Source organism: Hypanus sabinus, chromosome 32 (genome assembly GCF_030144855.1).
Source record: "Hypanus sabinus isolate sHypSab1 chromosome 32, sHypSab1.hap1, whole genome shotgun sequence".
Classification (NCBI taxonomy): domain Eukaryota; kingdom Metazoa; phylum Chordata; class Chondrichthyes; order Myliobatiformes; family Dasyatidae; genus Hypanus; species Hypanus sabinus.
The window spans coordinates 5,445,729-5,517,817 of NC_082737.1; the positions used below are offsets into that span (position 1 = coordinate 5,445,729).

General features: G+C 44.2%; 1 long non-coding RNA gene across 2 annotated transcripts; it reads right to left on the reverse strand.

The window, feature by feature from the left end:
- Positions 1-1,290: 1,290 nt before the first annotated feature.
- LOC132384428 (uncharacterized) lies at positions 1,291-34,873 on the reverse strand. 2 transcript variants are annotated; one of them, XR_009508890.1, is made up of 5 exons: positions 33,507-34,873; positions 33,011-33,328; positions 13,785-13,853; positions 9,657-9,770; positions 1,291-6,381 (listed from the first exon to the last, which is right to left on the reverse strand). It is a non-coding gene; the product is annotated as an uncharacterized LOC132384428 (long non-coding RNA). The 2 variants fall into 2 exon arrangements; XR_009508891.1 differs by lacking the exon at positions 13,785-13,853 and having other exon boundaries at positions 33,507-33,635.
- Between the last annotated feature and the right edge of the window lie 37,216 nt (positions 34,874-72,089).

The following is a 72,089-nucleotide window of genomic DNA, read 5'->3' on the forward strand; positions in this document are numbered from 1 at the left end:
GCGGCCGTCAGCCACACTGCATCGATTGTGGTACTCATATGGATGCGTGGCCCTCGGCTCATTTGACAATGTCTCAGCGCTGATACACGCTTTCTGCTCTTACACTTCGAATACCACTTGTGAGGCTGACTGCACCAGTCTCACCCTTTTACTCACCTTTTCTTGTGAATTATTTTCATTCCTAACTCGTGAACTGCTTCTCTTTTTTGCGACAGCTGCTCACTCAATTCCTACTCCGATATTTTATTGCCAACGGCACCATTAATCAATACATCGGATTAATTGGTTAATACATCCACGCCAGCACTGGTTTTGTTGACTTCTCCGATATATGTGTTGTTACCAAGGCATCGTTTATTATCTGTCTCCAATTGCTCTTCAGAGAGAACCGAATAATTTCTCTTCTGTACGATTGCAGCCTTTCAAGTAGCGAACGGAAAGATGTTGACCGAAGAACAGTGATGGATGGAGATTTATTTCTCGGCAAAGTATGGTCTGACTCGCAGGGGATCGCTGAGTTGTCGAGGTTTCCCTGCAACTGTGGTCATTGCTCCAGATGCTGGAGATGCTGCCTGGACGATCACTGCACCGAATGAAATATGATAAAGTGGAGTTCCTTTTCGCAGTGGTACTAATCATGCTGCGACTTGTTGAAGATCCATTTCCCCATTCAGCGGGCAATATTCCATCATTACTCTTGCTCCGTACACTGTGAGGAGAGAAAGCTGGATATTTTAAGAGGCGAGTCACAGATCAAATCTCCACCGTGAATCTGTTCCTCCTGTTGCAAGGCAGTCTGAAACCCAACTTACCATCCAGCCTGGGAATCACTGGATTCCATGCTTATACACCAGCCGCATACCCATTTGGATAGAAATACTGAGAGTTGCACACACGTCCATTCGCTAATGCAAAGGCCGTGGATTGCAGAGGGTGACTGCAAACGATGGTGTTCCACAATGCAGCACCCCATCTACATTGGGTCTCACCAATGTGGGGCTGCCATACCAGCAGAACCCGATATAAATGTCGGACCTGGAAGGACAGATTTCCGTGAATGGTGGCTGGTGAGGGAGGAGGTGTAGATGCTGTTGTGGCGCTTGTAACGCTTGCAGGGATAAGTGTCAGGATGGAGATCACTAGGAAGGGATGGTGGGTAAGGGTTTGATGTATAAAGCGATACCTGGAGATAGCGGAGAAGGTGGTGGAGGTGGGATAAGGGATGTGACTCGTGGTAAGATCCTGTTGGAGACAGAGGGAGTTACGGAGGACGAGATGCTCCTGGTGTGGTAGGTGACAATATGAAGAACCTTTTCCCAGTTGTGTCACGGGGGAATAGTACGAGGGCGAATTCTGTAAAAGGTGAGACATGGATATCAATAAATTCTCAACGAGTTCTGAGTGCTAATATCGTTCAGCCAAGCCAAGGTCAGGCAAATTTTGGGGTGACATCCAAAACACTAGAACCTGCAAAATAATAGTGATTACTATCTGAGGTAAATGAGAATACGAGAAGTCTGGTCCTTCAGTGGGATTCCGTGGGATTTGGGCCAGACGGTAAACTGATCTGCAAGAAAGTATTGTTCACCCAACTCTGCAAAAATTCCAGGTGGTGTGTCTGCGTTGAATACAATTACTGTCACTGTCGGCGTGAATGTAATGATCTCTTGCTGGTCCAACAAACATCGTAAGCGTTTATTAAGCTAAATATCATCAAATACAAACTCCATTAAATACGATTGGCTCAGGGAAACGTGGGTTTCCACCTCCAGGAACAGATATAATTCATTGTACCTGTCAAATAAATTTTCTTTAACAAAGAATATTGGGAGCTGTGCAATAAGCTTTTCTTGTTTTTCTGCACAACCGGGTAGAAACAACGAAGCAAACGCATACATCGCAATGTATTCAGGAAAAAAGTTGTTTTAATTTTTTAAATGTCTGTTTAGAAAGAAATGGGGTATAATCAAAAATATTTTAAATAAACACGAAACAGCGAAGTATAAAGTTCTACACTCCATTGAACAGTCAGTGATTCAGTAACAATATTTCTGCATTCATAATCTGGCACCGTTACCTCTCGCCAAAACATACACTTGGCATATGTCTATGCAACTTCTGCTTTTGTTTTCACCGATCTGCGCAAGAGTATAGATTTAAATTTGAAATGATAAGTCAGAGAACTGTCTGTGAGAAGACATCACTTAGACTTACAAATGAAAATATGTGTCCGGAAGCTGGGAAGTGACAGATGGAAAAGGAAAAGGGATGGAAAAGATGGAAAAGGAAAAGATATCTCCTCTACATAGATTCACCTACCACTGCCTTCGCCTTCCCCCACATTTTTATTCTGTCATCTACGCCCTTCCTTTACAGTCCTAATACAGTGCATCGGCCTGAAATGTCGACTCTTTATTCACTTCCATAGATTTTGCCTGGCCTGCTGCGTTCCTCCAGGATTGTGTGTGTGTGTGTTGCTCCTGGTATATAGCATCTTAAGTATTCGAAACATTGCCTGCGATGAAACTGTAATTGAATTGAACAATTTGTCTCAGTCGAGATGACATTATTGAGTTGCTTAATCACCTTGCTCCATCGTCCGAACTTTCATGAAACTTTATATCCATTGATGCTCATTTAACATAATTTCCCTAATTTTTGTAATTTATTTTTTATTGAAGTTCATCATCAAACATTTTCATATTCCAATCTGTAATATAATGACTTAAATTCAAAACTCGAGATCAGCCTCATTCTGACAGATTGGAATCTACTGACATTAGGATCACAATACGTCAGTTTCACATTTAAGGTCAAGCCGATGCGTGGGATATGCAGTGATCCTGCATTTCAGATAGCGCTGCGGCTGCACTATAGTAGCATCTGGACTAGTTATCTCCCTGGTTCATTTGCTCTATCGTTTAGGGCAGTAATGTCAACTGTCCACGTCGATAACAACTAAAAAGAGTAATCTTCAGAATACAGGCCTGCAATTAGTTGATCCCTTTCAACAGACTTTGGCCTATCAGTTGACTGAGCTGAAAACATAAGGACTTGGATAAATAAATCTCCAGCTGAATTTTGTAGATAGAGGAGACATTAAAGTTATGTCTGTCTGAGGAATGCTGTCAGTGAATGACCAGGCTAGGCTGTGGCATCATTACTTTGATCAGCTGAGGCTGCAGAAGCAACAACATTATCAGTAGGGTTAACGACAGACAGTGGTATTAGGAATTATGCCATCAGCTTGTCCAGCAGCGATATTATCATTTCAGCTCAGTGATGGTTCAAGAGATGCAGTGGTCAGTGGCATGTTTGTAAAGCGCGGACCATTCTGCCTTGTGGGTCTCTATAAACTGGGCTTGTAATCGTTCTGATGTTTCCGCATTACAGGCAATGTGGCAGCTTCATAACTGCTATCGTCCAATCCAAATCCAGGTATTGCCTCACCAGTAACTCAGACAGATGTCCGTGAGTGAGCTTAGTGGAATGGTTGTGCACATTCACCCGGCTGTGTTTCACATTATTGCCCTTCTGTGAAGACCTCTTTATTCCGTTCCTTGCAATGTTTTATCTATTTCTAGCAATATTTACAAATTACTTCAATATCTGTTTGGAAAAATAAACTGTCTTATTCTTTTATTTTACAAATATATAACTGAGCGTATTCCGTAATTCTGCATCTCCTCTTGACAGTAATTAATCTGATTAGTGATGTGCAGTAATTCTCCCTTGCTGTTATTACACAGCCCAATTGGAACAAGAAAAAAAACCAAATCACATTTAATCGCATCGTTCAGCATATTTTTCTTCAATAGTTAAATAAGTCAAACATATGTTTACATGTGCATGGCATATTTGAACAACTATATTTATTATTGTACTCCAGCAGTGAGACATCAGAGAATATCACATCGGTTGTGTAACAGTGTAAGTGATGAAGGCTCGGCATTTTTTCATGTTCCCCGGTGGTTTCCATTATCTGAACCTAGTGAATACAAGCTTTTCGTCATTGAGCTTCTTTATCTGCGAACGCACTGCACCATGTCTAAATTTATTTTCATGCGGACTGACTAAATAAATGACTGTAACAGGACTTGCATTTTTTTTCAATTTAGATATACGCAAATAAAAATGTGCCGGTACTTAAATATATATATAGTGTACCCAATGTGGTGATAAAAATAATGGAGTGAATATTTCTCCTTACTCTTGATTTCAGTACGAAAATAAGAACAAATGCTGAGGTTTAATACCTTTAGATTTAACTGCTATTTTGATCACTCATTGGCCGCACATCTCTCTGCTCTGAGCTGTATAGCCGGAAAGTTTAAGTCCATAACGACAGAATGTATGAAAATTCTGTCCTCGACACGTCAGTCATCCCCCGTTGTGCATAGTGCTGTAAATATAAGTAGTGATTACACATTTGAGGTATTGATTTTGCAGCTTGTAAGTTGTGCATAAGTGTTTTTATTTGTTGCAGGAGAGCGGGCATTGACAAATGAAGACATGACCAATTTTTTCCGATGTTCACTGACAGTGTTGTCAGTGACTACTAGACATTATCACTAACAGTCTGATTCTGCTGAGAGTATTTGATGAAGCGAGATATTGTTATGTTTTTTATTGCTTTATGGTCGTATCTTATTTTCGCGGTGTCCATCGTGAGGCTGCAACACCTTATATACCGGCTGGGTAGCCTCCAACCTGATGGCATGAACATTTACTTCTCTAACTTCCGTTCGTGCCTCTCCTCCCCTTCTTACCCCATCCCTGGTATATTTAGTTTTTTTTCCGCCCTCCTCTTTTTTTTCCCTCTCTCTGCCCATCACTCTGCTTGTTCTCCATCTCCCTCTGTTCCCCCTCCCCCTTTCTTTCTCCCTGGGCCTCTATCCTTTTTGCCAATCACCTTTCTGGCTCTCTGCTTCACCCCACCCCGTCCGAGTCTTTTCCTATCATTTCACAATTCCCCCACCCCTCTTATTTTCAAATCTCTTACTATCTTTCCTTTCAGTTAGTCCTGACGAAGGGGCTCGGCCCAAAACGTCGACAGTGCTTCTCCCTGTAGACGCTGCCTGGCCTGCTGTGATCCACCAGCATTTTGTGTGTGTTGCAGCCCGTAAATGCTCTGTTGACAGTGGGGGTGGCGTGGGAGCAGGAGACACGAGATCGTTGCTGAGTCACGAAAATGACCTAGCTCGAGCTGAGTAGCATTGTGTCATGTAAGGCACCGCGCTGGTGACGGCAGATCCTGGTGAAGGGAGCTCTTGTGTGACGACAGGCATGTGGGGGCGCCAGTGTGATGTCACGTGTAGGAGAGCGCTTGTATGTAAATCACCTTAATGGATGGTTCTTAGGATTTCCCTGCGAAAACAACATTAATCATGGGTTTCGTCACTGAATCTAATGTTTTCTGATGTAAAATCCCCTGCTATGTTCCCGGCTGTGCTGTGTTGTTGGTGGAGTGAGCAGCGTGGTGTTTGTATCGACGAGACTTGCCAGTAGGGTCCAGAAACTGAATTCAATAGCTGCATCTAAATGTCAGGGAAATGTATACAAAAGAAGACCTGAAATAATTTTTCTCCTGAAATTCCTTTTCTTTCTCGACATACACGTAAACAGCGGTGCCCCAACGAATGGATGACAGCTAAAATGTTAGAACAGCAAATCCCCCCAGATACCCCCCCGACGCACAAGCAACAGCAAAGCAGTGACACACCAGCAAAACCAGTGACCAGCAAAAAGTGCATCAGCATCCTCTACGTAGCGTGCAGCAAAGAGTCAATAAAGACACATACTGGCAGTACCCCAAAAGCTGCTCGTTCACCCGACAATTCTACACACCACAGGTTCTCACTTTCCTTAATAAGGGAAAAAAGTTTTGCCCCCATTTCACCGTGAGTGGAGAGACATATTAGTCAACAGAAAGACTGTAGTCCCTGTAGTCTTTGTTTCCTGGTAAACTAGATGCCCCTTCCCTTTAAAGTCAGTGAATCATTTAGACACCTGATTGTAGAGCGTAATCCAATTTATTGGTCATTAAAGTTCACCCAGAGTGGTTTGGATGTAGTTGTTGAGTTCAGTGGTCTCACAGTGAAAGGGCCCAATAGCCGAATCCTCCCCGTTGTCCAAAAAGTCCTTGCAGATCAGGCAACTCTTTTGGGGTGCTCCTCTGTACTGGTGACGCTAGCTCCTCTGCATTTGTGCCAAGCAAACTTTATTTGGGTGAGTGGGTTTGATATTCTTGACCCATTTTGTTTGGGCAGTGGTGAGCTTCGGAGGTTGATGATCAGGTTGCCCTTCTATTTTTCTGGAGGGAGGGGAGACTGATGTTTCTTTTTGAATGACTTTAAATAGAATTTTTTGTTTCGTGGCTATCTGGAGAAGAAAACAAATTCAGAGTTGTAAATGATACATATTTTCATAACAAATGAACCTTTGAATCATCTGCTACAAGCGGGATTTCAGGGTGTCCAAACATTTTAGTTTTGATTCTCATTACTGTCAACCCATTGTCTTCTTTTGTGCCAAGATGAGGCCACCCACAGGGTCCAGGATCAGCGCCTCCAAACTGATGGCATGAATATCGATTTCTCCTTCCGGTGAATAAATTTACTTCTCACCCCAACTTCCTCTCTTCCGCTCTGACCTTTCACTTCCTCTCAGCTGCTTATCACCTCTCCCTGGGTCCAATCCACCGTCCCTTTCTCGTATTGTTCACTTTCCTCTCCTATTCGATTTTTTTTCTCCAGCTCTTGAGCTTTCCCTGGCTTCACTTATCGCCTTCCTGCTAGCCCTATCCTTACCTGTCCTGGTTTTATTCAGGTATTTACCCCCTTCTTAGTCCTGAAAGGGGGTCTCAACGAGAAACGTTGACTGTTTACTTTTTTCAATAGAATCTGCCTGACCTGCTGAGCTCCTTCAGCATTTTGTATGTGTTACTTTGGTTTCCTAGTATCTACAGACTTTGTTGTGTTCGTGATTTCCCTGTTCATTTTCCCTCTGGCCTCCAACCACGGGTGATGCTGCAGGGACCTCCAACCACTGAAGGTTCTGTCCAGTCCTCCAGCCAAGTGGTCAATTATGCAATATGTTACTGAAATTAAAAAAAAGCATTCTCAGGCTTTTTCTTGATTTGCAAAATGAATATTTGGAAGTCTAAATGTTAATATATAAATCTAAGATGCCTAAAAATTTTGCACAGGTTGTGTCATCCACACTTTATTCGTCTATGTGCACCACAATTTCACTGCGATTGTAACATTGTGATCTGTCTCTTAAAATCTAGCATCACAATCTATTTTGGTGAAAAGGAACAGTGTTCATGATTACTATATCCAGGCACTTGTAGCAATAATAAACCAATGGCAAATGCTTGTCTCAGAAAGTCATAAACAAGGTCACCCAAAACATCTACTGAAAGGGATTTCCCACAGGCATCTCCTTGCACTTGTTCCCGTGTACCACATTCTCTGCCACAAGCCAAAGCAATGTCTCCTGTCTGCACGCCAGGGTAGTTCCACTTCAATAAACATAAAGCTGGAGTAAAGCGGAGTAGCCTGGGTAGAGCTGAGAAGCCTAGAAAACACACACACACTTACAAACAGACTGTGCCCCACACACTCCCAGTCATGGTCGTGGCTATCCCTCGAGGTCGAGGATGATGGTCTTCGTTATGTTGATCAGAAGTGGCCCACAGAGCAAAGGCACCTGTGCGTATATTTATTTATTGTATACTTTATGTTGCACTCCAAGAAGCACATGATACTTCACAAATCAACCAAATGATTGCAATGGCATGGAAATCACGATGATTGGAGCTGATGGATTTGTTGCAGCCTTTGTCCATCTTCACAGCCATTGAGTTCGAAGTAACTTCGTCTGCCCATTCCATTGTTGAGGCCTTGGTTAGATTGTTCTTTGTCAGGGACTTCACCCTTGACTTACCGCCATGGGTGACCATACCAGGAGCAGAGCTCCAGACACCATTATCTTGGGATCACAGGATGACACAAGCTTCTCCACCATGACAATATGACAATCCACGGAGAAGATTGGCTATAGTTGTGGATCGCTGGAGAGCAATTAATGAGCTTTTGGCAGCCCTTTGGATTTTAGGAAGAGGGAAGTATGGATACACAGTGAACATGTGGGCAAAGCCACACCGGGACTGACGGGCATGGATTTGTTTAAGGAGAGACTGGAACTGGAGGCAGTCAGAAGGAGATTTATTGCTGTGATACATGATGTGACAGATCATAAGAGGCTTCAATAGAGATCCAGTATTATTTTCCTTGCATTGAAATGTCTAATACCAGAGGGTATGCACATAATTGGGAGGGAATACATTCAAATGGGATGTTGAGGCTTTTTTAAAAAAAAACACAAAAAGTGGTGGATGCCTGGGGTGGTGGTGGAGGGATTTACGATGGTGTTCTTCAGGAGGTTCTTGGACAGGGATATGAACGAGCAGGAAACTGAAAATCTATATTGTGTAGGCAGAATGGATTCACTTATTTGGGTTTGTTTACTAACATAATTAGCTTGGGACAAAGTTTGTTCTAATTTCTAATTTGTGTGCAAGTTTCTCAGGCTGATAGAGGAATGAGAGTGACTTTACTAAAGCATGGCAGTCCACAAGGGCACAGGACAGGTCAGATGTGGTGATGTTTTATTTCTTGGGAGAGTCTTGATCGAGGGGTCAGTATTACTGGTGGGAGTGTGCAGGAACAGCAGTCATTTATCACTTTGAGAGGTGAGTGCTTCACGCAGAGTGTGGGGAATCTCTGGATTTCTTGGTCCTGCTGTGAGGTGGAGGACAGGTCGATGGTGTGATTTGCAAGGAAGATTAAAAGCAAAGAGGAATGGGGGAAGAATGGGAGCATTGAATTGTGGGACACATTAGAGGGGCCAATTAAACAACTCCTGCCTCTAATTCCTGGTATTCTCATTAATCCCCACATCTTAATGACTCCACCTGATAACTGATTAATAGTGATAAAACCAGCCTGCATCCTGTTGGGATGTGGGGGTACTGTCACACAGTAAAACAGAGAGCAAACTCGACACACAGAGAGCACTCAAGGTTCAAACCCACATCACTGGCACTGCAGGCTGGCGGCTCTACCCACTGTGCCACGTGGTGATTTATTGTCCCTCAGGACCTTCTAAGAGGATATTTACCACACAGACTGCAGTGGTCCACCAAGGTGATGCCTTGCCACTGTATTCATGACATCCATATGAACACAAGGTATTTTAGACGAATGATTTCACTTTAAGAGATGCCATGTGTCCAATGGCACGGATTTAACACTGAATCCCTTGCAGGGGCCTGATAGATAATGGCACATGAAGTGGAAAGCGGAAAACTAAACCATTCATAACAGAGCAGTGGAAGTCACTGCCAGCCCAGCCTGACCCCGTCACCGAATTCATCAGATCCTTGTCTAATTCACAGGGTCAGAGCTTGTAGACAACACCAGTGATGACAATGAACACTGACTGACTGACAGAGAAAAGGTGAGTGAGGTTAAAGCTGGAACAACACACAGAACAACGTGTGAAATGGAGCAATCTCTGATTACACTGGATCATCAGGCACTGGACAGTATTGTCAACATACAGAAAAGTTTTGACTGAAATGTATTTACCTGTTTGCCTTTCCCCGATGCATCAGAAAATTAATGCACACGTCAGCACCATTCCAGCGGTGACCGCAATCACACTTCCGGCTATCGATCCACCTGCCAGACTGTTTGAAGAGTCTGCAAAATGAAGATGAGGAGGTGATGAGATATGATCAAAATTATTGACTAATTGAAAGGCTGAGATAGAGTGGATGTGGAGAGGATGCTTCCTATAATGAACGGAGATCAGCGGGGCTTTCAGCCAGAAGTTGGTGAATCCGTGTTGTTTATTGCCACAAACGGATGTGGGGCCAAGTCATTCAATATATTTTAAGCGGATTTTGACAGGTTCTTGATTAGTCAGTGCATTAATGGTTGTGGGGAGAAGGCAGAAGGCAGATGGATTGGGTTGAAGGGATAATCAACCAGCCATGATGGAATTGCTGTGCTGAAATCTGCTTTGGTGTTGTTGTGTCTTCTGTGCTTATGGTAACCCAGTGAAACAAAATACAGTAAATTTCCATTCTACTTTGATTAACTTTTGGTTATTACAATTACAATTTAAAATGCAAATTCAAAATCTTAGTTGGACACAGAGGTATCTTGCTATATAGCCTGGAAACATGGTCCTCACTCCAAATCGCCTACACCGACTAAGATTCAAATTCAAGTAAGTCCCAGTTGCACACGTTTGGCTCATATCTTGTCAAACCTTGACCTTTCTTATCCATGTAAATCTTAGACATTGTTACTGCCCCATCTCAGCCTCTTCCCCTGTCAACTTGTCCTATATACCAATCACCTTCTTGGTGATAATGTTACCCTTGAGGTTCCTATTACATCTCTTCTCTCTCACCTTAAGCCTGTGCCCTGTTATTACTAATGCCCCAACACTGGTCAATAAAAGATGTGACCAATTTTTATCTGTTCTCACCTGGTTTAATATTTACACCTAATTAATATTTAAACTAACCGACAGAATGTGTGAATTAGACAGTAAACTCATTGGCTTGCCTTTTACCTCTATTTTCAGAAGCTCACTATTCATCCCAAAGCACTCGTGTGGTGCAGAGACAACTTTGTACAGTGTGTTAGTGGAAAGCATTGCTCAGTGGGGAGAACTGTTTCAGTGAGGTGGAGATTGTCCACATTGGATAGGGCTTAAAACAATTACAAATGCGAACATTTGTCAATGAGATTGTGAGTCTGCACTGCTCCCTAACTGGGAATGAAACACAGAACATGCAGCAGTATATCATACAAACAAGCCCTTTGGCCCTTGATATGTCTGCCAACCACAGCGCCACTTTAAAATGCGCCTCCGCCTGCAGAGCATCTATATCATACATTCATTGTTTGTTCCTGTGTGTTTGAGTGCCTCATAAACCTCTCCACCCTGTCTCCCTCCACCAGCTCCCTGGGAGCCTTTCCAGATATGCACCACTTCGTTTAAAAATAAAACTTGTCCTGTATATCTTGTTTAAATTTCTTGCTTTGGTTCATAAAATCATGGTCTCCAGACCTAACATTTCCACAGTGGCACAATGACTCTATCCACTTCTGTCATAACTTTATAAAACCTCTACCAGGTCTCCTCCCTGTCACCAATACTCCATAGAAAACAGTCCAGCTTTGTCCAACCTCTCCTCCAGGCAGCATTCAGATGAACATTTTCAGCTTCCTCACAAAAAGCCCCATTTACTTCCAGTGATAAGGTGAGCAGCCTGCGCACAGCACTCCTGATGTGACCTGACACTGCATCAGTACTTCCCAAACTTTAAACACAACACCCTGATCGATGAAGCCAAGGATGACTACTACTACATCGACTCAGACCTAGGGGGCCGGCATTGTGCACAATGTCGGACTCTTCACTTCTCCCTCTCCCTCATCAGTGTGTTCAGTTCATTTACATTAGCCACGCTGCTATCTTCTAATAGTATGTTGACCATAGTCTTAGGAGAGCGCCCAGGGTTCATCCTCCCATGCTTGGGCTCCCATGCGTTGACTAGGCTGGCAGGTAGCTCAGTGTGGCATAGAACAGTGCCCCGCTAGTTGCAGTCTTCTCGCCTCGATTTTAGTAGTGAGCTTTGGTAGGTCGTCATAGAGCTTGACGTTCATCATGTGCTGTTGCCAACTCACGTCAAGAGCCACCCGGAGCATTTGTGTATAGCAACCATCTAGAACCTTCTGCATAGTCTTGGTGAGTGTCCACATCTCGCATCTGTACATGAGAATGGACTCCATGACTGCTATGAAGATCCTTTTTTTTTAAAAAAGCCTGGTCAGGTTCGACTTCCAGATTTCCTTCATGTCATTCATAGCCCCCCACACCAGTGCTTTCCGTATCTTTATATCCTTTTCCGAACTCATCATTCTTGTCCCAAGGTACTTGAAGTCAAAGACTTTCTTAGTGGTACCTTTCTTTAAGGTCTTGAGGTCTTCATCGCAGTTGAATGCCATGCACTCTGCCTTTTTAGCATTTCGGTGAAGTCCAACTTTACTGCACTCAATTTCCACTTTTGTCTGTAGCTGCTGTGCTCCCTCCATCTGGAGAGAGAGCAGTTTTACAAACGTGGAGCAACTCTGATGGGCCGAAGGGTGCAAAGTCGCCCCCCCCCCCACCCCTCCTTTTTAAGAATCGCAAGATCGCTATTATTTCGGGTCTGAGACCCAGGAAATGAGAGAGAGAGACGCAGAGTACACAAGGTTTGAAATGTCTCCTAACAAAAAGGGGAACGGAACCACTGATTACTGCTATTGTCTCTTGGAGAAGGAATTGTGTATCGAGTACTGTACTAGTCATTGAAACCAGAGTGGTCTGGTTGAGGGATTGCATCATCCCAACCTGATTGACATCTGAGACCCCATGAGTGAGGATAAAAGACGGGTCTGGGGAACACCCCTTAGATGCACCAGGAAAAACACTAGAAATCCAGTGACAGTGTTTTATAGTGAAAGCCGGTGGGAGCTCGTGTGTGTCCTCCCTTGCCTGGGTGGCGGGCTCATCGCGGAAGAACGGTTTAGCTAAAGGAGAGGTCACACTCGAACGGCCACAACAACGAGATACCTGATGGATTGAAATCATAAAGGAAAGCCGGCAAGTTTTTCTCTATCTCTCTATCTCCCCAACAATTGCAACACAGCGACAACCAAACGACGGCAGCTTGTGTGAACTGCAGCGAACTTTATATTTCCATCGGACAATTCTTTATCCCCTAGACAACGATAGAGCTTATTTCTTATTGATTATTATTATACCGGCACTTTTAGGTTTAGTATTGACGATGTATATTATCTGTATATTTGCATTGATATTATTTTTGTGTATTTTTACTAATAAATACTGTTAAAAATAGTAACATCAGACTCCAACGGACACCTCTATCTTTGCTGGTAAGTAACCCAGTTATGGGGTTCGTAACAGCAGGACTATGTCATCTGTGAAATCGAGATCTGTGAGCATAACTGGTCGGACCCTTTTGGTTTGTCCTGGTGTTATGTCAAAACCAAGCTTGACATGATCTTTGGTAGCTTGATGTAGAGCATAATCAAGGACGATTATAAAGATGTAGTGTACCAAGCTGTCTCCTTGCAGCACACCAGCTAGGAGCGCGAACACTGCTGTTTCTCTGTCTGGTGATACAACTTTTGCCATGGTATAGCTGGACTCTGTTACTCTCAGTAGATGGTCTGGCACTCCGTAAGCTCTCAGGATCTTCAACGTTTTACCTCGGTGAATGGGGTCAATAGCTTTGTGAAAATCAATGAAAGTAAGCACGGCTGGTAGGTTGTTCTTCTTGATTTCCTCGATGACTCTACGGAGAGCAAGTATATGCAGTACTGTTGTGCGCTTCTGCTGAAAACCAATCAGACTGAAACTTAGCTTAGGGCCAATAGCGGTGCAAATCCTGTTCAAGAACATCCGATTGTATAGCTTTGCCAAGATGCAGGTCAAGCTGATACCGCGGTAGTTATCTGTCTTTGTGAAGGTTCCAGACTTGGGGACTGGGATGAAGTGTGCCCTCTCTACTGGTGTTGCCAATTAATTGTCCTCTCATTCACATGAGGGGACCTGCTAAAGTCGATATTTTCCACAAAGAACCCCCCCCCATTCAAAAAACATGACAATAGAAATTTGCCTTCTCTTACCAGAAGAAGGTGCTGCAGTTTCCAATGTATATTGTCAACCCTCTGGATTTTTGCCTCCAGTGTGGTTTTCTGCAAAGTGGATTACATAGAAGCACAGGTAACAGGGGTAAGGATACAACATTAGAGCCCTCAGAGCGCCCCGCTATTTCACAGGATATTGGCCAAATCCATATACTAAGAGAGGAGTTACAGTATTTTTAATGATTTGTCAGACTATCAGAACAGTTTTGATCATCTACACTCCTGGTCATTTCTACAAAAGACATAGTTAGACTGGAAAGAATACAGTGAAAGTAAATACGAGGACATCGGCAGGACCTGAGGACCCACGTTAGAGTGATGAAGGTTTTGAACATTACTGAAAATGTGCATAGTAAATGTCTTTTATCCAGGGTCTGGTGCTCTAAAACAAGGATGCACGTGTTTAGGGTAAGAGAATGATGTAAAAGAATTTGAGTCAGCCGGTAGTGAGCACATAGAACGAGCTGCCAGGAATGGCTGAGGGAGGTACAATCATATCATTTAAGTAACACTTGGATGGGTTCAGAGGTACACGGACTGAACACGGGAATTGGGAACTAGCTGGATGGGCACTGTGGTCAGCGTGGACTGAAGGGAGTGTGTGTGTGCTGTATTGCTGTCTGTTATTGTGACTGTAATCGTCAATCTATTACATACATTCACAAGCCTAACTCCACTTTGAATGACTACATTCCTGCCCTTGTTATAACACATTGCTGCGTGATTTGATCTTTAAATGGCTACTTGAGAAGTTTATATTGCTTGTGGCTTGGCTCAGTTGATAAACACTAGCAGAAAAAGTGTAGAACTTATTTGATTTGTAACGTGAAAGGACACCCATTTCAAGACAGGTTATTTCAAATAAAATTCAGCTGAAATTTTAGAACATACAGTTATAGTTTTTGAGCACTATCAACATCAATCTTATGTCTGATAGACAATGTAGGAGCTGACGCCTGTCACATAAACTTGCTGCGAATGTCAGGAGACATAAGGAAGCATCCTGCTTGGCATTTGAGGAGGAGGGGCTATTGCAAAAGATTGGATAAAGCTGTTGACAGTTGTGAACTGAGCCAGTTCCATCATGGGCACTAGGTTCTGTTGGGTCCGGTCCACCTTCCAGGTCTTGCTCTGGTCTGCGGACTCTGGACTCCGGGCTTTGCAGCCAGCCCTCCTGTCACACGGAGCCATTGGATTATCTTGGCTTAAGGAGATACACCTGTTGCCTATTAGGGGGTGGGTGTTTATAAGGGGCTCGGGGACTGAGCCTAGGTGTGGGGTCATCCTGCTCTGAAGCAGGTTTAACCTGCTCTGTACCGCCGGCTCTGAATCCTGTCTGTATCTTGTTCTGCCCTGGTTGCCACCCTGCTTGGAATCCTGTTCTGCCCTGGTTGCCGGCCTGTTCTGTATATGCTCTATCTGGTTGGTCTTGTTCCCCTGCTTCTCTCCTGTGCACTGGTCCCGCTGTTCCGCCTTATTCCCCTTTCTCGCGCTGCCATGCTGTTGGTTGCCTTTCCCAATTTACAGGTGTATCATGGTAGTCCTGCTGCTCACCCTGGACCCAGTTTCCTTCTGATCCCTTGCCTCTGTTGGGCATGTCCAGCCGGACTGCTGCTGCCCGGTGGGGGTTCTGCCCTTTCCACCCATCTGCATTTTCCTACCCGTTGCTCCATCGGGGAGGTCTGGCTGGACTGCTGCTGCCCGGCTGGGGTTCTGCCCCTTCCTACCCGTTGCCTCCTTTGGGCAGCTACGGCCAGATTGCTGCTGGCTGGCAGGGGTTTCTGCCCTTTTCACCTATTGCTCCCTGAGGGTTGTGCCCTGCACCTGCCCAGGTGTCTGCGACTGGCCCAAGCCTCTGTGTTTCTGCCTGGGAGGTGGCCCTGCCCGGGATCCATGCGGCCTGCTATAAGGGACCCTCTTGTCTGCCTCAAACTCTGGGACCCTCTTGTCTGCCTCGAACTCTGGGACCCTCCTGTCTGCCTTGTCTGAACTCTAGAATCCTTCTGCCCTGCCTGAACACTGGGATCCTCCTGCCTGCTTAGTCCAAACTCAGGGATCCTCCTGCCTCATCCGACCTCCGGGATCCAGCCCCACCTGCCTTACCCTTTTCATGCCATGCCATCCCATCCTGTCTTACTCCTAGTACTTCAGTGTCTGCATCTTGCATTTGGGTCCAATCCTGCCCCCAGGTTCCCCAGCATTGAGCAAACCTTTGAAATGAGATGTTTTCAGAAGGCTGAAGACCATGTTTCAGGACCAACTTCCTCATGAGATTTCTGATTGGACAATGAATACCTAATCACTGTTTCCCTCTCTGTTTGTACTACTTAGTTATTTTTTCCATATACTTATTGTAACTTACAGTTTTTTTCTTATTCTGTATTGCAATGTACTGCCAGAAAACAGCAAACTGCATGACATATGCCAGAAATATTACTGCTAATTCTGATACTGATTCTGTAGCATTCCAGTTTTCATGTAGAGAAAATGCTTTAGTCACAATACAAAGCAATATTAAAATCACTCTTCCAATTCTTACTTGTAGCAATGTAAAACAACAATAATAAAACACTCCTGGGCACAATCATTCGGAGGTCCTTGAAACTCCAAACCATTTTATACCAGTACAAGTGGGCCACTCAGCCCTTGGAATCCATGCTATCCTCCGGCAGTGCGATCACCTCCATCCCACTGCCACAGACCAGGCACGCTTTAAATGAGTCCTGTGCTGCAGAGTGGTACACGGTTTACTACCGTCACATCTACCAAGGTACATGTTTTCTCTGGCATACTGTTTACGCAGATCAAATCATTACACAGTACATTGGGCGAGAATAAGGTAAAACAATAACAATGAAGAATGAACTGTGACAGCTACCAAAAAAGCACAGCACAGGCAAACACAAAGGTAGATTGGAAAGGTAATATTCCATTTTATCGGACAAGGGTCTAATAAGAATGAGATGGAACCTGTCCTGATGCCTGTTGCTACGTGCTTTCAGGCCTTTGTGTTGTCTGTCCAAGGGGAGGAGTAGGAGAAAAGAGAAGAGAGAATGTCCATCGGGTGGGGTTTTGATTATGCTGGCTGCTTTATCACTGGGTGTATACATCACTGGTCACGTACATCACTGGTCCTCTGCCCATCAGGGAGGGTTAACTGAAAGTTAATTTATTTCACCCCTTGATTTGTATTTAACAGTATTTTATGAAAAAGAGAATGGAAATTTGAAGATGTTGGAGATATTAAATGATAAAAAAAATGGGGAAATCCTAGTAAGTACTCCAGGCCAGGTAGCCTTAGTGTAGCAAAAATCGATTCAAATCGGAAATCCTCTGTCAGAATTAGTTGAGGAATTCTATCCTTCTCAGATGATGGTTTATTTCACAGTCGAGAGTCACGTTGTTGTCCTCCCATCTCCCCATCCTACATTGGGCTGTTAACCATTGTTTCTCCTTTCACAGAGGCTGCCTGACCTGCTGAGTGTTTCCAGCACTTACTGGTGATACTCCTGTACACTGTGCTCTTTGATACTCTGTAAACGCTCCAAGATTGGTTTGTTTAGTTTATCCATTTGCAGTATTTTATTCACACAGGGGTGGCTTCTTTAAATCTGTGGTTACATTTGTGCTACTCAGGATTCTATGTTCTGAGCAACATTTCTACATCTCAGAACTTCAGAAGCTTTACTCCACAATAGCCCGTGATGTCAAATGAAGCTGTCACTGTGAAGATTGGCTTTGAACAATCCTGCTTACAAGCATGGGCAAAGCATGCCCCTCCATTACTGGGGCAGATAAAACAGACATGGCTCTCCATTATTATAACTGGCAAGTCCTACCTGTTCCTCATTGACCAAAGCACTGGCAAACATGCAATGGAGCATTATTCGCTGCAGACTTAAATTAGCAATTATGACAAATTGGCAACTAATGAGTCCCTTCACACTTTATTCATTATTTCTGTAACTCAGCCCCAGGTTCACTGTCCCTGATGTCCATAGTAGACAGAACAGCATAGCATGAAAATTGTTAAATAAAATTACTTAGGAGTCTAAGACATCGATTGAAGTGGAATATGGTAGTAGAAATTTGGTATTAGGAATAAATGTGCGGACTAGTTTCTAAACAGGGAGACAATCCAGGACTCTGAGATGCTGAGGGAATTGGAATTCCTTGTGCCGAGCACCCTGAAGTTGAGTTGGTGGTGACAAAGGCAAATGCTGTGTTAGCATTAATTTCAAGAGGTCTAGAATACAAGAGCAAGGATGTGATGCAGAGGCTTTACCTTACCTGACTAAGGCCTCACCTTAGTATTGTGAACAGTTTTGGAACCTTTCATTTTAGAAAGGATGTGCTTGCATTGGAGAGAGTCCGGGGGGTGGGGTTCACAAGAAGATTTCAGAAATAAGAGGAACTTTTGATGACTCTGGGTCTGTACTCACTAGGATTCAGAAGAATGAGGGGAATCGCATTGAAACCTTTTGAATGTTGAAAGGCCTAGATAGAGTAGATGTGGATAGGATGTTTCCCATGGTTTGAGACTCTAGGACAAGGATGCACAGCATCAGGATAGAGGGGCACCTTTTCAAAACAGAGATGCCGAGAAATTTCTTTGGCCACAGGATGGGAAATTTGTAAAATTTCTTGCCACGTGCAGCTGTGGAGGTCAGGTCATTGGGTGTATTTAAGGCAGAGATTGATAGGTTCTTTTTTGGACATGCATCCAAGATTACGGGGAGAACGCTCCACGGTTGAATGGTGGAGTAGACTCGATGGGCTAAATGGCCTAATTCTGCTCCGAATTCTTACAGAATATAGACAGAAACTTTTACTTCTCCCGTACGCTGATCTTTGCAGAAAAGCTGCTGACAATTATATTTTCCACTGTAAACCTTTCTTACTGACTTGATGGTGTAGTCGTGTCCCATGTGCAGATCACCCGTACCATTGTACTATCTATATTCAGCAATGGCAACTGAAAGGGCAGAACAAATAAATATCAGAGTTGTACCAGTATCTGCTCCAGATAGACTGCGCAGCTGAATCCTGATGTCCATCTACAACAGAAATCCAGATGGAATATTGATTTTCCATTAACTAACATTGGATGTAAATTAATCTAAAGAGCTACCTGCATACTTACAGTTAACCTGTAGCTGGATCTCTGCACTGCCACTGTTGTAATCATGCTTACAATACATTTATACACTCCTGCATCATTTCTGTGAACACTGGGTATGGTAAGATTCACTTTATGAGGGTTGATTGATAAGTTCGTGATAAGCACGTTTATTTTTCCTACATTTATACATTTAGTCCAGCGGTCGTGGAGCATATGGATTCCTTCTTTACAGAAGTCAGCATCTTGGACCTCCAGAAGTATTCCACAGCAGAGGTGATGAGTTAATATCTTGAAAGTTTCTGCATTTTCACTCAAAGAGTTGAACTGCATGTGCATGGAACGAGAGCTATATAACACATCTCCTTCTACCTTAGGCCACAAACTTATTAATCACCCCTGCTGTGGACCACTTCTACAAAGAAGGGATTCGTATGCTTCACGACCGCTGAACTAAGGGGTCTAGGAGGGGACTATGTTGAAAAATAAATGTGCTCGGTTTTCTAAAATTGACTCCTTCTACCTTAGGCCACAAACTTATCAATCATGCCTCATATCTGAAGATAGAGATATTCTGACATTACCCTTGGTGGTCTGCTATCTTTAAGACATGTTCAAGTTGCTTCTATTATCATTTCAAACATAAACTGTTGGTATAGAACACAGTAAAAATGAAACAACATTCCTTCACAACCCTGGTGCTACATGAGGCAACACAAAACTACACTAGACTATGTGAGACAGCACAAGACTCTGTAAAACAACATAAAAATGTCACTAGACTACAGACCTGCACAGGACTGCATAAAGTACACAAAACAGTGCAGGGCAGTACAATAATTAATAAACAAGACAATAATCAAGACAGTAGAGGACAAATTACAATGTCAATCTAGACTCTTGGTATTGAGGAGTCTGATGGCTTGGGGGCAGAAACTGTTGCACAGTCTGGTAGTGAGAGCCTGAATGCTTCGTTATCTTTTCCCAGATGGCAGGAGGGAGGAGTGTTTGTGTGAGGTGTGTGTGGGGTCCTTCATAATGCTGTTTGTTTTGCAGATGCAGCGTGTGGTATAAGTGTCTGGAATAGCGGGAAGAGAGACCCCGATGATCTTCTCAGCTGACCTCACTAGCCGCTGCAGGATCTTGTGATTCAATACAGTGCAATTCTTGAACCAGGCAGTGATGCAGCTGCTTAGAATGCTCTCAATACACCTCTACAGAATATGGTGAGGATGGGGTATGGAAGATGGAGTTTTCTCGGCCTTCTCAGAAAGTAAAGACGCTGCTGGGATTTCTTGGCTATGGAGCTGGTGTTGAGGGACTAGGTGAGATTCTCCATCCATTGAACACCAGGAAATTTAGTGCTCTTAACAATCCCCATGGAGGAGCCGTTAAAGTTCAGCATGGAGTGGTCACTCCATGCTCTCCTGAAGTGTTATGGTCCGGTCCGTAAAGTCAACGTTCCGATTCACGGTCCAGTCCATGGACTCCAGACTCCGGGACTTTAGGCTGTCTGTTGTTTCAGTTGGGCTTAACCAGAGGCACCTGATTCTCATATTGTGGCTGGAATATAAGTGGCCCTGGGTTCGAGTGTGGTTGCTGGTTCATCTCCTCGGTATCCTGTCCTCGCCTCTCTGGGGGTAAGTCAGGCCGTTCCCTTTCTGGGCTGTTCCCTTTCTTCCCTCTGAAGCCTCGCCTGAAGCCCTGCTGGCTACACATGCCTGCGTTCTCACCTGTACCGTCGTCAAGTTCAGCTGCCGGAGTGAGACCGGAGCCTCGCCAACAGTAGTAACTACCTATCGTTGAGCGTGGAACTGTCTCTTTCTGTCCCTGTGTTTAGCCTCCATGTAGGAGTCCCGGCCATATATCCTGTCCCCAAGGAGGGGTCCTGACTCGGTGTATAGCCCTGGCCCTACGTCCTGTTCCCAAGGAGGGGTCCCGGCTCTGTGTTCAGTGTTCCTGTGCTCCAGTCCAAGGCTCTGAGGAGGTTCCAGTCCATGCACAAGTCCAAGTCTGAGCCTCATGTCCTCATCCAGCCCAGGAGTCCCATGTTCAGCCCAGGAGTCGCGCGTCCTGCCCCATGTCAAGTCCTGTTGCCTTGCCACGTCCAGTCCTCTCCTGGATCCGGAGTCCGAGCCTGAGTCAGGACCCAGTTTCCATGTCCCCGTCCAGTGTCTGGCTCGGAGTCCTTGTCCAGTTTCCAAGTTCCTTGTTCAGGTCCCACTTTCCCAGTCTAGTCCTACCCCAGGTCCTGTATCCTAGTCTCATCCAGGGCCTGTGTCTTGTCCAGCGTCATTTCTTCCCCAATTCCCTTGCTTTCTTGGCACATCTAGTCCTGTCCCTAGTACTTCAGTGTCTGTCTCTTGCATTTGGGGCTGCTTTCAATGCCCACCTTATGACATGAAGTCAGCAACCATCTCTTTTGTTTTGTTCCTCTCTGAACTGTGACTTTTGTATCACAAATGAATACAACTGTCTTGATATTCACAGGACTCGAATTGACGATGGTTACACTGACATGAGTCACAGGCTCTGTAAATAGGAGCAAAAGGGGAATGAAAGAATCCTTTGTACTGCAGCCCAATCATATCAGCTTATGATATCGGTTATGATCATGACTAACATACTGGTCTAAAGGCAAATATATATGTGCCAGTGTTATTAAACCTGATTCTGGTGCTGATTTAGAACATTGTTCACAGACCAACATTGTTGGAAGCAGTGCAAGACAGATTCACCAGGTGAGAGTCTTGTATGTCCTATCAAAATAACCCGGGTCTGAAGAGAATCCTTAATCTAGGCCCCAAACACTAATCCTAATGTAGGCCCCAAACACTAAACTGAATGCAGGGCCTGAACACTAACCCAAATGCACAGCTTGAACAGGGACTATAATGCGGGGTTTAAACACCAACACTAATGTAGGGTTTGAACACTGAACCAAATAAAGGGCCTGTACACTGGACCTAATGCAGGGCCCAGACACTGACTGTAATGCAAGTCCCGAACACTATTCCTGATGCAGAGCTCAGACACTAACCATCACTAGGACCTGAACACTAAAACCCCTTAATGCAGGGCCTGAACACTTAAGCCTAATCCCTGGGGTGGTGATGTTAGTCAAAGAAGGGCACACAGGGAGAGCAGGGATATGGATGGTGTTTAGGCACAGTAGAGTGTAATTTGCCATAATGGCCATTACAGATACAAAGTTCCAAAGTGCCTGTTCCTGTACCGTACTGATCTCTGTGTGATTCTATATTCCTTCTACAAGTGGGGAGTCATGAAAAAGCAACATAATCACTAAGGAAATGCTGGGTCAGTGAGAAGTTGGGTATGTGGAAATGCCTTCGCTCAGAGAGGTAAATCTTTGGAATTCACTGCCTGTTGGAGGCTGGATCACTGGATATAGGTAGGGTGGAAATTGATAAATATTGGAAAGATCCAGGGTTATGGAGAATGGGAAGAGAAAAGGTGAAGCCAGTATAGTTCAGCACAATCAGAGGCCGGAACAGCCGAGTGGCCTGAAACTTCGATTACCTGATGGTCTTGAGTTAGCTTTATGTTTAATTTCAGTTTGGTCTCACAGCAGTGAGGTATTTCCCAGTTTGGAGGAATTCTACCAATGGAGGGTGAAGAAGGGGTTCAGAGTTCCAATGATGAAACGATTGTGACTTTGCACCCATAGATAGCTGTGGAAACAAATCTGTTCAAGGCCAATATAGGCAATGTCATTCCCTTTTCCCAAAATGCTGCAGCATCTGCGGAAGTTGCTGTTGATATGTGCATATGGATAACAGGCCAGAAGGCAAAGATGTCGAAAACAGAATACTTTAAAGTGCTGTGGTTTTCAGAGCTGGTGTCATTTAACAACAGATGTTCATTACAGTCTTAGCATGCCTGTATCTCCAATGATGTCAGCACAGTAGCCAAAAGCATAAATCCCTTGTAGTACAATGGCAAAGAGATGGGGTGAGCTATTTCCCGGTGTTCCAGGCTGTGCCTTGTTTGGGGCCCCGCTAGTCCAGAACGCGCTGGTTCGCGGCGACCGCACCCGATCTCTCCTTCAAAATGGTGAAACCCTGTCACAGCCGGTGGCAGTTCCAGCAGCTGTCTGGCTCCATTCACTTGGCATCTGGATCTGCCAGTTCAACACAGGATGGAGATTTCCATCTCAAGAAGAAACAGTGTTTCTCCAAAAGTCAGGGATTATTTATATTAAGCAGCTAACTGAAGACATAATCACCATGTAATATATCAATTACTAGCCCCTGGCATTTTAATTTACAATTGCCTGTATAGAGTCATGCACTAAATGAGCCAAAGTAATTTGAGAGCAGTTATCTGGGAGTTCAGCCCCGAGTAAATCCTATGGTGGTATCAATGAAAAGACTTTGACAACGGGGACTTCTGAGAGTTTTAACTCAGTTTCTCCTGGCTTCCTGAACCTTGTCTTTCGGAGCAGATGTCACACTGCAACACCCACCCTCAATCAAGCTGTGAGCTTGCTTTGTGTAGGTTTTGATACCGGATCTTTCTGAAGCTTCATTGGTACTGCGCGATGTACACTGTACTGGTTGTTGGACATTGCGTATTTAACTATTGCAAATTAGCCTGAAATATTTAACAGACGCTGAAATCAAACAGTGTTTAAGTTAACTCAACAGTGAATCATGAGGTCCAATCGGGCTATGCAACATCCTTTTCGAGCAGATTTGAGGAAAATCCTGAATGATTTTCTACATATACCATTAAAAATGTGGCTTGCTGATAAAAGGGTTGAACCAGTGAAGCACAAAGGAGACAATTCATACCGTGAGACAGGAAGTGGGTGTGAACAAAACACAGAAGAACATGGATCATTGATCCTTTCCTTTCTATTTCCTAACTATCATTTCCCAGCCTCTCATTCCGTAATCTACACTTGGCCAGGATTCACCTATCACACTGTAGCCTGTACTCCTTGCCTTCACCCCACCTTTTTCTTTATAATTATTGCATTTCATTCTTTCCAGATCTGATGAAAATCCCTGGACTTTTGAAGTTCCTACAGTGGTAAAAGGGGGGGGGGGGGGGGGCGGGGCGGGGCAGTGTGTGTGTGTGTGCGCGCGCTGCTGATGGACATGGGTAGCTTGGTTACTAGCTTAGGCGTATCTCATAAGTTGGAAGCCTTCAAGGGTGAATTTTTGAGATGGCATAGTTTGTATAATCCTGTTAGGTTAAAATAACATGACTAACACATTTAATGAAATTTGGCATTGAAGAGATATTGAGATTCTGTTCGGGAAGAGGTGCATCGCAGGTATTGGCATTAAGGACCAAATTACGTCTTTCAGGACTACAGGAAGTGCCAAACAATTCTAAAGAAGGTAATCATGAGGGCTAAAACAAGGCACAAGTTTGATTCTGAAACCATTGTGAAGGAAAATCCCAATGGATTCCACAGAGAAGGTAAGTGAAAAGGGATAGCAATGGACAAAGCTAGTCCACTGGAAGATCAGCACATTTGTGCATGGAGTCAAAGTAGTGGGTTAATTTTAAATGGAACACTTGCATCTATATTTACTGAGGGGATGAACATAGATGATATACACATGATGCAAAACAGCAGTACTTGGACGCACAAGGCAAAATAGATGTAGTCAGCATTGCTTCCTCAAGTGGAAATCTTATCTGACAAATCTGATGAAATAACAAGCCAGATGGACAGAGAAGAATCAGTTGATGTTGTGTACCTGGATTATCAGAAGGCCTTTGACCACGTGCCGAACATGATGCTGCTTAACAAGAAAGTATTACAGGAAAGATTATAGTATAGATAAAGCAGTAGCTGATTGCAGGAAGCAGTGTGTGAATAAAGGGAGACATTTCTAGTTGGCTGCAGGTGACTAGTCGTGTTACATGTGTATCTGTGCAGGAATGATTCTTTTTAAGTTATTTGTGGGCCGAAGGGCCTGTATTGTGCTGTTGGGTTTTATTTCTATGTCAATGATTTGGATGATGCAATTGATGGGTCTGTTGCAAATTTTGCAGACAATATGAAGATAGCTGGAGAGGGTAGATGGTTTTAGGGAAGCAGACAGGCTACAGAAGGACACACAGCAATTAGGAGGATAGGAAAAGAAACAGCAGATGGAATACAGTGTTAGGAAGAGTATGGTCATGGACCTTGGTAGAAGGAATGATAGGGTTGACTATTTTCTAAATGGAGAATAAGACACACAAAATAATGAAGCACAAAGGTACTTGGAAGTCGTGGTGTAGGATTACCAAAAGGTTGAGTCTGCTCTCCTGCCTAGTGGATGGGAAGATGATAGATACCATTATTAAGGATAAGATTTTGGGTACTTGGAGGTGCATAATTAAATAGGCCAAAGTTAGCATTGTTCCTTTAAGGGGACATCTCGCCTGACAAATCAGGAATTCTTTGAGAAAACAACAGGTAATAAAGACAAAGTAGAGTCAGTGGACATTGTTTACGTCGATTTACAGAAGGTCTTTGACAAGGTGCCACACATGAGACTGCTCAACATGATACGCTCCCAAGGTATTGCATGAAATAACAATGACAGAAGACTGGCCGACTGGCAGGCGCAAGGTGTACGAATCAATGCGTCCTTTTCTTGTTGGCGGCCATTGGTGTTCCACAGGGGTTGGTGTTGGACCCAATACTTTTCACATTATATCTCAATGATTTGGAAGATGGAACTAATTGTTTTGCAGATATTACAAAAATAGGAGGTGGAACAGATATTATTGAGGAAGCAGGGAGTATGCAAAAAGACTTCGACAGATAGGAAGAATGACCAAAGAAGAGCCAGATGGAATATCACACAACTGAGTGTCTCGTCATGCAGATTGGTAGAACTAATAAAGGTGCAGACTATTTTCCAAACTGAGAGAAAATTCAATAATCAAAAATGCAACAGCACCTGGGAGATCTTGCACAGGATTCCCTAAAAATTATCAGACCATGAGAGATAGGAGCAGAATTAGACATTTGGCCCATCAAGTTTGCTCTGCTATTTCAAATGATCCATCCCCGTAGAGCATCATTCACCTGTTTTATTCCTGTATTCCTTTTTGCCTTCACTATTCAAGAATCTGCTAACCCATGCCTTAAATATACCCAATGATACCCTCCACAGCCGCTGTGGCAAAGAATTCCACCAGTCTCTGCCTAAAGCAATTCCTCCTCATCTCTTTTCAAAATCGACTCATCTCTATTCTGAGGCAGTGTCCTTTGGCCTTAGACTCCACACCATAGGAAACTTTCACTGCACATATACTTCATTAAGACATTTCAACATTTGATAGTGTTCAATAAGTTTACTACTTCATTCATCTCTGATTTCCAATGAGTACAGCCCCAGAGCCATCAGTTCCTCCCCATATGGTACGTTTTTCAAATCTACAATAATTTTTGATAGTGTCCTTTGAACAATGTCAGCACATGATCTCTTAGGGGGGCCCAGAGCCATTCATAATATTCCAAATGAGGCCTCACCACCATCGAATAAAGCATTAACATTACATCATTGCTTTTATATTCTAATCCTCTTGAAATGATCAACATCATATTTATTTTCCTCACTCAAAATTGCCTCAAACTCCAAATTAACCTTTAGGGAATACTGCATAGGGGCACCTAAGTCCCTTTGCACCTCAGACTTATGATTTCTCTCTCAATTTAGAAAACTGTCTATGTATTTGTCTCTTCTACTATATTTGTATGCTCATGCACCTCCTAATACTCTATTCCATTGGTCAATTTTGTGCATTATCCTAACTTGTTTAAGTTATCCTGTAGCCTCTCTACTTCCTGAACATTACCTGTCTCTTCACCTGTCTTCGTATCATCTGCACACTTGGACTCAAAGCCATCAATTCTTTCATTCAAATCTTTGATAGAAAATGAAGAAGCGATCCCAAAACAGACCCCTGTGGAATACCGCCAGTAATAGTCAACCAGCCGGAAAAGGCTCCATTTTATTCCTACTTTTTTACCTCCTGCCAATCATCCAGCTCTCTGTCCATGATTCCAGCAAGGATAAGGCAAGGGCTGACTGTTATGAAGCAAAGAATGAGAACAAAGGGAGCCTTTTCTGGTTGAATGCTGGTGAGCAGTGGTTCTCCACAGGGGTCTGTGTAGGGTCCGAATCTTTTTATATTGTTTGTCAATTATTTGGATGATGAAATTGTTTGCAAAGCTTTGTTGCAAAGTTTGCAGACGATATGAAGTCATGTAGATCGGAGGATGTAGGGAGGCTGGAAGAGGACCAGAGATATTAGGAGAGTGGGTAAATGAATGGCAGTTGGAATGGCAGTGTCTGGAAGTGTATGGTTATCCACTTTGGTAGAAGAAATGAAACCGATGACTGTTTGCTAAACAGAGACAAAATACAAAGAACGGAGGTACAAAGGGACTTGGGAGTCCATGTGCAGGATTCTCTTAAGGTTAATTTGCAGATTAAATTCTGTGTTGATGAAGGCAAATGCAATGTTGGCATTCATTGCAACAGAAGAATATAAAAAGGATGTAATATATGATTGGTGAGGCCACAGATAGAGTAATGTGTTCAGTTTTTGACATCTTAGAAACAATGTGCTGATACTGGGGAGGGTTCAAATGATAGACAATAGACAATAGGTGCAGAAGTAGACCATTCGGCCCCTTGAGTCTGCACCACCATTCTGAGATCATGGCTGATCTTTCACTATCAATACCCAGTCCCTGCCTTGTCCCCATATCCCTTGATTCCCCTATCCATCAGATATCTATCCAGCACCTTCTTGAAAGCATCCAGAGAATTGACCTCCACCGTCTTCCGAGGCAGTGCATTCCACACCTCCACAACTCTCTGGGAGAAGAAGCTCTTCCTCAACTCTGTTTTAAATAACCGACCTCTTATTCTCAATCCATGCCCTCTGGTACTGGACTCTCCCAACATCTGGAACATATTTCCTGCCTCAATCCTATCAAATCCTTTAATTATCTTAAACGTTTCAATCAGATCCCCTCTCAATCTCCTCAATTCCAGCGTGTACAAGCCCAATCTCTCCAATCTCTCTGCGTAAGACAGCCCTGCCATCCCAGGAATCAACCTAGTGAATCTACGCTGCACTTCCTCAATTGCCAGAATGTCCTTCCTTAAACCTGGAGACCAAAACTGTACACAATATTCCAGGTGTGGTCTCACCAGGGCCCTGTACAAATGCAAAAGGACATCCTTGCTATTGTATTCAATTCCCCTTGTAACAAAGGCCAACATTCCATTTGCCCTCTTTACTGCCTGTTGCACTTGCTCATTCACCTTCATTGACTGGTGAACTAGGACTCCTAGGTCTCTTTGCATTTCTCCCTTACCTAACTCGACACCGTTCAGACAATACTCTGCCCTCTTGTTCCTGCTTCCAAAGTGGTGTTCATAAAAATTTAACCAGGGTTACCCACAGACCTGGTTAAATGATGTTCATAAAAATGACTCCAGAATTGATTGACTTATCATATGAAGAGCTTTTGATGGCTCCTGGGAAGTACTCACTGCAACTCAGAAGAATGAGGGGGTGACCTCATTGAAACATGTCGAATTGTGAAAGGCTTATAATGAGTGGATATGGAGGGGATGTTTCTATAGGGGCGGAGCCTAAGATCAGATGACACAGCCTCAGAATTAAGGGGCATCCTTTTAAAACAGAGATAAGGAGGAATTTCTTTAGCCAGAGACGATGGAATCTGTGAGATTCTTTGACCCAGGCCGCCGTGGAGGCCAAGTCTTTATGTATATTTCAGTCAGAGGTTGATAGATTCTTGATCAGTCAGGTCATGAAGGGATACGGGGAGAAGGCAGGAGATTGGGGCAGAGGGTAAAATTGGATCAAATTGAATGATTAAATGGCAGAGGAGACTCAATGGGCAAAATGGCCTAATTCTGCCGCTATATCTTATGGTCTTATAATAGCCCATGAAGTATTGCAGATACTTTGTATGGTATTGATCAGACAGCACTTGAAGTACTGTGAGCAGTTTTGTGCTCCTCTTCTGCAAAATTGTGTGTCAGGATTAGAGAGGGTCCAGAGGAGGTTAACAAGGTGACAGTGGTGGAGGCAGATATGATAGGGTCTTTTAAGAGACTCCTGGATAGGTACATGGAGCTTAGAAAAATAGAGGTCTGTGGGTAACCCTGGTTAATTTCCAAAGTGGGGACATGTTCGGCACAGCTTTGTGAGAGGAAGGGCCTGAATTTTGCTGTGGGTTTTTCTGTTTCTAAGAAGCTATCAATCTCTGCCTTAAATACACACAACACCTGGCCTTGACAGCTGAATGTGGCAACAAATTCCACAAATTCACTACCCTCTGGCTAAAGAATTTTCTCTGCATCTCTGTTTTGAATGGATGCCCCTTTATCCTGAAGCTGTGCCCTCTTGTCGTAGACTCTCCCACCATGGGAAACATCCATTCCTCATCTACTGTCTAGGCCGGGGGTCGGCAACCTGCGGCTCCCGAGCCATTTGTGGCTCTTTCACCTCTGTGCTGCGGCTCCCTGTGGCTTTGGGAAATAATTGGTCAGTATTTAATTAAAATGTATTTTATGTTAGTTTGTTAGCTTTTGAAATGTAATTCTAAATTTGAAGATTATGGTGATCTTGTACAATCTAAGTGTGGCGACACATTTCCTGGCACATCCGAAACGGCTCACAATTAGCCAGCATTCCGGCTAAGGGAGATAGCCTACGGGGGTTTGTGAGTACGCGTCTTTTGCAGCATCTGCGTCCATGGGGGCTGGGTTGAGGGAGGCTTAAAAGCAAGGCTGTTTAGTTCGAATAAAGTTATTCGACTGCAGTTTACTGACTGCGTGAGCACACCGCTACAACGTGTTTTTATCGCTATTAATATACGTCACCACTGCCAATACCTGACACCCGCCAGTGCGCGATTTCTTTAATTTTTCGATCCAAGGTAAGCCAACTATGGAGAATTCTAAAAAAAGAAAAGTGACTGAAGAAAACAGAACGTTTAATGATACGTGGACAGATTCATTTGCTTTCACTGTTGACGAGACTGGTTTACCGGTATGCTTAATATGCAATGAGAAACTAGCAAACAACAAAAAGTCAAATGTCGCAAGGCATTTCCAGAATAAACATGCAGCCTTTGCTCAAAAATATCCGGATGGAGATGAGAGAAAAAAAGCCGTTTCGGAACTGATGCGGAAGGTTGATCTGAGCAAAAATCATTTCCAGAAATGGATGAAGTCTGGAAAATCAACGACATACGCCAGTTATATTGACGCTCAGGAAATAGTCAGGCACGGGAAGCAGTTTACAGATGGTGAATATATAAAAGAATCTTTCATTAAGATTTCAGAACATCTATTCACGGACTTTAAAAACAAGAGTGAAATTGTGCAGAAAATCAGGGATATGCCCCTCTCTGCAAAGACTGTCAAAGACAGAACCATAAAAATGGCAGAAGACATCACAAGACAGCAAATTAAAGACATCAATTCAGCTGTGGCCTACTCGATTGCCTGTGACGAGTCTAAAGACAAAGGTGATATTGAACAAATAGCGTTGTTCTGCCGGTATGTAAACTCTGCCGGGCCACAGGAAGAACTGATTGAGTTGATACCTCTAAAAGACCAAACACGGGGGGAGGACATCTGTGAGGCTGTCTTGAATTGTTTAAGAGCCAAAGGAATAAAGACCACCCATCTGGTGTCAGTAGCTACTGATGGGGCACCTGCTGCACAACAAAGTCCAGTGGCTGTCCAAAGGGGAGGTGCTGAAACGCTTTGTCGCGTGTCTGGAAGAAGTGAAAACTTTCCTGGGCAGCAAAGGGCTCAACTTTCCTGAGCTGGAACAGCCAGAGTGGCTGGAAAGGCTACACTTCATGGTAGACATGACAGCACACCTGAACACGCTGAACACAGCTCTTCAACGGGGTAAGGACGTACAGCCCTGCACACGTTGGAGGATGTTTTGGCATTCGAGCGCAAGTTGACGTTGCTTGCCGGAGATTTACAGAAAGGCACATTGTCTCACTTCCCCAATTTGAGAGAGTTCAAACAAGGTCACGACATGATAAATTCGGAGTATTTACATTCTGCAATCATCGCAATGCAAACATCGTTTGGGAAACGCTTCTGTGAGTTCAGAGAGGAAAAAAACACATTATCCTTCCCGGTCACTCCCCTAAGCATCGATCCATCCCTACTAAATACGACTGCATTGTCAGGTGTGAGTCAACCTGAACAAGTATGATAAATATTTTAATTGCCTATTATTTTACGTATATTCATATGTTTTCATTGTTCAGTGAAATAGTCCTTTTATTTTTCAGGTTGACAGCTGGCTGACGTTATTTTTGGTTTGCTGCTGGCGGCAAATTTAAGTTTGGCGTTTTTCATAAATACAAGAAGGACTCAAATAGACGTTGAGTATTTTACTTAAAAGTAACCTTCAACCCAACGTCTTTTTTTCGGAGTTCAAAATGTTTTTGTTGCATGCAGAAATGTAATTTCATTTTCTCTGCAGGAGTTCATCAATTTCATAAATGCAACACATTATAGTTTGTTTATACATAGCATAAAGGCAAAACAAAACGTTGTATGCAGTGTTATTTCATTTTAAATGTCAAGCGGGTTTTGCGGCTCCCAGTGTTTTCTTTTCTGTGGGAAACGGGTCCAAGTGGCTCTTTCAGTGGTAAAGGTTGCTGACCCCTGGTCTAGGCCTTTCAACTTTCGAAAGGTTTCAATGAGATCCCCCCTCATCCTTTTGCATTCCAGTAAGTACAGAGCCAGAGCCATGAAGATTTCTGCATAAGATAAGCCTTTCATTCAAGTAATCATCCTTGTGAACCTCCTCTGGACAGTCTCCAATGCCAGCACATCTCTTCTGAGATGAGAACCCCCAAGTCCCTTTGCATCTCAGAGTTTTGGATATTTTTTCTTCCATTTAGAACATAGTCCGCACATTTATTTCTGCTAGTATTTAATTTGCCACTTTCTTGCCCATTCTCCTAATCTGTCTAAGTGTTTCTTCATTCTACCTGTTTCCTCCACACTACCTGCCCCTCCACCAATCTTCCTATCATCTGCAAACTTGACAACAAAGCTATCTATTTCATGTAAATAGATACTTCAACAACCTGGAAACTGTCAATGGACATTGCTCACTCGAGAGCCAATGTGAATGCTCAACTAAGCTCCATCCTTGTCAACAGCAAGAGAAACAACTTTCTAGTTAAACATAAGAACCATTACACATGTGACATTTGGTCCGGTTGATCTTTTCATCAGGTACCAAAGCACATCCTTCTCATCCTCTGTGAACACATTTTTCAAAACCTCTGTCTTCCCATTAAACGCTTCATATTTCATCGCGGGATAACCCTCTGATTCTGAACATCTGCGACATATGTCTATTTTCAAAGAATCTTTCAGGGTTCCAGAGGGGTGACATTGTTGGCAGTGTATTCCTCGGCGTCACACCGTGCAGGGGTAAAACTGCCCACAAGATCACACAAAGCGACGTCAGCTCAATACCGCACACAACCCTCCCCCCCCCACCCCCACCCCCCGCGCATACACACAGATACTAAAGAGTTAATGAGATTCAAACGCGGGATGAAAGAATTCATTTTGTGACTAGGAATGCGGCACCGCCCGGTCACCATTGACCTCATATCACGTTTACATAAAGGAATACGAAACGGAAATAAGTGAAATAAACAACGGAAATAACTCCCGTATCAAAGAGTAGTTACATTTTTAGAAATAAACTGGTGTAGTCAGGCGAGATGTGAAAGCTGGGCTGAGCATGGGTCACACGGCTTCGGGTTCCACACTCACAAATACCCTCGATCTTATTTTGTCCAGCCAACCGACGCCTTTCCGGCAAGATACCATACTAAATAAAGTCCAATGAATTGGCTAACATTTCCCGATCAACAAAAGATAAACCCTTCAAGACGTTAGTGACTCACAGTGTAACAAATTAAATTGGACAGTAAAGATAAAACACAGGAAAAATGAATTAAAAAGCCCTACAGTAAATGAGCGAAAAAGACAAACGTCTCACTTACCAGTGACTTGGAGAGTGACGGTCGCTGAGGCTTGTGAGCCGCTGGTTGGCACCATGTTCACAAGGTATTACCCACTGTCTAACTTGTTCACCGACTTCAACAGTAGTGACCCGCTAGAGGTGAATAGCTTAGCTCGCGATTTATACGAATTGTCAATAGACACGACTTGACCAATCCACTGTCAGACCGTTTTTTTGTTAAAACTCCAGCTTCCACTGGAGATCTCGTCCGACGGCTGCACTGAAAACAACGCATTTCCCCCGACGGTTTCATTTATTTGACTGTGCTTCACCATGATGGTAAAATCCAGAGACTCACCTGAGGAAGAGAAAATCATATTAGGGTAAAGCGGCAAAGGTGGACAGACGGGAGAAACATGCGTAGCTCAGTCAGTACAGAGACTTAAGATCTGTACTCGGCTCAATAAGCCGTCTCTTGTAAACCGATCTTCCTTCCTACATCCACCCACCGCTCTGTTGATTCTCTGACCACTTACCGTCCGAGAGACCCTCACCAACAGTTATGAAGAAACAAAGAACGAGCGCTGGGAACGGCAGCAGTCCCATACCGAGAGAAAAACTCCTGCGAGAAACGCACTTCCGGCTCTCTGGGCGCATTTGTTTGATCTCGTCATCAGAAGCGGCAGAGATCATTGGACCAAATTTCCAGCGAACAAATTTGCTTGCGCAGATACAGACACACACGCGCACTGCAGTCATGTAAGATCCTGGTTTTCCTGGTGGAGCTTTTACCCGAGTCTGCTTCCAAGTCGTTCTACCCTGCTATCTGCGCCTCTAGTGTTTGAGCACCTTCCCATCTCAGAATCAGAATGAGGTCTATTATCACCAGGCATGTGTCGTGAAATCTGCTACTCAATTGCCGTTGCTTAGGATTAATTAGTTTCATATAAGATCCTGAATGTTGTGCAAGTTGGCATGGGGGGGGGGGGGCGTCTACGGGCTGATATTCAGTATTTTCATCCAAGTCTGGAGAGTTTAGACTTCTTGGAATTAATGCTGAATGCTGTGCGTATCGGAGCATGGACGTAAGACTAGAGTCAGGTTAGTCTTGATCGTGTCGCCAGGAGGAGCGGAACCGGGAGCCACATTTTCTGTCCCACGTTCTCATGTTTACAAATCTTAGTAACGACCGTTTCTCAAGTCTGGATTTCAAACTTAGAAAAGAGGCAGTGGAAGTCAAAACTTTCACTATCTACCTTGTCAATCTCTCTCAGCATTATTCTACATAATCAGTGACTATCCATGGGCGCAAGATCTCATCGCTTGCCTACCATAATCTTGAAGTTATGTCCGCTGGATTTCAGTGTAATTTCACCCAAGCAGTTTGAATAATATTTCGGACATTGATATTCCAAAATCTTTGATATAAGATCACCGTGATTTATGTCTTCAGAAAATCCTATAGTGTCATGTCAAATTAAAGGCATTCCCCATATTTACTCACCTAAATTCTCATATCAGCATTAACAAAACACCTCTACTATTACTTCTGCAAAGTAGATTTTTTTTAGAATAGTTGTGCCTGTCTGGACACGCCCCCTGCTGACTGCTCCTGTGGCTCCTCCCACAGGCCCCTGTATAAAGGCGATCTGAGGCCTGACGCTCGGCCTCAGTCTCCAGGACATAGTATGATGGACACTCACTCCTGGTTCCTTCTTCCAGTCAATAAAAGCCGATATCTCGCCTTACGTCTCAGTGTGAGTTATTGATGGTGCATCAAAAGTACAACACGTTACAGGTCCTTTGGCCCACAATGTTGTGCCAACCATCAAACCCTGCCTCCCATATAACCCCCCAGCTAAAATTCCTCCACATACCTGTCTCTTAAACTTCACTAATGTATCTGGCTCCACCACTGACTCAGGCAGTGCATTCCACGCACCAACCACTCTCTGAATGAAATACCTTCCTCTAATATCCCCCTTGAACTTCCCTCCCCTTACCTTAAAGCCATGTCCTCTTGTACTGAGCAGTGGTGCCCTGGGGAAGAGGCGCTGGCTGTCCACGCTGTCTATTCCTCTTAATATCTTGTACACCTCTATCATGTGTCCTCTCATCCTCCTCTCCAAAGAGTAAAGCCCTAGCTCCCTTAATCTCAGATCATACTCTCTAAACCAGGCAGCATCCTGGTAAATCTCCTCTGTACCCTTTCCAATGCTTCCACATCCTTCCTATAGTGAGGCGACCAGAACTGGACACAGTACTCCAAGTGTGGCCTAACTAGAGTTTTATAGAGTTGCATCATTACATCGTGTCTCTTAAACTCTATACCTCGACTTATGAAAGCGAACACCCCATAAGCTTTCTTAACTACCCTATCTACCTGTGAGGCAACTTTCAGGGATCTGTGGACATATACCCCCAGATCCCTCTGCTCCTCCACACTACCAATTATCCTGCCATTTACTTTGTACTCTGCCGTGGAGTTTGTCCTTCCAAAGTGTACCATCTCACATTTCTCTGGGATCAACTCCATCTGCCACTTCTCAGCCCACTTCTGAATCCTATCAATGTTTCTCTGCAATCTTCGACAATCCTCTACACTATCTACAACCTTTGTGTCCTTTGTCTTTTGTGACCTTTGTGTCGTCTGCAAACTTGCCAACCCACCCTTCTACCCCCACATCCAGGTCATTAATAAAAATCACAAAAAGTAGAGGTCCCAGAACAGATCTTTGTGGGACACCGCTAGTCACAACCATCTAATCTGAATGTACTCCCTCCACCACGACCCTCTGCCTTCTGCAGGCAAGCCAATTCTGAATCCACCTGGCCAAACATCCCTGGATCCCATGCCTTCTGACTTTCTGAATAAGCCTAAAATATGGAACCTTTTCAAATGCCTTACTAAAATCCGTGTAGATCACATTCATTGCACTACCCTCATCAATATGCCTGGTCACCTCCTCAAACTACTCTATCAGGCTTGTTAGGCACAATCTGCCCTTCACAAAGCCATGCTGACTGTCCCTGATCAGACCATGATTCTCTAAATGCCCATGGATCCTATCTCTAAGAATCTTTTCCTACAGCTTTCCCACCACAGACGTAAGGCTCACTGGTCTATAATTACCTGGACTATCCCTACTACCTTTTTTGAACAAGGGGACAACATTGGCCTCCCTCCAATCCTCTGGTACCATTCCCATGGACAACGAGGACATAAAGACCCTAGCCAGAGGTTCAGCAATCTCTTCCGTTGCCTCGTGGAGCAGCCTGGGGAATATTGTCAGGCCCCAGGGACTTATCCGTCCTAATGTATTTTAACTAATCCAACACCTCCTCTCCTTTAATATCAACATGCTCCAGAACATCAACCTCACTCATATTGTCCTCACTGTCATCAAGTTCCCTCTCAGTGGTGGATACCGAAGAGAAATATTCATTGAGGACCTCCCTCACTTCCACAGCCTCCAGGCACATCTTCCCACTTTTATCTCTAATCGGTCCTACCTTCACTGCTGTCATTCTTTTGTTCTTCACATAATTGAAGAATGCCTTGGGGTTTTCCTTTACCCTACTCGCCAAGGCCTTCTCATGCACCCTTCTTGCTCTTCTCAACCCCTTCTTAAGCTCCTTTATTGCTACCCTATATTCCTCAATAGACCCATCTGATCCTTGCTTCCTAAACCTCAAGTATGCTGCCTTCTTCCACCTGACTAGATTTTCCACTTCACTTGTCACCCATGGTTCCTTCACCCTACCATTCTTTATCTTCCTCACTGGGACAAATTTATCCCTAACATCCTGCAAGAGATCCTTAAACATCAACCACATGTCCATAGTATATTTCCCTGCAAAAACATCATCCCAATTCACACATGCAAGTTCTAGCCCTATGGTTTCATAATTTACCCTTCCCCAATTAAACATTTTCCTGTCCTCTCTGATTCTATCCTTTTCCATGATAATGCTAAAGGTCAGGGAGCGGTGATTACTGTCCCCCAGATGCTCACCCACTGACAGATCTGTGAACTGACCTGGTTCATTACCTAATACTAGTGTATTAGTGTATTTGCTCAGTGTATTCATGGCAACGGTGACTGTTGCTGCATAACATCCTCTTGAAGATCTGCATGAATAATCAATGACTGTATTTTTACATGTATTTATCTGTGGAGCATATAACCATTAATGTATTCATCATTTAGCTGCTGAGACCGTGGCACATTTTGGTCCAACATAAATGATTGTTTTTTCCCAGCGTCTCTCTGTTCTGGAAATGAAGGCAAAAGTGTTGTGAAATTTCAGATATTTTTGATGTTATCTTCTTTTGTAATCGGTTATTCACCACTGACCAAACACAAAAATGCAGGTTCTCGCCACCAGCTTTCCACGTAGATAATGTTTCATGTAGACTCCATTCTGCAAAGAGAAAGACCTGCTACCCGTTTTCAGGATAAATCATGAAAGGAAATTAAACGATGATGCTGAGTGGTTCCCATCTATGGGAAGGGTATTCCTGTACTGAGCAGCTTCATTTCCAAGACTTTCAGTAGACGCGCACAGAGGGAGTCCAATGGTAGAATCATGACTTTTTCAGGAAGCCATGCCTCAAAAAGGCATTGTGCACCATTGCAGACCCGCATCACACAGGTCTTGCCTGCTTCTCATTGCTGCAAGGAAGGAGATAGAGAAGCCTGACAGCGCAAACACAATGATTCAGGAACAGCTTCTTCTCCTCTGCCACTCGATTTCTGAATGTGTGTTGAACCCATGAACACTATCCCTGTACTTTTTTCACGACAAATGCCGATGATATTGCACCTGATTCACAACTGCACACTGTGATTAATGCCGACGGTGTCAATACAATAGAGGCCATACTTTCAGTGTCTATGTTGAAAGAGCAACAGCACTGAACACAAGCAAGAGCACAGAACTGCAGGGGGACAGTGTACAATCAGCGGGCCAGGGGTCATTATGGAAACAATGGTCACTTGCATCACCAAGCTGTCTCCAACTTGCAGGTAGGTCCGATCTGATCTCACATCTCGGCTTCTCTATTTGCAGAATCCTTACGGCCGCCTTAACAACAGGTAACACAACCACTGCTCCGTAGCATCCTCCTGGCCAGTGTACATTCACTAGAATGCAAATCATAGGAGCGAGGAGTAAAATTGCTGTATTGAAGGGAAACAAGTGATTGACGTGTTTTCTTTTCCACTGAGACACTGCTCACCTCTAACACTCACTCTCAGTCCACCAGATGGACCAGTCGGCGGCAGCAGGTCAGAACAGAGGTGGCAACATCTACTTTGTGATTAACTGATCATGGCGCTCTTGTTTCATTCCTGTTCTCAAGACCTGGACCAGCTAGAGATTAAGTGCTGACCATCCTTCTTACTGAAGGAGTTCTCCGCCGTGATCCTCACTGCACTTTACACACTGCCAAAAACAGATGTCAAGCAAGAACTGGGTGTATTTAATGTCATTGTAAAGAAACAAGAAGTGACATACTCCGATGGCTTTCATATCTTTTCCAGACACCATTAACCAGGCTAGCTTGCGTAAGCCTCTGCCCAACTACATCCAGCACATCAGCTGCAGCATCTGACCCAGCGCACTCAATGATTGCTGCACTACTATCCAAAATGCCTATCATTTCACCCTAGACAATGGCAAATCTAACCATCTGCCTGTCCTTCTACTTGCACACAGGCAGAGAATAAGGAGGCAGGGTGATTGATAAAATTTGAGCTACGGATGTTGTTTGCATGGATTTTAGTGAGGGGTTTAGCAAGATCCCAAATACAAGACTGATCCAGAAGATTAAGGTGGATGCGACCCATGGTGAATTGGCCATTTGGAGTCAGAACTGGCTTGCCCACGACAACTGGTGTTAGTCAAAGGTCTGATTCTGGCTGCAGGTCTGAGATTAATGGAGTCCTGGGGATTTGTGCTGGTCCTCTGTAATTTGTGATTTATACAAATGTTCTGGATGAAAATGTACATGGGTGGTTTAGTAAGTACACAGATGAGACAAAACTTGGTGGTGTGGATAGTGTGGAAGACCAGCAAGGTAAACTGCAGATCAATTGCAGATATGGGTGCAGAAATGGCAGATGGAGCTTATTCTTGTCCAATGTGACGTGCTGCACCTTGGTAGGTCAAGCATAAGGACACAACGTTGATGACCAGAAAGATCTTGGGAACCTCCCTGAAAGTGACTATACAGGTCGATAGGGGGGTTATGAAGGAAAATGGCTTCCTTGCCTTTACTCGTCGAGGTGTTGAGTTCCAAGGTCAGGAAGTTATGTTCCACTTTATACAAGTCTGGTTAGGCCACATCTGAGGTATTGTGGACAGTTCTGGTTGCCCCATTCTAGGAAGGATGTCAAAGAGTTGAAGAGGGTGCAAAAGAGGTTTACAAGGGTGTTGCCTGGATTAGCGGGCATGTGGTTGGACCATTTGGTTGTTTTCTCCGGAGTGGTGGGTACCGAGGGGAGATCTGATAGTTTGTTATGAGAGGCATAGACAAAGTAGACAGACAGTATCTTTCCCCAGTTTGAAATATCTAACATCAGAGGATATGCATTTAACGTGACAGGCACATTTTTACACAGAGATTGTTCCTGGAATGTGCACCTGGGGTGGTGGGAGAGACAGATACATCAGAGACTTCAGAGAAATGCTTAGAGGGGCACATGAATGTGAGAAAATGTTGGGATATGGACATTGTGTAGCCAGAAGGGATTAATTTAGTTGACCATTTGGTAACTAATTTATTTAACTCAGCACAATATTTTGGGCAGAAGGGCCTGTTCTCATGCTGTACTGATCTATATTCTGTGTCTGTGTTCTATAACATTGTTCAGTCTGCAATGTGTCAATGTGATTTTCAGTTTGAACCATAGAACATTACGGCACAGAAATAGGCCTTTCGGCCATTCCTGGCTTTGCCGAACCATCTTTCTGCCTAGTCCCAATGACCTGCACCTGGACCATATCCCTCCAAACCCCTCTCATCCTGTCCAAGTTGCAAAAATGAGCCTGCATTCACCACTTCATCTGGCAGCTCATTCCACACTCCCACCACTCTGTGTGTGAAGGAAGCCCCCTCCCCAATGTTCCCTTTAAATTTTTTCCCCTTCGCCCTAACCCATGCCCTCTCCCCTGGCCTCAGTGGAAAAAGCCTGTTTGCATTCACTCTATCTATACCCATCATAATTTTATACACCTCTATCAAATCACCCCTCATTCTCCTACGCTCTGGGGAATAAAGTCCTAACCTATTCAACCTTTCTTTGTAACCCAGTTTCTCAGGTTCCAGCAACATCCTTGTAAACCTCCTCTGCACTCCTTCAACCTTATTAATATCCTTCCTGTAATTAGGTGACCAAAACTGCACACAACACTCCTGTCAGGAAAGGGGACAGGAATGGACCCAAGAGCTGGACGCAGGCACTGAAGTACTAGGGGTAGGGCAGGAGGGGGATGCCATGGTATGTAAAGGGTAGAGCTGGAGTTCAGGCAGGGCCAGCAGGGCAGGCTCCTGGGGTTCAGACCCTGCAGAAAGCTTGGATTGGCTGGAGGAGAACCCTCCCTGGGCGGGCCGCATATGTTCCGGGTAGGGCCACATCCCAGGCATAAACACGGAGTTCTGAGCAAGACACGGACTCCCAGGTGGGTGTGGGGCACAATCCCAAGAGTACTGGCAGAAGGCGGGGTCCTGAGGTACATGGCTTGGCTGGCTGGACCTGCCCGACGGAGGCAGAAGGGGTAGAACGGGGACTAGGTCCAGGGTGACCAGCACGACATTCATGATCCCCAGGTCGCTCGGGAGAGGCAGGCAGACAGCGTGACAGAGCGAGCAAGGCAAAACAAGCATAGTAGCAGGACCAGCGCACGTGAGAAAAAGCAGGAGAGAAGACCAACCTGGCCAGAACAAGTACAGAGCAGGGTAGGCAGGATGCGGAGCAGATCAGAACCCGGGCAGGATAACAGGATGTGGACCAAAGTACATAGCCGGCAGAAAGCAGGAGATGGAACAAAATGACGACCCGCCTCGTCTCAGTCCCAAAGCAACTGAATTGGCCACAGGTGTGCCTCCTTAAACCAGGAGGATCCTAACAGGCTCAAGGGTGATGGGAGGGACAGCTACAAGATGCGGAGTCCAGAGCTGGCAGACTGGATCAAGACCCAGAACGCGGGCTCTGGACCGGACCGGACCCCGACAACTCCAAATTCGGTCTTATACAACCTCACCATTACATTCCAACACTTATTCTCTATACTTTGATTTATAAAGACCAATGTACCAAAAGCTCTCTTTATAAACCTATCTGCCTGTGACGTCACTTTTAGGGAATTATGTATCTGTACTCCCAGATCTCTCTGTTCTACTGCACTCCTCAGTGTCCTACCATTTATCTTGTATGTTCTACCTTGGTTTGACCTTCCGAAGTGCAATACCTCACACTTGTCCACATTAAACTCCATCTGCCATTTTTCTGCCCATTCCTCCAACTGGTCCAAATTCCTCTGCAAGCTTTGAAAACCTTCCTCACTGTCCACTACACCTCCAATCTTTGTATTAACAGCAAATTTTCTGATCCAATTTGCCACATTATCATCCAGATCATTGATATAGATGACAAATAACAATGGACCCAGCACTGATCCCTGTGGCACACCACTAGTCACAGGCCTCCACTCAGAGTAGCAATCCTCCACTACCACTCTCTGGCTTCTTCCAGTGAGCCAATGTCTAATCCAATTTACTACCTCTCCATGTATACCTAGCGACTGAATCTTCCTAACTAACCTCCCATCCGGGACCTTGTCAAAGGCCTTACTGAAGTCCATGTATACAACATCTGCTGCCTTCCCTTCATCCACTTTCCTGGTAACTTCCTCGAAAAACTCTAACAGATTGGTTAAACATGACCTACCATACACAAAGCCATACTGACTGTTTCTAATAAGTCCCTGTCTATCCAAATACTTGTAGATCCTATCTCTTAGTATTCCTTCCAAAAATTTACCTACTACCGATGTCAAACTTACTGGCCTATAATTTCAGTCTGTTGTTTTACCGTACCAAGCTCCAGAACTTCTTTCAGCATTTTGTCCAACTTTTCCAATCCATTCCTCATCTCCACAATGGATTCCCACATCACTCCCTGAGACTGGGAGCCTTTCCCCATCCCCAGACTGAGGAAGAGTGGGGAATCCTCTGTCGGGGTTCCCTTCTCTGTGAGTTCTGTGAGTTCTGTGATTTCCTGTAAGCAATGAACTTGTTGAGTGACAGACTGAGTGAAAGAAAAAAGAGAAGACAATATCAGCTCAGTGATAGTATGTCCCAGTGACTTTGAGCACAGGAACAGTCATTGGGCAGCCTCTTCACCCACACTGTATGTTTCTGGGTTCAGCCATAAGTAACAAAGTACTGACTGTGGAAATTACAAATCAGAATATTATTACAATCACAGAGACCAGTAGCACTGAAATAGGCCCTTCAGCCCTTCCAGTCAATGCCAACCTGTTTGTTTCACAGAACATAGAATAGTACAGCAGAGTGCAGGCCCTTCAGCCCAGAATGTTGTGCCGACCCTTAAAACCTGCCTCCCGTATATCCCCCAACTTAAATTCCTCTATATACCTGTCAAGTAGTCTCTTAAATTTCACTAATGTATCTGCCTCCACCACTGACTCAGGCAGTGCATTCCACGGACCAACCACTCACTCAGTAAATAACCTTCCTCTAATATCCCCCTTGAACCTTCCACCCCTTGAAGCTATGTCCTCTTGTACTGAGCAGTGGTGCCCTGGGAATGAGGCGCTGGCTGTCCACTCTATCTATTCCTCTTAATATCTTGTATACCTCTATCATGTCTCCTCTCATCCTCCTTATCTCCAAAGAGTAAAGCCCTAGCTCCCTAAACCAGGCAGCATCCTGATAAATCTCCCCTGTACCCTTTCCAATGCTTCCACATCCTTCCTACAGTGAGGCGACCAGAAATGGACACATGCTCCAAGTGTGGCCTCAACAGATTTTTATAGGGCTGCATCATTACGTCGCGACTCTTAAACGCTATCCCTTGACATGAAAGCTAACACTCCATAAGCTTTCTTAACTACCCTATCTACCTGTGAGGCAACTTTCAGGGATCTGTGGACATGTACCCCCAGATCCCTCTGCTCCTCAACACTACCAAGTGTCCTGGCATTTACTTTGTACTCTGCCTTGGAGTTTGTCCTGCCAAACTGTACCACCTCACACTTCTCCAGGTTGAACTCCATCTGCCACTTCTCAGTCCACTTCGGCATCTTATCAATGTCTCTCTGCAATCTTTGACAATCCTCTACACTATCTACAACACAACCAAGCTTTGTGTTGACTGCAAACTTGTCAACCCACCCTTCTACCCCAACATCTAGGTCATTAATAAAATTTGCAAAAAGTAGAGGTCCCAAAACTGATCACTTGTCACAACCATCCAATCTGAATGTACTCCTTTCACCACAAACCTCTGCCTTCTGCAGGCAAGACAAATCTGAATCCACCTGGCCAAACTTCCCTGGATCCCATGCCTTCAGATTTTCTGAATAAGCCTACCGAGTGGAACCTTGCCAAATACCTTACTACAATTCATGTAGATCACATCCACTGCACTACCCTCATCTATATGCCGGGTCACATCCTCAAAGAACTCTATCGGATTTGTTAGACATGATCTGCCTTTAACAAAGCCATGCTGACTGTCCCTGATCAGACCATGATTCTCTAAATGCCCATAGATCCTATCTCCAAGAATCTTTTTCAACAGCTTTTCCATCACAGACATAAAGCTCACTGGTCTATAATTACCTGGACGATCCCTACTTCCTTTTCTGAACAGGGGGACAACATTCGCCTCCCTCCAATCCTCTGGGTCCATTCCCGTGGACAACGAGGACATAAAGATCCTAGCCAGAGTCTCAGCAATCTCTTCTCTCACCTTGTGTGCAGCCTGGGGAATATTCCTTCAGGCCCAGTTCCAACTACCTGAACCATAGCCTTCATACACCTCACATCCATGTTCTCACCCAAACTTCGCATTGGTGTCTAAATCAAACCCCCATCATCCACATCTGCTGGCAGCTCATTCCACTCTCACCAACCTCTGAGTGAGGATTTGCCTTTAGATTCCCCTAAAATATTTCACCTTTCACTCTGAACTTGTGTCTAATGTCTAAATGTGTGGGTGAAATGGAAGAGCATAGGCAGTAAGGAGGGGGCAAGGCTGATTGCGGACAAGAAAAAAGAGGGCAGTGTTTACACTTACTATTTTTCAAAAACGTAATTGTTTGAACTTACTTGCTGCAAACGTAGTAACCATACTCTGTACATTCTCAACCAAATTACTGATTACAGATGACAAGTAACACAAAGACCAGTGAGTACCACATCTCTAGTGATAAAATGTTGAAGGGTTGGTCATGGTGAGAATGAACTCCTGCTTCAGCAAGGACCTGGACCCACTGCAATTTGCCCGTCGCCACAATAGGTCTACGGCAGATGTGATCTCAATGGCTCTTCAGACGGCCTTAGATTACCTGGACAATACAAACACCAAAAGTGTTCCGGTGAACAACTGACAGTTGCACCTTCACCAACTGCTCACATGAGGCTACTGTCTATACCCGTGACACAGGAAATGACATCAATGTCACTCTCCTGATACCGTGTCTGACCTGCTCACCTCCGGGTATCCTCCCTCAACAAGTCACCTCAGTCACCATCTGTGAGATTATATAAAACAAAAAACAATTAAAAGGATCTATCAGATAGCTCCTGTACCTCTCCACCCCTGACCATGCTTCGCTGGTTAAATCTCTCTCTTCTGAGCCCCTTCCTTTTCCCCTTTCCCATTGTAAATACAGATATGCCACCAGATCCAAGCCCACTGTACAAACCCGTGTCCTTCTTTGACGCAGCGGTCACAGACCATCCCCCACTCGCCACCCGCTTCCTAATCTGTACTCGCAGCACATGATGGTGACAACTGTTTTCATCTCTGGGGCTTTGTAACAAACACAACGTTAACAGCAAGATAATATAAAGAGAAGAATTGTTGCTTCCTGAAGGGACACGCGAACGTCCGATTCAATGGGTCACATCCTCCCTTGTCTCCTACGTCATTTGACTCGGGTGACGGAATGTCTCACCTTCTCACAACACCACCCTCCCCTCCCCTGTCCCCAATCGCCTACCGTCCCACACCTTTCCGATCACTCACCCCGCACACACACAGACAGTTCCCCAAACCCCAACCTCTTCCCCGCTTTGGGAGCCACAACTAATTGATCCCACAGCCCAGGCTCGAGAGCAAAGCTAAAACCGTGGCTACGATACCGGAGAGGGCGAAGCCCTAAACCGCAAATGGCCCCCGATTTACACGAAGCCGACATCAGCCCCTTTCTCATTGGAGAATCACCGCGACACCTGGGGTCAGAACTGCACTTGAGTCCAGCACGAAGCTTGGAAGTTGCCACAGAGCCACGAGCAGCCGGAAGGTCTGCACATCACCACCGATTGTCGGAAGTCTCCGCAGCGCCTCCGGTGGCCGGAGTGTCGACGGGGAATAAATCACAAACCCGAGGAAGTCTGCAGGTGCTGGAAATCCTGAAACAACTCTCTCAAAATGCTGAAGGTACCCAGCAGGTCAGGTAGCATCTATCGAAAAGAGTCGACGTTTCCATTTGAGATCCTTCTTCAGGACTGGGGGGGGGGGTGAATATCTGAATAAAAACGGGGCGGGTGAGGAAAAGGCTTTCTCGAAGATGATAGTTGAAGGCAGGTAGATGGGAAATCTCAAGAGCAGGAGGGGAAAAAAATCTAATAGGAGAGGAGATTAAACAATAGGAGAAAGGGGTGGAGGAGTGGACCCAGGGAGAAGTGAAAAGCAGGTGAGAGGAATGAAAAGTCAGAGGAAGTAAATTGTTAATTGCTGCCACAGCTGGAAAGACTGTTCAGACAACGAGAGAGTTCAGCCTTGCCGCCCTTTCACTGTGACACCCCCGAACTCCACTTCAAATCCGTCCAAACGAACCTGCTTGAACTTTAATGACCAATGATTCCTCTCAGCAATCAGCTGTCTGAATGATTCCCTGACTTTAAGAGGAACAAATTCCAAAGTAAATGTCCCGATTTTTGATTTATTTCTTTTTCCTTCCAAGGGAAGTTGGGGGCGTTTGTGAAGCGTCTCCTGCGGCCGGATTCCGATGTATCGCTGAGAGGTGGGAGGAGACCGCTCGGGCCGTCGGCCTGATGCCGGCCGCCCGGAGAGGGAGGGATCCCAGATGAGGAATAAAGGAGAGAGGGATTTTATTGAAAGGATAAAGATGGTATGAGAGGGTGGGGTCAGAAGGGGCTCACCTGTGGAAATGTCTAAGACCACAGTGCTGACGAGCAGAGGGATTCACCACATTGGGGGGCAAACACCGACAGACTGTTGACCTGCAAGTGGGGCCAATGGTCCGGGCAAAGTAGGGATTGGAGTGTTGTTGGGGGCCTGGGTCTTATTGAATAACATGACATGCTAGAGGGGCCGAGTGGCCCGCTCCTGTTCCTGGTGTCAGTGTGTTTAAATGCAAGGAATAATCAGACCCTTCTTGGGCCTGAAGGATGTCCCGGTCGGTGTTGTAGGAACTAGTTCTCGGAGCCCAGTTGTTCCCAAACTGTGTTGACAGTTTGGCTGAGGAACCAAATCAACATTCCCAAGTCTGTTATTGACAAAAAAAATGAACATATATATCTTGAAAATTACACCAACTGTATATTATATCCCGAGAGTTTCGGAAAACTAAATCAAGGTCTCTGTGCGTTTTTTTTTCCCGGGGTTTGTTTCCTCGCCCTGATGTCGATGAAGTAAAGAGGGGATTCAGAGCCGACACGGCGGGGTCTGATACAGGTCTGACGGAGTAAGTTACAGGCGACACTCCGCTCCGGAGCATTTAGAATAACGCCGCAGTAATCTGGAGCAGGTCAGGGAGAATATTAAATAAAACGAACATAGGAACCTTCTGATCCGTTCCCCTGACAGAGTGTGAAGGAGCCGCAGCGAAGAGTAGTTAAAATACGCGAGTCGAGCCGGGCCCATGTGCCTGTTAACGGGGGAAGTAAATCTGCAACAAGCTTTGGAAACTGTCCATGGACGAAGTTGGAGACAGCGGGGCTGAGCGATACCGGACAGTGTGAACATATGTGACGGGTTCGTGGGAAGCACTATGGCCGAGAAAGTTGCCGAAGCTCTCTCTCAAGCCCTACCTCGGAGTCTTTCCGGAATAGTATTGCCCACCTGGTGACAATTCTCATCGACCACAGGTCAGGGGTCAAGTGGGTGAAGTCGTACACTTTCGTGGTGCCCCTGAACATTGTTACAGTGAAATTTGATTTTCTAAACCTGACCGATAACTTCCATATTTAACCATCACCCAAGTTTCCCGGCACATTAATGCTTGATCGGCCTCGACCCGTGACTCGAACTGCCACGACCTCTAGCTGTCATTCCAAACCTTTGCCCTATGACACGTACCCTCTCTCCACAACCATTGACCTCTAACGCACAATCAAGGTCATGGGGAGGGGTCTAAACCTTGACCCTTGACCCTAGTGACCTCAGCGAGCTGATTGATGGGGGTGGATGGGGCTTAACCCCAGCAGTACGTGATGGGACACGTGATGGGACAGAGCTTTACTCTGTCTGACCACGGGGTTGTGTGTGAGATGGGAGAGTGTGGAGGGCGCTTCACTATATATCTAATTGTGGAAGAGTGTGATGGTATTGTGTAGAGGCAGCTTCTCCGTGTCTGACACCGGTATTGTGTAACGGAACCTATAGAAAGTGCTTCTCTGTGTCTGACCACAGGAGTGTGTGATGGCATAGTGTGCAGGGAGCCTTACTCTATGTCTAATCCGTGAGAGTGTGCGATTGGACGTTGCAGAGGGAGCTTCACCGTGAGCCTGATTTCGGGCATGTGTGATGGGACCGTGAAGAAGCAGGAATTCCCAACCTGGGAATGGGTTAGTGGGAGAGGTCCATGAGAGAGAAAAGCTGGGAACTCCTGGTAAAGGGAGCTTCACTGTCCGATTGCGGGAGTGTTATCACTTTACTGTCATTGATGTGACGCGCAGCAGAGCGAGGGAAGACCCGGACACCCAAACGGGGAGACACGGAGACCGTGTAGAAGCAGGAGCTCCCAACCTGGGTCCAGGGACCCCTCAGTCAATGGGAGAGTTCCATGGCAGAGAAAAGCTGAGAAACCCTGGTAAAGGGAGCTTCACTGTCTGTGTGCGGGAATGTGATCACTTTACTGTCACTGATGTGGAGCCCAGCAGAGAGAGGGAAGACCCACAAGGGGAGACGGGGGACGGGGGGTTCTGAGCATCAACATCAATTTCCCTATTTTCTGGTAACCTCTCCCCTTTGGTGAGCTCCGGGATCTCGCCATCATTGATAAGGGAGCCCCGCCCATCGCGTTCCGCCCTCTCCATTAGTTCGGGAATAACTACCTCCAGTCGCTCTCTGCGATTGTTCAGGTAGCCCCGCCCACGGCGCGAGCTCAATCCCTCGCCACCATTGGCCAGGGAATTACTGTCTGCTGTGTGAGCTCCGCTCTGTGCTTTTCATCCCACTGGAAATCTCCGCTCCGCTCTTCTCAGTTTGACTGTGTCCGAGGAGCTTCTGAGTTGAGAGAGCGTCCTGTGTTCAGTGAGGGTCTCAGGGGGAATGATAGTCTGAGGTGAGGGAGTTCTGTTGTTTAGTGAGGGTCTCGGGGGAGGAAGAATGTCTGAGGTGAGGAATCGCCTGGTTTTTAGTGAGGGTTGTGGAGGGAGGATGTCTGAGGTGAGGGAGTGCAAAGGTCAGGCAACACCCTAAGGTGGGCACGGACTGAGGGAGAGCAACAGTCTGAAATGCAGGTCTAAGGGGACTCACGGAGAGGGAGGCAGCAAAGGGAGAATGACCGAAGGAGTGAGAGACCAAATACAGCTGGCAGACATCAAGTGGTTAGAGTAAGGTCAAAGGGACAAAGGACAGAAATGGAGGGAGAGAGAGTGTGGGGCCGTGAAGAGAGAGGAAATAGAGGGTGAGGGAGGGTGGCAGTTAGTGATGGTGGAAAGAGAGGAAGGGAGGATTAAGGAGAGAGAAAGCATGGGGAACGAAGTGGAAGAGAAAGGGAGTGCCCTTGGGAGTAGAGAAAGCTGGAGGGAAAGCCTGGGGAGACACGCTGGAGAGATTGTGTGGGGACAGGAAGGGAGGGGGAATTGTGTGGGGAGAGAGTTGCAGGAGGAAAGTGAGAAGGAAGGACGAAGGATTTAGTAGTTGGGATAGAAAGTGCAAGCGAGGAGAGCGAAAGGAGTGTGAAGGGGACAGTGAGGAGGGAGAAAGAGGCCCTTAGCCATTTGTCAGCGAACCTTCTCAGCATGCCAATGGTTGGAGGGTCTGAGGTGAGGGAATTCCTTAAGACGTGACAGTCCAAGGGTGCCAATCTCCTCAACTCCTCTGGCAGCAGAGAATTAGAGACACCTGGATTCTCATTGCGGCCAAAGCTAACTCCCCTCATGCTCTCCCTCACCATACCTACTCCCAGCTCATCGTGTAGGATGTTAGAGCTCCTGTGATGCAGTGACAATCCTGGACCGAGCGAGGGTTTGAGAGAGAGAGAGAGAGAGAGTCTAATTTAGGATGAATGAGGGAGCTCATGGGAATTGAAGGAGCTCCTCAGGTAGAGGTATGGTCTGATAATGAGGGAGGTCCTGAGGTAGAGAGAAGGTTTTTGAGGGTGCTTATGATGAGGGACAGACTGAGTGAGCTCCCTCCGGGTGAGGGATGGACTTGAGGGTCTGAGGTGTGCAGGGTTCCAATGGTCAGAGTCCACTGATGATGGGTTTGTTACATGAGGGTATTAGACCAAGAGTGATGGACTCTTGTCAGAGGCAGAGGCAATGTCTGGTGAGGAGCCACAGGGGAACATTGAACAGCAGATGGAAACCAGGCTGAGGTGAGAGATGTAGCTGATTCTGGGAGGCTGAACATTTCCTCTGGTCTTACTGTCCACTGTGATATCACTGCTATCCCATCCCTATCAATATTAATGCGATTTATTGTGTCTCTCTGCTCTAGAAGTACATCATGAGACATCTGCACCTCCACCTCCACAGGGGAACACAGAACAGATCAGGAGCTTGACTGGGTCACCAGGCTCCTCAACTCTGACTCACTCACTTCTCAAATTGATCTGGGTGATTTGCATCAAGTCTTCTCAGCCTCAGCTGGCTCCACAATGCTCTCAAATTTCCATTTCTTCACAGATTGATCCATTTAGAGGATTTAGAGAGAGTGGATTGGGTCAAGTTGTTTTATGGGAAGGATGTAATAGAGAAATGGAGGTCATTTAAGGGTGAAATTATGATGGTACAGAATCTTTATGTTCCTGTTAGGTTGAAAGGAAAGGTTAAAGGTTTGAAAGCACCATGGTTTTCAAGGGATATTAGAAACTTGGTTCGGAAAAAGAGGGATGTCTACAATAGATATAGGCAGCATGGAGTAACGGAATTGCTCGAGGAATATAAAGAATGTAAAAGGAATCTTAAGAAAGAGATTAGAAAAGCTAAAAGAAGATACGAGGTTGGTTTGGCAAATAAGGTGAAAGTAAATCCGAAAGGTTTCTACAGTTATATTAAAAGCAAGGGGATAGTGAGGGATAAAATTGGTCCCTTAGAGAATCAGGGTGGTCAGCGATGTGTGGAGTCGAGGGAGATGGGAGAGATTTTGAACGATTTCTTCTCTTCGGTATTCACTAAGGAGAAGGATATTGAATTGCGCAAGGTGTGGGAAACAAGTAAGGAAGTTATGGAACCTATGACAATTAAAGAGGTGGAAGTACTGGAGCTTTTAAGAAATTTAAAAGTGGATAAATCTCCGGGTCCTGACAGGATTTTCCCCAGGACCTTGAGGCAAGTTTGTGTAGAGATAGCAGGAGCTCTGACGGAGATCTTTCAGATGTCATTAGAAACGGGGATTGTGCTGGAGGATTGGCATATTGCTCATGTGGTTCCATTGTTTAAAAAAGGTTCTAGAAGTAAGCCTAGCAATTATAGACCTGTCAGTTTGACATCAGTGGTGGGTAAATTAATGGAAAGTATTCTTAGAGATAGTATTTATAATTATCTGGATAGACGGGATCTGATTAGGAGTAGCCAGCATGGATTTGTGCATGGAAGGTCATGTTTGACAAACCTTATTAAATATTTTGAAGAAGTGACAAGGAATGTCAACGAGGGTAAGGCAGTGGATGTAGTCTATATGGACTTCAGCAAGGCCTTTGACAAAGTTCCACATGGAAGGTTAGTTAAGAAGGTTCAGTCATTAGGTATTAATGCTGGAGTAATAAAATGGATTCAACAGTGGCTAGATGGGAGATGCCAGAGAGTAGTGGTGGATAATTGTTTATCGGGATGGAGGCCCGTGACTAGCGGGGTGCCTCAGGGATCTGTTTTGGGCCCAATGTTGTTTGTAATATACATAAATGATCTGGATGATGGGGTGTTAAATTGGATTAGTGAGTATGCCAATGATACTAAGGTAGGAGGTGTTGTGGATAATGAGGTGGGTTTTCAAAGCTTGCAGGGAGATTTATACCAGTTAGAAGAATGGGCTGAACGTTGGCAGATGGAGTTTAATGCTGAGAAGTATGAGGTTCTACATTTTGGCAGGAATAATCCAAATAGAACATACAGGGTAAATGGTAGGGCATTGAGGAAGGCAGTGGAACAGAGAGATCTAGGAATAACAGTGCATAGTTCCCTGAAGGTGGAGTCTCATGTAGATAGGGTGGTGAAGAAGGATTTTGGAACGCTGGTCTTTATAAATCAGAGCATTGAGTACAGAAGTTGGGATGTAATGTTAAAATTGTACAAGGCATTCGTAAGGCCAAATTTGGAATATTGTGTACAGTTCTGGTCACCGAATTATAGGAAAGATATTAATAAATTAGAGAGAGTGCAGAGACGATTTACTAGGATGTTACCTGGGTTTCAGCACTTAAGTTACAGAGAAAGGTTGAACAAGTTAGGTCTTTGGAGCGTAGAAGGTTGAGGGAGGATTTGATCGAGGTATTTAAAATTTTGAGAGGGATAGATAGAGTTGACGTGAATAGGCTGTTTCCATTGAGAGCAGGGGAGATTCAAATGAGAGGACATGATTTGAGAGTTAGGGGGCAAAAGTTTAAGGAACACGAGAGGGTATTTCTTTACTCGGAGAGTGATAGCTGTGTGGAATGAGCTTCCTGTAGAAGTAGTAGAGGGCAGTTCAGTTGTGTCATTTAAGGAAAAATTGGATAGGTATATGGACAGGAAAGGAGTGGAGGGTTATGGGCTAAGTGCGGGTAGGTGGGACTAGGTGAGATTAAGAGTTCGGCATGGACTAGGAGGGCCGAGATGGCCTGTTTCCGTGCTGTGATTGTTATATATGTTGTATTTATATATGTTATTTCACTCAATAACTCTAGTGTTTAAGATTCTGGATTTAACACAGTGAGAAGAAATAGTGATGTACATTACTTTTAAATGATCACACAACATGACCCTCTTATTTGAGTCGTTCCCACTCTTGGGAACTTCTCAACATCTACACTGTCACCTCCCTCTGGATCTTTCAAATCTCAATAAGATCAACCCTCGTTACTCCAAATTCCAAACTGTACCGTCCAATGTTTTTAGCTTCTCAGAAAAGGACAGCTTTCTCATCCCAGGAATCATCAAATTGAATCTCTTCTCCATTACCTTCAATGCTGCTCTTCACTTCTATATAATTACGGGTATCAGAGGTAGACATTATATTCCAGTTGACTTCACACACCCTCCTTTGTGTGACATTAGTCCTCTAAACTCTCGCCCCTCACAATGACAAAATGTCCTTTACCTTCCTGATTGCTTGCTGCAGCTTCATGCTCACTTTATTTGAAAGAACACCTGAGACCCTCTGTACTCTGTTCATCTCAAATTCAATCCAGGTAGCTTTTTTCTAAAATCTGACATGTAAGCTTTATTCACAAAATATCTCCAGGAGCTGTACTGCAGTGCATTGTATTCTTTGTGTTTATAACGTTGTTCAAACAATGCACTCGTACTGTCTTGCTTTCCACACAATCAGTAGCCACTTTATTAGGTAAACCTGTACGTCTGTTCATTAATGCAAATATCTAATCAGCAAATCATGTGTCAGCAACTCAATGTAGACATGGTTCACAGGTTTACTTGTTCGGATCAAACATTAGAATGGTGAAGATAGTGATAAAGTGACTTTGACCATGTAATGATTGATGGTGCCAGATGGGATGGTTTGAGTATATCAGAAACTGCTCGGGTGCGGTGATTTTCATGTACAACAGTCATTTGAGTTTAGAGAGAATAGTTTGAAAATAACGTTCAAAATACATTTAATATCAAAATATGTATGTGTTTTACATCCATGGTTGTTTACTTGCATATTCAGAAGATCCTTGACAAGATGCTGCACAAGAGGCTGCTTAACAAGATGAGAGGCCATGATAATACAGGAAAGATACCAGCATGAATGGAAGAATGCCTGACTGACAGGAAGCTGGGAGGATGAATAAAGGGGGCTCTTTTCTGAATGCCTGCCGTTGACTAGTTGTGTTTCTCCCTGCTTGGTGTCAAGATAATTTATTTTCACATAATATTGTATCTCAATTGTCTGGATAACAGTATTGATGGTTTTATGAATGATACAAGATAAGTAGAGGGGAGGTAGTGTTGAGCAAGCTGGGTGCCTACAGAATGATTACATAGGTCAGGAGACTGTGCAAAGTGTAGCAGATAGAATACAGTGTAGGGAAGTGTATGATCATGTACTTTGGTAGAAGGATTAAAGGTGTAGACTGTTTTCTAAGAGGAGAAAATTCAGAAATCAAAGGTTCAAAGGGATCTGGGAGTCCTCATGCAGGACTCCCAAAGGTTAACCTGCAGGCTGAGTTGGTAGGAAGAAAAGCAAGTGCGATGTTAGAATTCGTTTTGGGAGGACTAGAATATAAAAGCAAGGATTGAATGATGAGGCTTTGTAAGGCAGTTGTCAGACTGCCTTTGGAGTATTGAATACTTTTGGGTCCCTTTTTGAAGAAAGGGTGTGCGGGCATTGGAGACTATCCCGAGCAGGTTCACAGGAATGATCCTGTGAATGAAGGGGTTAATGTATGCAGAACATTTGATGGCTCTGTGCAGTATTGCTGGAGTTTACCAGAATGAGGAGGATTTAATTGAAACCTATCGGATACTGAAAGCCCTGGACAGAGTGGACATTGAGCGACTGTGTCCTATCATGGTGAAGACTAAGTCTGAGGGTTATAGCCTCAGAATAGATGGACATCCATTTAGAGTAGAGATGAAAAGGAATTTCTTTAGCTAGAGAGTGGTAATGCAATTCGTTGCCACAGATGGTTGTGGAGGTATATTTATACCAAAATCTGGTATATTTAAAGAGGAAGTTTTTTTCCAAGTGACCTTTTTTTTTACAGATTCCTCCTCAGTAATTTAATGCGACTCTGCAATTACTATATTTCAAATTATAATACTGCATGTTTTAATCCTGTCTCTTTCTGACACCACATTTACAACAGGAAACACACAGATTGAGAACAAAGGGCTGTTCATTTCACTAAGCATATATCACATGTTGAAAGCCACAGATGCAAATTCACCCACAGAGAGGTGAAAGATTTTCCTGGAAAATAGGGTGGTGATGTGGTCCAGAGAGAAAAAGGGTCAGAGAGATACCATGCAGTTTCTGGGGCTGAAAACTTTCCAAGTTATTCACTCTTGCTTCTGTGGCCAATCCTGATCTAATAGGAATATCTCTCTGGTTAATTCTGCTTGGTTCTGTTCTCCTGTTTGCCACCGGATGCAAACAGACTGAGAACAGACAGATTTCACATCATAGACATAGGTAACATTTGATGAAAGGTACAGGATGAGCCTTTTTTTTTGCTATAGAGTCCAAAACCAGGGAGAATTAGAAAGCATGAAAAACTAAAAATTCAGGTCAATACTATTCATTCCCATTTTCTCATTATTTAGGTGAATCTCTCACAGCTATTACAGAGACTAATGTTTTAAATTAGTGTACTAAATTTGACCAATGTGATGGAGCAAGATTTTCTCATTCCTCCTTGCAAATTGCTCAAGCTGTGCCAGATAAGTGTAGAACTGTGGTGGACAGACATCATGAGGTCTTGCCAGAGATGTTCGATCAATTAAGGTCAAGAATCTGACTGGAACAAGGACATTAATTTTCTTCATTTGAAGCCACTTCATAATTGCTCTGGCATTGTGCTTTGGGTTGTTGTCTTGACAAAAGATGGACTTTAAACTTTCTAGCAGAGCTAGGAGGTTTTTATCCAGAATCTCTGTGTTTAGCAGTATTCATCTTCCCAACAATACTGACCAGATTTCCAGTCCCTGCTCTTGAAAATCATCCCCATGGCATGATGCTACCTCCACCAGTTTGTCTTTTGCACTTTGGTTATTTGTCTGTAGTTTTTCATTGCTTCTATTGTATTTCTTTGTAAAATTATGAGCGTCTGCATGAAAATGAATCTCAGGGTAGTGTATGATGACATACAGTATACTGTATGCACATTGGTTATTAAATTACTTTGAACATTGAAGCCACTATAATCATAAATCTACAGCACATACCGGACCACGCTGACCATCAAGTACCTATCTATACTAATCCCAATTGAACACACTTCATTCATCGTCCTCTATGCCTTGATGATTCCAGTGCTCATCTGGATATTACACTCTCAGGAACTGCATTCCAAACTCTGAAGAGCCACTGGGTAAAAATAGAATCCTGATATCTGCTGTGAACTTTTGACTACGACCATACAACTCCACCCTGGTAATAACTACCTGATCTGAAAATGGCCACTGGTGACATCTGGGCATTGTGAAAGGTGAGGGAGATCAGCCAGAGAGTATTGTTTAGCTTGGTCTTAATTTCAGAGCAATGAGATGTTGCAGTGTCTGCTCTGGGAGTTGTTGATGGTTCGGGAGCTGGATTTCCAAGTTTATCTCTCTGTCAAATGCTCTGAGTTTAGAAATATGAGGATTGGTCAGTGATTGCATGGCTAATGTGATATTTCAGAGGAGCATACTTTAATTCAAGATGCTTTTGGAAAAAGGTATGGATTTTGAATTTAAATTTGGAGGGGAGGGGTAGCCATTGTATTATAATAAGACAGGACCTGGCAAATCATATACGAGATTCTGCATATGCTGGAAAACCAAAGAAATGCATTTAAAATGTTGGATGAACCGAATAGTTCAGGCAGCATCTATGGAAAGGAATAAACAGTTGACATTTCAGGCCTGAACCGGGGGTGGGGGGTGGGGGGACCAATATCATTGCAGACAGGTTTGCTAGAGCTCTTGTGGAAGTTTAAACTGCTTTGGCAGGGGAGTGGAAACTCGAGTGATAGGGCTGAGGATGGGAAGTTGGTATACAAGTGGATACAGTATATGGCTGAGACAGTGAGGAAGGATAGTCAAATCTAGTTTGTTGTCATCAAAATACGTACATGTATATCATCAAAGGAAACAAGATTGCTCTGGACCGGGGTAAAGCGCAGACGTATACGTAACACACATATGAGGTACAATAACTTAGGAAAGTAAGCATAAAATCTGCAAATGAATCAGGCGTAAACACACAAAGCAAAGAGCATAAATTAAATATTGTTGGGTACAGAACCAACGAACTGGTGACATTACGAATGTGATACAGCAGTGAGGCTAATGGCCCAAGGGAAGAAACTGTTTCCCATCCTGACTCTATATGTCTTAATGTATCGGAGTCTCCTGCCTGGCAGTAGAAAGTGAAAGAGGATGCTGGAAGGATGGCTGGAATCCTAAGTGCCCGGTGTACACAGCACTCCTGATAAATGTCCCTGATGGATGGTAGGGAAACCTCAATTATAATCTCCGTCGTACTCACAGTCATTTGTAGAGACCTTTGGACCGATGCTCTGCTGCTCCCATACCAGATGGAGATGTAGCTTGTCAGGGCTCCTGTAAAATTTCGCTGATGGAGGGTGCTCATACACCTGAATATCCTTACAAAGTGGAGGCGCTGCTGCAGCCTCACTCAGGGAGGTGATGTTGATGGACCAGGTGAGGTCATCCAGGATATAAACTCCCAGAAACTTGGTGCACTTAACTCTCCACAGAGGAATCATGTCACACAGAGGGGGATGGTTCATCTGCACCTTGCAAATATCCACAGTCATTCCCTTGATCTTAACCAAGTTCAGACTTAACTTGCTGTTCACACACTTCTGCTGCACTTCCTCTCTGTACTCTAAGTTATCATTACTATAAGCACTGAAGTGCTATTCGCAAAATGTATGATACAGTTTGAGATGAACCCTGTGACACAGTGGTGCGCTGAGCACACAGCCCAGGGGTGCACCAATGTTCACTGTAATGGAACTAGAGATGTTGCTGCCCACACAGACTGACTGTGACCTCACCATTATGAAGTCCAGGATCCAGTTACAGATGGAGGTGCTCAGACCCAGCGAGGACAGTTTCCCCATCAGTTTCTGGGGTATAATGGTGTTAAATCAGTGAATTGATTCAAGTGATAAGCAAACTGGAAAGGCTGTAATGTAGCCAGAGAAAGGTGTTAATGCACTCGATGACCAGCTCCTCAAGTCATTTCATCATCGTTGATGGTAATGCCACCTCACGACACTCATTTAAGTCGGTTACTCTCACTTTCTTAGGCACTGGGATGACGTTGCCATCTTGAAATCCAAGGGTAAAATGGACTGTTCCAGTGAGATGTTGAACATATCTGTCAGCACCTCAGTTAGTTGGTCTGCCCAGTCTTTCAGAACCCCACCTGGTACATTATTGGGCCCTGCAGATCTGGATGGGTTGACTCTGGCCAGAGACTTCCTCACCTCAGCTTCAGCCAGACAGAGTATCTGCTCTGTGATGGTAAATTTCTCAGTACATGTCTCTGTGTTTGTTGGTTATGGAGTCCACATATTCCTCGATGTGAATGTGGTTGCCCTGGGCAGCAGCCTTTCTGAGCATACTCCAGTTCGTGTTTTCAAAGCCGTCCTGCAATGCTGAGATCACTCCCTCAGAACTGGTTTGTCCAGTTTGATCAGTGGTTTGAATGCTGCAATTAGCTTAACAGAGAAGTGATCTAGGAGCCCAATGTGGGCCAGAGGAACTTGGTATGTTAGTATAAGCCAGGTTCAGTGTACTTTCACTACTGGTAGCAAAAGAAACATAGTGCTAGAACAGGGGTGGGCAAACTTTTTGACTTAGGGTTCTAAAATTTGACAGGACCAGGAGCAGATGGACGAAGTGTTTTGGTAATACACCTCATAAGAGAAAATAAAATATCATGGCATATGTAGAAAACATGTGCTTTAATTTCAATTGAAAATGAACAAATGCATTACAACAAAATATCTGTCTTTGAAGTCCCATGGTATTTAGCTATTTATTGAAATGACTTTTAAAACACTGAAAATTAAATGAATAAAATACAGCTTATTTTAATAGTAACAGTTATTATTTTAAAGCACTGAAAATTCTGTTATCCTTCAAGATATTATCATCATCACTCTCCTCCTGCCTGTCTTTATTTCAAAAACGGTAGGAGATGCAGGTCTACTTGTCCTACACCTTCTTATTCAATTGTCCCCTGTGCCAAAACTCAACAACGACCAGCACAAGGACAGAACAGTGACAGCGCGCCAGTATGCGGAACGCGTTATTTGATCTGGAGCGCATTTTTTATTTTGAGAGCGTATGTGCATCTGCGTACTACTCATGTCCATCACTTAACTGAAATGACATGTAACATGTAAGGCTTATTGAAGAAAATATTTTCAAATGCATTTTTTACATAACACAACAAAGAAACTTATTTTTAATTTCAGTGGGAACAGTGTTGTTGGTCTCCCTTTTTAGCCAGCGCATCAAAGTCTGGATTTAGTTTTGTTGTGGCGATTCTCAGGATGGATCTGAGGAGTTGGTCAGTTAACTTGGATCTGTGGCTGGCTTTGTTGATGTTCAGGACGCTGTTCAGGACTCTGTTCACACAAATAGGTCGAGCGGAACAAAGAATAAAGCGCAAATGTGGTGTAATACGCTGCACCTCAACAAAGTCAATGTGTAGCGGTGTGCTACATGCAGCGCTAAAATTACGACACGGAGTCGGTAACTGCAGTCGAAGAAAAAAACTTTATTCGAAATCCACAGCCTCACTTTTAAGTCTCCCTCAACCTGCCCCCCGTGGCGCAGAGGCTCCAAAGCTCTGTGCTCGCAAACCCCCGCAGGCTATCTCCCTTAGCCGGAACGCTGGCTAATTGTGAACCGGTTCGGATGTGCCAGGAAATGGGTCACCACAAATGTATATAGAATGCGTCATCTATTAGGAAAATGCCAGAATTGCGGGGAAAAAACGTTAACAAGGTTTATTAATATAATTTCATCAAGTTCTGCGGGCCGGATTAAAAAGCGGGCCGTAGTTTGCCCATGCCTGTGCTAGAATTTAGGCAGGTGATAGGTTAAAATTGCAGTTGGAGGGATTGGATGAAGTTTGTCTTTGACCTAAATGTTAGGCTTAACATTTCAACATTTTGGATGAGTGAGGATAAAGTAAAAAGGAGAGTGCAGGAGAGGTTACAAAATTCTCCTGAATAAATAAGAAGACAAAAAAAGCTTTAAAAGGATATAAATTGAACTGAAGCACTGTTAGAAATTAACAGCTATGAATGACATGGAACATACACAGAATGCTGGAGGAGCTCAGCAGGCCAGCAGCATCTATGAAAATAAGTGCAGCCAAAGCTTTGAGCAGAAACCCTGTACATTCCAGCTGATGGTGGCAGTGCGAAAAGAGCTTGGCCTTAGTGATGAGGATCCTTGATAATTGATCCTATTTCTCTACAGCCATGATTCATGTAGATGTGCTCAATAGTTGTGTGGGTTTTACCATTGATGTACTGGGCTGAATCCACTACCTCTTGTTGGGATTTTCTGCTCAAAGGCATTTCTGTTCCCTGACCAGGCTATAACACAGCCAGTCAGCAGACTGCACCTCACAACTACAGAACATTACCAAGGTTTTTGATGACATGCCAAATCTCCGCAGACTACTGAGGAAGTAGAGGTGCTGTCATGCTTTATTCACAGTTATCTTTCCATAATGGGTCCAGGACAGGTCCTCTGAGAGAGACACCCTAATTTAAACTTACTGGTGTGCTTCCCCTCTGATCCTCCGGTGATTACTGGCTTATGGACCTCTAGTTTCCTTCTCCTCTTCTACTATCAGTTTTTCTGTCTTATCGACATGGTGTGAGAGGTTGCTGTTAGGACATGACTCAGTAAAGTGTTCCGATTCCCTCCTCTATGCTGATTCATCACCAACTTTGATACAGCTCACAACAGTGGTGCCATCAGCAAACTTGTATATGGTGTTGGAGCTGTACTTTGCCATGTCATTGAATTCTGAGAGAGAATTGACATTGGAATTCATAATGGATCACTGGGAAATGTTGCTGGTGAGGTAGTAATGGTAGACAAAGAAATGGCAAATGAACTTAATGGGTACTTTGCATCAGTCTTCCCTATGGGGAAAAAAAACAAGCACTGTGCTAGTGGTTCATGAGTTTTAGGGGACATGAGTGAGTGCCATTGCTATTACAAGGGGAAAAGAGCATGGCAAACTCAGAAACTTAAAGGTTGATAAGTCACTGGGACCAGATGGACTATGTTCCAGATTCCAGAGAGGTTGCTGAAGAGATAATGGATGCATTTGTAATGATCTTTCAAGAATCACGTGAAATTTGCATGGTCCTGGAGAACTGGAAGATTGCAAATGTCACTCCACTCTTTAAGAATGGAGGAAGGCACAAGAAAAGAAATTATAGACCATTCACCCTAACCTAACCTCAGTGGTGAGGAAAGTGTTGGAGTCCATTATTAAGGGTGAAGGTTTGGGGTACTTGGAGTCTAATGATAATATAAGTCAAAGTCAGTATGGTTTCTCTGAAGACAGACAAAACTTGCCAGACAAATCTGTCAGAGCTCTTTGAGGATGTAACCAGTAGGTTGGATAAATGACAGGCAGTGAAATTCATTTAGATGGATTTCCAGAAGGCATTTGATAATGGGATACTGATGAGACTGTTTAGCAAATTAAACTCCTATGGCATTACAGGAAGGATACTGGCATGGACAGAGGAATGGTTGGCAGACAGGAGACCATGAGTAGGAATAAATGGGGCCTTTGCTGGATGGCTGCCAGTACCTAGTGGTGTTCCTCAGTGGTCAGTATTGTGATCTCAACTTATTGTGACCACTACTTACACATTTTGTTTGTCTATGTATTGTATAATGTAATTGAAGGTTTTGTGACAAAGTTTGTGAATGATACAAAGATAGGTGGAGGGATTGGTAGTGCTGAGGAAGCCATGTGATTGCAATAGGAATTAGACGATAAGGAAGAATGGGCAAACAGTGGCAGATGGAATACAGTGTTGGCAAAGAGAAAGCATTTTGATTAAAGGGACAACATTACAGATTATTATCTAAATGTGGAGAAGCTCAAGCATCATAGCTGCAGAGGGACTTAAGAGTTCTCGTGCAGCATTCCCAGAAGATTGATTCACAGGTTGTGTCTGTGCAATGTTGGCATTTACTTCAAGGGGAATAGACCACAAAAGCAAGGAGCTACTGGTGACCCTGTATAAGATACTAATCAGGCTGAGCTTGGAGTATGGTCAACAGTTCTGGGCCCCATATCTCAAAGGATGTGTTGTCATTGGAGAGAATCCCAAGCAGTTCACAAGGATAGTTCCAGGAATGAAGGGATTGACATATGAAGAGTGTTTGGCAGCTTTCAGCCTGTACTCACTGAAATTTAGAAAAAAAGCCCAAGGATCTCATTGAAACCTATTGGAAGTTGAAAGGACTAGACATGGTGATTTTGGAGAGAATGTTTCCTATGGTGGGGTTATCCAGAACTGAGAGCACAGCCTTCAAACTTGTGGGGCGGCTGGTCTTCTTAAAAATCACAATGGTCATCTATGAATAGATTCAGACCCAGATAAAATCCTTATCAAGGTACAGATATGTTACACATACAGAAATGCTGCAGCTCTGAAGAACTGCAGCAAAAGAGTAATGAGATCATGAACCATATCCAGATTACAGAGGAGGAAGTTTTTGCTGTTTTGAGGCAAATAAGCCCTGTCAAGATGTCCCCTCAGCCTTTGTGGAAGGCTAGTGTAGAAGTTGCAGCGGTACTGTTAGAGAGATTTCAAATATCCTTAGCCAAGGCAGTGTGCCAGAGGATTGGACGGTAGTTAAATTTGTTCCATTGTTCAAGAAAACCTCTAAGAATAAGCCAGTGAGCCTGACATCTGTCGTGGGTGAATTATTAGTTGGTATTGCAAAGAACAGGATATATAAGTATTTGGATAAAGAGAGTCGATTAGAGATTGTCAGCAAGGCTTTGTGCAAGGCAGGTCATATTTAACTGAACACACTGGGTTTCTTGAGTAGGTTACCAAGAGGTTGATGAAGTAAAGGTGATGGATGTTTTTTTATGTGGACTTCCACAAGACTTTTTGCAACTTCCCACATTGGAAGGTTAATTTGCTTGGAATTCCAGATGACGTAGTCCATTAGATTTGACATTGTATTAGCGGAGTGGCCAGAGAGCGGTAGTGCGTTGGTTGTCTCTCTAACTAGAAGCCTGTGGCTAGTGGTGTCCACAGGGGTCAGTGCTGAGTCCGTTGTTTGTCATCTGTAACAACAATCTGGATGATAATGTGGTAAACTGAATCAGCAACATTGTCACTGATGTCACGATTGTGGGTTTAATGGACAACAAGAAAGGCTATCAATGCTTGCAGAAGATCTGGATCATCTGAGAAAATGGGCTGAAAAGAGGCAGGTAGAATTTATTGCAGATAAGGTGAGATGTTGCAATTTGGGAGGACAAACCAGGATAAGGCTTACATGCTGAATGTTAGGGCTCTGAGGTGTATGAGCCAAGGAACCTGGAAATACAGATTTATATCCTTGAAAGCAGCGTCACAGGCAGATACATTTCAAAAGAGAGCTTGAGGTATAATGGCCCTCATTTATCAGGGCATTGAGTACAAGACTTGTGATGTTATGTTAAGGTTATAAATGATGTTAATGAAACAGATTTCAAAGTAATGTGTGCAGAAAGAAAATATGTCAATTAAATTGAAAGAGCTGAGAGAAAGTTTATGAGGATCTGAATTACAAGGAAAGTTTGAATACATTTGGAATTTATTTACTGCTGTGTTTAGTGGGAACGATGAAATGTTTAAGAGGAACCTGAGTGGAGAATTCACTCGGGGGTGGTGTCAGAGGAATGAGCTGCCGACAGAAGTGGTAGATGAAAATTCTATTGTAACGTTTTGGAAAAGTTTGGGTATCTGGATGAGGTGAGTGACCATGGATGAGAGACGTATGGTATGGGTGCAGGTAGATGGGACTACAGAGAACAGGCTGGCATGGGCTGAAGTTGTTGTTTCTGTGCTGTAGTGCTCCATGACTCTCTGACCAACACTACCCACCCCCCAATACACAAAAGGTCAACCTGCTATTTTCCTTCCTAACTACATCTGGCTCTTCCTGCAATCTGAGATAAACACTCTATGGTGGACCAGTGTGACTACACTCTTACTTCTGTATAAAAATCTTTGCATCTTTCTTAAAATTCTCTCTGAATCCCTTCTCCGTTACAGGCCCTGAACACAGTCCACTCCGTGGTACTGATCCATTTCCAACCTGACTGGAGGTTTATCCTGCGTCTACTCCCACTAATGTGTTAGTCTATTACAGATGATACATCCAGTCACACACCTTCCACTCCACAATTCTGCCCATTGTAAACCTGACAACTGTTATCCTGTGACTATTGTGCCTCCAGCACCTATGTGCAATCCTGTTCTTCGGCTCAATACTGACCCATCACTGAACCTATGGTTGTTAGTGGAAACGGACTGACAGGGAACAATAGGCTCTTCATTGCAGAGGCTCAGGATAGATGATGTTTGTTTGCTTTGCATACTTTTCCAAAACATACCTTGACTGCTGCACCGCCCAGCTCAGACTTCATTGCTTCGAGAAGCCGATGCGGAAAGTAGTCGACCTGTCGCTGAGCCTGACACCACTCATTGCAGAGTCTGAGGAGGTTGTAGGTGGTCCCATCTCCCTCCAGTCACACACCTACATCTCATCCGGATTCACACATGAGTAGACATCCCTAAACCTGCCATAGAACTTGAAATTTGTCTTGTGCTCTGTTTACATATGTGTGTGTTGCACAGGGACAGTGTGTGGGGATGGGGGAAGAGAGAGTGTAAATAAATTAACACTGATGGACCTCCTCTGTCTCATCCATCTGTGAGGCTTCAGGAAGCAATTTCTCACCTTTGTTTAGTGCCTCAATGAGGGAGATCTCGTCTCTGTCTGTGGATTCTCAGTGAGGGAGATCTCACCTCCATCTGTGGCATCTCAGTGAGGGAGCAAAGGAGATGAAACCTCTTACTGTGGGGTCTTGGTGAAAGAGATCTCACCTTTATCCATGGGGTCTCAATGAAGGAGAAAAGGAGATCCACCTCTTCCTGGGTGGTTTCAGTGATGGAGGGATATATCTATCCCGCTATAGATGGAAAACCGTTTTGATCCTCAGTTCCCTCCCCTATTTACACTTTGTCCTCAGCCCCAGTGTTTCATTTCTCACTGAGTTAATTCCAATCTTTTATTTCCAGAATGTTACCGACTGAGCTGATCATTTTGCTGCTGATCCTGGGTTCTCTGGGTGAGTAATGTGTTGTAGAGACAGACTGCGTGCTGTAAGAGGAAGTGGATGTTGTTTATTGTTTCTTTCGGTGAGCCTGTATTTAATGGGGGAGAAGTACTGAAGGACATGGGGAACATTATGAATCCAATTTGACTCTGGAACATATGGCATTAAAGTCGGTGATCAGAAACATCCAGATACCCGGTTCGGTAAATAAACATTAGGGAGTGGAGGGAGATGGGGAGGCAGAGATTTTTCAGCAGAGAATTTCAGGCTTGAAGACAGAGGAGAAAGCATGGCTGGCAATGCAGTGATTACACTCTGAGAGGCTGGGACTGGGGGAGTTTTAAGAGGCTGGAGGAGATTACACTGGGAGGAGGTGGTGAGGCTATGTCAGGATGTGAAAGTAAAGTTGGATTGCACATTATGTAACCAGATTAGTGAACATGGATGGTTGGTGAAGGAGCCTTGGTACAATTTCAGGCATCAGAGTTTGTGAAGAGCAGAGGGAAGAGTGGGAGATAGCAGAAGGTGTGAATGAGAGATGGACTGATGCAGAGATGTAGCTGGGTGACGTTACAGAGCCGATTGTCACGGTAGGGAGAGTTGTGACTGGAGCACATCTTTGACTGCAGCAGACCCTCTGACTGAGAGAGAAACCTCAGGAACGGAGGTGCCCATGCACCTTGGCACGGCTTGAGGAAGGACAAAAGATGACCCAGTTCAAACCTGAGCTTCATGGAGTTTGCATGGTCTCCCTGTGACCATATGGACTCCAAACGGTTCTCTCATTTCCCTCTCATGCCAGATGTGGTCAGCTTTGGTTCAGAGTGAAGCAATATCTGCGGAGAGGAATAAAGAACTGATGTTTCAGTTCAGAACTCTTTATCAGGACTGCAGGTTTGATTGGTTAAATGGCCACTGTAAATGGTCCTTTGCCTGGTGGTGAGTTGGATCCTGGAGGGAGTTGTTGGGTACATCTGGCTGATAAACAGTGAATCGGGTTGGACTGGGGTAAGTTGGTGTGTGATGCTCACTGTTCACCATGTGAGCAGAAGTGCCACTTTTTGTGCAAGATATCCTATATAAGAGCTGGGGCTTGACTGGTGAGATTCAGACAGGACCCTTGCTGTTAGTCTGGGGGTATCCCTGCCCAGGTCACCTTCAACATTGACTTCTCCTTCAAGTATTTTATTCCCCCCCCCCTTTCCTCTTCTTTTATTCCCATCTGGCCTGTTATCTCTTTTCAGAACCTGCCTATCACCACCCCCTGCTGTCTCTCCTATGCTTTTTCTCATGATCCATTCTCCTCTCCTGTCAGATTCCTTCTTCTCCAGCCCATTCCTTTTTCCAACAACATGGTTTGACATATCATCTTCCGTCTAGTCCTAACTTCCTTCCCTCCCTCCCCAGCCCCACCTTTTCTATTCTGGCATCTTCCCCCTTCCTTTCCAGTCCTGAATAGGGGTCTCAGTTCTAATTGTTGACGGTTTACTCATTTCCATCGATCCTGCCTGACCTGCTGTGTTCACCCAGAATTATGTGTGTGTTGCTCTTGCAATCAATGTCACTTTATACACCCACCATCCAGTTTATTGGGTATTGAACTTTTTTTTGTTTGTTTTTTCATGATTCTTTGTAAACTCCAGAGAGTGATGTGCATTAAAATCCCAGCAGTTTCTGAGATACTCAAACTATCCCCTCTGGCACCAACAATTCTAAGATCAAAGTCACTTAGATCACATTTCTTCCCATTCTGATGTTTGGTCTAAACAACAACTGAACCTCTTGACAATGTCTGCATGCTTTTAAGTATTGAGTTGATGCTACATGATTGGCTAATTAAATATTTGAATTTACGAGTTAGTGGTCGGGTGTACATAATAAAGTGACCACTGAGTTTATCCCCAATAACTTGGCCAATACGGCAGTCTGAATTCCACTGATTCACCACCCTCTGGCTAAAGAAATTCCTCCATATCTCTGTTCTAAAGAGCTGTCTTTGTATTTAGAGGCTCTGCCTTCTGATCCAACACTCTCCCACTGTGGACATGTCTCTGTTTCCAGTCTATCAAAGCCTTTCATTATATGATAGGGAATGTAATGGGACTTAATGATGGGCACATGGATGGTAAAAACATGCAGGGTTGAATCAACTTCCTCAGGTCATTCCTGAATCTGTGCCGGAATTGCTACATCTCCTGTTGGTTTTGTTATGTACGATTCAAGGATGGTCTCTTTGGTGGATTCCAAGAATTCTGCTAATACTGTATCCTTCCTGTGGTCCTAACCCAATTAGTGACAGGATAATTGAAACACCCAGTCTTCACGCTGCTCATAAAGTTGCCAATGCATTTATTCTTTGATCTTCCACTGATGTTGAGCAGCCTGTTGTGCACCTCACAAAGTGTATGTTCATTTAAACTTTCCCAATTTAACCAGCATGGCCTTAAATGCAAAATACTCCATGTATACTTTTAGTAAATATGTCTCGAACTCTTTGTATTTCATCTGAAATTTGTAATTGAGAATGTTTAGTGGTTTCTTCTCCCAACACAAAGGCTTGACACTATCCATAAGCCTGCCAGAAAACTTGGGCTCATATTGTTCATCATATTTCTTTCCCTGATCACGTCCATTAGAAATTGAACAATTGAGACAAGACACAAAAATGTTTTCTTTATCTCTGTTGCACTGTTTGTTACCGCTGCCTTCCCCATTCATATCTCTGCCTTCGGCTGATTCCTCTGTACTCCCATACCCCTGCATCTTGTTGAAAGCTCTGAGCTGCAGTTCGGAAACTTCAGAACGTAGATTTGGGCTGATTTGTGGAACAGTACTGACTTAATTGTACAGGGATATTCAAGATGCTGCAGGAAAATTAGAAAACATAATGCATTGTCGAGTAAATTAATTTAAAAAACACATTGATTTTAGACTCTTCATCATTTCTGCAGTTCAGAAATTAATCACTGTTTTTTCAGCATTTCTAATTCAGTTATTCAGTGCACTCAGCTTACGTGAACGATTTACATGATATTATTTGAATGAAATGATTTCAAACTGAAACCTGAGTTCCGTGAGGGTTTAAAACCTCTTGTTTTATTCTGGCATTTACTGTTTTATTGTATATATGACATCATCAGTTTTGTTTCTGACTTTTAAGTCTCAATGTAAGCTTCTCTATGACAGACTGAGCTGCCTGCTTCAGGGAGTTAGTTGGGGGTTTGAATGTTCTATAAGAGCAAAAGAGATTGGAGCAGAATTAGGTCAGTCAGCCAGTCTAGGCTTCTTTGCTACGCCATCATGGCTGATTTATTACCACTCTCAACCCCATACTCCTGCCTTCTCCCGATAACCTTTGACACCCTGACTAACCAAGAACCCATCAACCTCTGTTTTTAATATATTCAGTGACTTGGTCTCCTCAATCATCTATGGAAATTAATTCCACAGATGAACCACCCTCTGGCTAAAGAAATCCCTCCTTATTTCTGCTCTAAATGAATGCTGTTCTTTTCTGAGTTTGTCTCTCGTGGTCCGAGACTCACTCACAAAAGGAAACATCCTCTCCATATCCATGCTATCTAGGGCTTTCAATATTCAAGAGGTTTCAATGATATCCTAGCACATTTCTCTAAATTCCACCTAGAAAAGCCCAGAGCCATAAAATTCTCCATAGATTTAACCCTTTCATTCCCAGAATATCTCCTGGGGAAACTCCACTGGATCTTATAAGCCCAAGAGAGCTCACAATATTCCAAGATTGGCCTAACCTCCATCTGACATCCTTGCTCGTATGTTCTGGCCCTCTAAAAAAGAATGGTAACAGTCCATTTACCTTCCTAACCACTGACTCAGCATGCAAGGTAACCGTTAGGGAATGCTGCACAAAGACATGTAACTTTGCAACTCTCATTTAAAAAAAAAATCTACTCATTTTTAAAATTGACTGTGCCTTTATTTTTTCTACCAAATTGCATGAGCATACACTTCCCAACATTATTCTATCTGTCACTTCTTTACCCATTCCTCCAATGTGTCTAAGTCCCTCTATAGATTCCCTGATCCCAACATTACCTGTCCTCCACATACCTTCTATTCTCTGAAACTTTAGTCATAAAGCCATCAGATCCATCATCCAAATCATGGCCACATAATGTAAAAAAGAAATGGTCCCCAAACTGACCGTTGTGAAAAAATCATCAGCAGCCAATCAAAAAAAAAGCCCCCTTTATTCATTTTTTTTGCCTGCTTCAAGTCAGCCAATATTCTATCCAAGTTAACATCTTTCCTGTAATGCCATGGCCCCTTATCTTGTTGAGCAGCTTCTCGTATGGCAGCCTGTCAAAAGACTCCAATAATTCAAGTAAACAACATCCACCAACTCTCCTTTGTCTATCCTGTCTGCTATTTCCTCAAAGAAGTCCGTCAGAGTTGTCTGGCAAGATCTGCCCAGAAGGAAACCACGCTGACTTTGGCCTACTTTATCACATGAATCCAACATCTTCCCAACCACTGAAGTCAGGCTAAATGACCTTTGATTTCCTTTGTTTAGACTCCTCCACTTCTTAAAGAGTAGGCAGACATTTACAATTTTGCATTGCTTCAGAATCTCGCAATTTGCGAAAAATCAATAGTAATTTCTCCACAGTCTCTCACGTGCCTTACCTCTCTGGTGTTATCTTCCAGTGGTCCAAAATCCACTCTTACTTCTCTTTTACTCTTTACGTATCTGACAAATTCTTTTGGTATCGTCTTTGATATTGTTGTTAAGCTTACATTCATATTTCATCTTTTCTCTCATTTATTCTTTGTTGACTTCTGTTGATCTTTGAAAGCTTCCTAATCCGTGACCTTCCAACTAATGTTTGCTCAATTATATGCTCTCTCTTTTGCTTTAATGCTGTCTTTAATTTCCCTTGTCACCCACGGTTCCCTCATTCTTCCTATAGAATACTTCCTCATCTTTGGGTTGTATCTATCCTGCACCTTCATGAATTCCCTCCACAAACGCATGTTCCCTGCAAGGCAACGTAGTTTCTTCACTGTTCTCCCACTTCACAAAAAATTGTAGGAATGGAGTTGTGTGGAGGATAGCAAAGGCTGAATGAACAGTGGATATTACGTAAAACACGGTCATCATTCTGTCCCTCAATTGCAGCCTCCACCATTGGTGATCCGTGTAAAAATCACAGCATACTGGATCAGCCCTGGAGGAGCTCGAATTGCTCTGAAACTCGGTGCAGTGGTCGGTGGATGGATGACGGAAACCTTACAGAAGGATGGTACAGATTTAGCAGGTGAGGTTCGTGAGGTTCAGCAGCTCCTGTTGCCTCTTGCATATCCGGGGTTCCCAGTTACATTCTAATGGGATGCTGTCTGTGAATTTTCTGTCTTCTTCCTGGCGGGTTCTATGTACTGTATTGTGAGCTAGCAATAAAAAAAATGTCTTCTAAATTCCCTAGCTAAAGCAAATGTATCAGTTGGTGGGGTAGAGATACCCAAGGAGGTGTAAGGCAGTCCTTCCCTCTGCTAGCCTGCAGGTCCCCCTTGGGCAATGTGTCCCAACTGCTTAGACCTCAACACCCTCTACCAACAATGATCTGGGGCACATGAAGCTGGGGAGCAGGTAGGTGATGGTCCTATAGCAGTTGGTGCATATCCCAGGTCCTGTTGATGTGACCACTGATGCCAGCAGACAGTCTCATAGCTGGAGTCAACAACTTGTAAAGTCACTGCCTAGTAGAAGGGAATGGCAAATCACTTCTGTGGAAAGGTTCACAAATAACAATCATAGAAGGACCCTGATCAGTCATGATCATACGACAGTATGCAACAAAATATCATAATAACAAAAAAATGTAAGTGAGTCAGTTGAATTTTGTAGGTTTTTTTTTGGTTAGAGTTGGTGGTGAATGGTGCTGAAAGGATCACTTTCCAAGGGTACAGTCTGAATTTGATGGGCTGAATGGTTTCCTTCTGCATTCAGAAGGTATATGATGAGGGTAAAATGTGATAGAATGGGTCATGCAGATAAGCGAGGGATGTCACTTCTTTGGGGTGCCAGGGTGGGGGTGAAGAGAAGAGGAAACTCCCTCACTCATCTTTGAGGGAATGGTTATTTGGTTCTGGGAATGACTCTGTGATCATTGTTTCAGTCATGGCAATGTGAAGATTCCCGAGACTACGGTTCCATTCTTCCACTGCTCTACATGGAGTCCAGGCTGGTTAAAAGGTAGGTTTACAAGAACTTACCACAGTGTTTATTGAGTTTGGCAAGATTGACAATGTCAGTCACTTATGTTCCAGAGAGCTATGTTGGCTGGAGTCAGGGCTTTAGCTGGCTGCAGTAGGGTAAGCAGCAGCGTTCACTGAGTGGTTACCTCACAGTTACTCCATCTCCACTCCAGCTGTGGATCTTTATGGAGTCCAGAAGAGGGGCGGGTTTGCAGGAGTGTTGTGGATGAACCTTCTTGACCCCCTTATAGATTGAATAGAGCACCACTTCACTGAAAGTTCTTCTTTGGTTAAAAATTACCTTTTGCCCTTCATGACGATAGTGTTTAAGCCAACAGTGAAAGCCCTCCATTGCCCAACTCCAATCCAATATTTTATGGTCTTATGGACAGGGATTCACAACCTTTTTTTTATGGCATGTACCCCTCTCATTGCCATAGGAGCAGAATTATGCCATGCAGCTCATCGAGTCAGCTCTACCATTCAATCATGTCTAATTGTCTGATCCTTTTACCCCTCCTTTGCCCCACTTCCCGGCCTTCTCCCCGTAATATCTGATGCCATGGCTAGTCAAGAATCTCTCAAGCTCCACCTTAAGTACATCCAATGACCTGGCCTACACAGCTGCCTGAGGAGGGGTCTGTGGACCTCAGGTTGGGTGTTCCTGTCCAAGGGCTTTACCAGCATGAAGTGACCTCAGGGTGCATGGATAATGGGTAGGGCAGTGTGAACTTTTGGCTGAGAATGGAACGGTGCTTGGGTTATGAACCACTGTGCTTTAGTAGGTACTGATATAATTCCTTTTTGTACCTTTGGAACAAATTCATTTTGGTGTTGGTAATCTTCCTTCCAGTCCCCATCCCAGTGTTGGAGTGGGTCCATTTCAGAGTATTTATAAACCTCATTCCACGTCCCCATCCGGACATGGGTGCGGGT